The 70634-nt window shown below is 43.8% G+C and overlaps 24 non-coding genes across 24 annotated transcripts; 4 read left to right on the top strand and 20 right to left on the bottom strand.

The window, feature by feature from the left end:
- Positions 1-31602: 31602 nt before the first annotated feature.
- Trnas-cga (transfer RNA serine (anticodon CGA)) lies at positions 31603-31677 on the bottom strand. Its single transcript has one exon. It is a non-coding gene; the product is annotated as a tRNA-Ser (tRNA).
- Positions 31678-31902: 225 nt separating this feature from the next.
- Trnas-cga (transfer RNA serine (anticodon CGA)) lies at positions 31903-31977 on the bottom strand. The gene has a single exon. It is a non-coding gene; the product is annotated as a tRNA-Ser (tRNA).
- Positions 31978-32501: 524 nt separating this feature from the next.
- Trnas-cga (transfer RNA serine (anticodon CGA)) lies at positions 32502-32576 on the bottom strand. The gene has a single exon. It is a non-coding gene; the product is annotated as a tRNA-Ser (tRNA).
- A 225-nt stretch (positions 32577-32801) lies between these two features.
- Positions 32802-32876, bottom strand: Trnas-cga (transfer RNA serine (anticodon CGA)). The gene has a single exon. It is a non-coding gene; the product is annotated as a tRNA-Ser (tRNA).
- A 525-nt stretch (positions 32877-33401) lies between these two features.
- On the bottom strand, positions 33402-33476 carry Trnas-cga (transfer RNA serine (anticodon CGA)). Its single transcript has one exon. It is a non-coding gene; the product is annotated as a tRNA-Ser (tRNA).
- A 525-nt stretch (positions 33477-34001) lies between these two features.
- Positions 34002-34076, bottom strand: Trnas-cga (transfer RNA serine (anticodon CGA)). Its single transcript has one exon. It is a non-coding gene; the product is annotated as a tRNA-Ser (tRNA).
- Positions 34077-40468: 6392 nt separating this feature from the next.
- On the bottom strand, positions 40469-40543 carry Trnas-cga (transfer RNA serine (anticodon CGA)). Its single transcript has one exon. It is a non-coding gene; the product is annotated as a tRNA-Ser (tRNA).
- A 524-nt stretch (positions 40544-41067) lies between these two features.
- Trnas-cga (transfer RNA serine (anticodon CGA)) lies at positions 41068-41142 on the bottom strand. Its single transcript has one exon. It is a non-coding gene; the product is annotated as a tRNA-Ser (tRNA).
- A 225-nt stretch (positions 41143-41367) lies between these two features.
- On the bottom strand, positions 41368-41442 carry Trnas-aga (transfer RNA serine (anticodon AGA)). Its single transcript has one exon. It is a non-coding gene; the product is annotated as a tRNA-Ser (tRNA).
- Positions 41443-42267: 825 nt separating this feature from the next.
- On the bottom strand, positions 42268-42342 carry Trnas-cga (transfer RNA serine (anticodon CGA)). The gene has a single exon. It is a non-coding gene; the product is annotated as a tRNA-Ser (tRNA).
- Positions 42343-42567: 225 nt separating this feature from the next.
- Trnas-cga (transfer RNA serine (anticodon CGA)) lies at positions 42568-42642 on the bottom strand. Its single transcript has one exon. It is a non-coding gene; the product is annotated as a tRNA-Ser (tRNA).
- A 1425-nt stretch (positions 42643-44067) lies between these two features.
- Trnas-cga (transfer RNA serine (anticodon CGA)) lies at positions 44068-44142 on the bottom strand. Its single transcript has one exon. It is a non-coding gene; the product is annotated as a tRNA-Ser (tRNA).
- Positions 44143-44967: 825 nt separating this feature from the next.
- On the bottom strand, positions 44968-45042 carry Trnas-cga (transfer RNA serine (anticodon CGA)). Its single transcript has one exon. It is a non-coding gene; the product is annotated as a tRNA-Ser (tRNA).
- Positions 45043-45567: 525 nt separating this feature from the next.
- Positions 45568-45642, bottom strand: Trnal-caa (transfer RNA leucine (anticodon CAA)). Its single transcript has one exon. It is a non-coding gene; the product is annotated as a tRNA-Leu (tRNA).
- A 524-nt stretch (positions 45643-46166) lies between these two features.
- Trnas-cga (transfer RNA serine (anticodon CGA)) lies at positions 46167-46241 on the bottom strand. The gene has a single exon. It is a non-coding gene; the product is annotated as a tRNA-Ser (tRNA).
- Positions 46242-47366: 1125 nt separating this feature from the next.
- On the bottom strand, positions 47367-47441 carry Trnas-cga (transfer RNA serine (anticodon CGA)). The gene has a single exon. It is a non-coding gene; the product is annotated as a tRNA-Ser (tRNA).
- A 225-nt stretch (positions 47442-47666) lies between these two features.
- On the bottom strand, positions 47667-47741 carry Trnas-cga (transfer RNA serine (anticodon CGA)). Its single transcript has one exon. It is a non-coding gene; the product is annotated as a tRNA-Ser (tRNA).
- Positions 47742-48266: 525 nt separating this feature from the next.
- Positions 48267-48341, bottom strand: Trnas-cga (transfer RNA serine (anticodon CGA)). The gene has a single exon. It is a non-coding gene; the product is annotated as a tRNA-Ser (tRNA).
- An 825-nt stretch (positions 48342-49166) lies between these two features.
- Positions 49167-49241, bottom strand: Trnas-cga (transfer RNA serine (anticodon CGA)). The gene has a single exon. It is a non-coding gene; the product is annotated as a tRNA-Ser (tRNA).
- Positions 49242-49466: 225 nt separating this feature from the next.
- Trnas-aga (transfer RNA serine (anticodon AGA)) lies at positions 49467-49541 on the bottom strand. Its single transcript has one exon. It is a non-coding gene; the product is annotated as a tRNA-Ser (tRNA).
- A 424-nt stretch (positions 49542-49965) lies between these two features.
- Trnas-cga (transfer RNA serine (anticodon CGA)) lies at positions 49966-50040 on the top strand. The gene has a single exon. It is a non-coding gene; the product is annotated as a tRNA-Ser (tRNA).
- Positions 50041-50265: 225 nt separating this feature from the next.
- On the top strand, positions 50266-50340 carry Trnas-cga (transfer RNA serine (anticodon CGA)). Its single transcript has one exon. It is a non-coding gene; the product is annotated as a tRNA-Ser (tRNA).
- Positions 50341-51165: 825 nt separating this feature from the next.
- On the top strand, positions 51166-51240 carry Trnas-cga (transfer RNA serine (anticodon CGA)). The gene has a single exon. It is a non-coding gene; the product is annotated as a tRNA-Ser (tRNA).
- A 525-nt stretch (positions 51241-51765) lies between these two features.
- Positions 51766-51840, top strand: Trnas-cga (transfer RNA serine (anticodon CGA)). The gene has a single exon. It is a non-coding gene; the product is annotated as a tRNA-Ser (tRNA).
- The last annotated feature ends 18794 nt before the right edge of the window (positions 51841-70634 follow it).

Genomic DNA, 70634 nt, shown 5'->3' with positions numbered 1-70634 from the left:
AACATTCTGCTATGCACCTTGCACTGACTTGCTTGTTTAGAAAACTTATTCTAGGCACATAGGAATACAGCTATGATCCCAAGCACAGCTCAATGTCCTTCCCTCAGTCCACCTGAAAAACTGAGTAAGCATTGCTTCATGATGAGCGAGGTGTTGAGCTATGAATACTCACAAGACATTACTAACATGAACTGTAGATGTTGGTACATGATTTTATTGTGAAAGCATTATGTTGTGATCATCCATTGTACTGTGACAGAGTGTTGCAGTTACACCCATTCAATGTTAATTACTGGTCTGAGTTGTATCAGTATTCTTTAATTGTGTAGTATGCATTACTTTTGAAGAATGTTTTAGCTGCCTTTTTAAATATGTACATTTTAGTAATCTTTTTCATCTCCCTGGGAAATTCATTATACAATTTTATTCCCAGACAGTAAATTCTGTTCTGAGTTTTTTGTTTGTTTTTCTTTGTAATGTGATGCCAAACTGGCTCTTGTTCCAAATTATGTACTAGACTCTTAGATGTGCACTGTTTACCAGTCATGACTGCAAATGATCAGTGTTAAGTACAGTCGAGCTTGGCTAGCGTTTGGATGGGTGACAGTCTAGGTCTGCCGAGTGCTGCCATCAGAGGAGACCACTCAACCCATGTGAGGTCAAATTACAAACTACTTAAATGAGAAGTGAAAGCTGACAAAGGCTTGTAGAGTGGTGTGTTGACCGCACGCTCCTCCATATTCACATCCATTAATGGCTTCTGGCTGAAAATGACATGGCAGTTGGTCAGTACTGTTGGACCTTCTGAGGCCTGTTTAGGAGGAGTCTGAGATTTTTTTTTGAACCAGTCATGACTGGAGAGACTGCACCAAAAATACTTTGTTTATCACGCTACGTATAAAGAAAGACACTAACAACAATTTTTATCATATAACACACACAGAAAATTATTTACAACCTCCACTATTAGTGAAAGTATAGTAAAGTTTTCCCTAATTTGCACAGCAATATGGTAGATACACTCACTTGGTGTAGAAAGGATAGCCAGTTTTTTAAATAGTTCTTTACAATGAGTACTACTTTTAGTTAGTATTTTTACTGTTATTTCTGGGGTTTAAAAACTGTTTCCATGTTTGGTACCTCTAATCCCCAGAATGGAATCCCATAGTTGCGAACTGAGCGCATGTAGAAATCATATGTCGCCACTTGATATTGGCTGTTAGAAACTAATGATATAACCCTCTGTGTATAACTTGCTTATGATATTTTGGCTCTGTAAGTGAAAACATGGTTTTGTAATTGAGTCAGTCGTAAATTTAAAACACCCTTCTAAAGTTGTTTTATTGACACATTCTTTTCGTAAGTAGTAAAACACAAAACTACTCTTGAATATATAATTAATGCTGCAAATAGCCAGCAAAAGATGTGGAATAAAAACATATAAAAAAAGGTGGTGAGATCATAAATCTGCTCTGTGCAATGATGTGGTTCTGTTGGAAGTAAAACAAAGTTATTAAATCGCACTAGCACTGCTTCCTTAGCAGAAAAAGGAAAATCATGAAAAAATATAAAAAGTTGTTGGCTCGCTCCAGGCATACAAGTTTCACTGAAGGAGAAAAGATTTCTCTGTCAGACCTCTCTGCGGGACACCACCTTAATGAAGCACTGTCCATACGGGTGGAGAGGCTTACGTATCTGTGTGAAGCTGAGGATTATGCTGAAGTTAGAGGACGTATACTGCCAAAAAGGCCTCAGCCAATGGATCAGACTAAGAGTGCCCCACGACGTCCCATCTTCCCTATCCACTCCTAGTCCTACTCAATTCCCTTTCCCAACCCATGGTGTGATGCGATCCGTGCCATGGGGTGCGTGGCACATGGGAAAATGTGCCACAAACAGAGCCTCAGGGATGCCGGAAGACCATGATATCCCAGAGGGAAGTTCCAAAGCTGCTGGTCAAGATGGCAGCGGAACTTCTAGAGACTGCAAAGGTTTCAATGTGTGTACCAAAGGTCCTTAAGGATGTCTCTCCTAAGACTCTGCTCGAGAAAATAGGGGCTCAGAACCCAAAAGTCTTGACACAAGACTGGAGAGTGATCAACCAGAAGGTTGTAGCAGAAGGATGATCCCTGATGGCGGAGGTTGGAGAGAAGTCCCTGAAGACGATGTGAGAGCAGGACCTGAAATTGTTTTTAGGGATCTCGCAGGTCACAGTCAGGGTTCTCAACGATCTCAAACGCAATCATGGCAGCAAGACAGAGACTGGAGGTGCTGCAGATTACTCTGCATCACAGGAAATGGGCCTGTGCTGCCCTGAGCTGCTGCCTGGGGAGACAGGAAGTGGACATGGCCCTGATACATGAACCCTACATATATATGGAGAGGGCGTATCTGGCCTCAGTGGCACTAGAGGCAAGCTGATTTGTACAAGAAATCTAAGAAACTTCAGAACATGCATCTATGAAAGAAATGGAATTTGTTTCATGCCAGTGGTGGATTTCTGCTCTAGCAACCTAGTGACCATTAAAATGCAGCAATGTGAGGAAGGTATCACTAGGGAAATTATTTTGGCCTCAGCCTACCTTACTTACAAAGACAGCTCTCCTCCTCCTCCTTTGGAGGTGAAGAGACTGGTAGAGGCTTGCCATCGGCAAGGTGACCAACTGCTGGTGGGATGCAATGCCAATGCCCACAACCTAGTGTGGGGCAGCAAGGACACCAACAATACAGGTGAGTACCTTCTTAAATTTCTTTTAGCTAACAACTTGGAGGTCCTGAATAGGGGCAATGAACCTACATTTAGGAATAGCAGAATGGAAGAAGTAACTGACACAACTTTTGGTTCCATGATGATGGTAGCTATGTCAAACAATGGCATGTGACGTTAGAGCTATCCTCATTGGACCACATGTACATTAAATTCAAGGTTGAAATGAGAATCAGACAGACCATGATCTATAGGATTCCCAGGAAAACAGACTGGGAGACGTGTAGGAGGGTCCTTGACTTAGGCTTATGAAAAATTAAAACATCGATAAGGAGGCTAGTAGAATTTGAGGAATTATCAGGACAACTACAAAGTCACCAAGAAGTACACAAATAGGAATGTGCCTTGGTGGTATAATAACTTAGAAATTCAAAGAAAACAGGCTCGAATACTGTTTAAGATTGCGAGACATAATGAACAATGGGCAAAATATCGTGAGGCCCTTGTCAACTATAACCTTACAATAAGTCAAGCAAAGAAGACATCCTGGAAGGCATTCTGTGAGGAAGTGGAGAGCACAGCTGCTCAAGCCAGACTTCTCAGAATCCTCACTATAGTACCAATCAATCCAGGGGGTACGTTGAGGAAGGAGGTTGGGGAATATACAAACACAGCACCTGAGATGCTGGAACCGCTCATTAAAACTCAATTGCCTCAATATGCTCTGCCACACAACACAGTCCAGAATGTGATCCCAGAGAGACTATAGTTCTCAGGCACTCAAAGAGAGGACTGGGAATCGGCCAAGGATTGTGTCGACTTTAATAAAACCCAATGGGCTGTGGGAACATTCCATCCATTCAAGTCACCTGGCCCAGATAGAAGTTTTCAAGCTCTCCTATGACAGTCAGGAGAGAATCTCATAAGAGTCCTATGCAGGTTATTCAGGGTTAGCCTAGCAGTAGTAATCATTCCCAATGTTTGGAGGGCAGTGAAGGTTGTCTTCATTCCAAAGCCAGGGAGAGCTGATGATACCAAGGCCAATGATAAGAGACCAGTCAGTCTGTCCTCCTTCATTCTCCAAACTGGTTAATGTATACGTTGGGGAGAGGAGGCTAATTAGGGCCCTCTCTCCATTCAAACCAACATGCATATCAACCAGGTAAATCATGTGAGACAGCTCTCCACCAACTCGTTGGGAGGGTGGAGAAAACACTTTGCTTCCAAGAAATAGCCCTCTGCATCTTCCTGGATATTAAGGGGGCCTTCAATAACACGATCTTCAATTCCATGGTAAGGGCAGCAGAGGTGCATGATCTAGAGACCACTATATGTAGGTGGACCAGGGCCATGCTTAGTGGAAGGAAGATAGAGGCTACCATGATGAATGAAAGAGGGTAATTAACACCACTAGAGGCTGCGCACAAGGAGCCATTCTAGCCCCTTTATTGTGGAATCTAGTGGTGAACGAACTCATTGAGGAACTAAATTCCAGACAATGCTTCTGCCAAGGATACACAGATGACCTTGTAATAGTAGTACTTGGCAAATTTACTGACACAGTTAGAAATATGGCATAAGGAGGATTGGACATTGTGCAAAATTGGTGCATTAAGCAGAATCTGAGGGTTAATCCTAAGAAGACTGTTGTGGTGCCATTTATGAAGAGGCATATCCAACACTCAAGTTGGAATCCAAAGCCCTTCGATACAACTCAATCTGTGAAGGGGATAGTGAAATATCTAGGGGTAACCTTAGATGAGAAACTAACGTGGACCCCTCACATTAAAGAGTACCTGCTCCAAGTATTCTTGTGAGTACCATAATGGCTTTTGGTAAAAACTGGGGTCTAAGCCCCAGTGGTATGCACTGGATATACACCACAGTGGTTAGACCTAGGATTTCCTGCAGGGCCGTAGTGTGGTGGCAGAAGATAGAACAGCATGTTGCAGCTAAGGAGCTTGCTAAGGTGCAGAGACTGGCCTGCTTAGTCATAACAGGCAGAATTAGCAGCACACCAGCTATACGTGCCTCCACCACACCTTTGGGTCAAGATGGAGACAGCAGCTGGGGCACACAGACCTAAAACTGGCAAAAACTGGATCTCATCAGGATATCCAGAATCACACACTAACATAGTGAGTGAGGTAAATATAGGAATGGCTGAGGATATGCCTGCAGACTATATAATAATTTCCAACTGCTTCAACAAGTCTTACAATATAATAATTGGAAGCAGTGAGCAGTGTGAAAAACAGTTCAATATTGTACAGAGGACATGTTTGGTTCTCTGATGGGTCGAAATCAGACCAAGGCGTTGGGGCAGAGATGTATGGGGTTCAGACTGGAAAGCATCATATCTCTTGGAAAATTGGCCTCTGTATTCCAAGCTGAAATTACTTCAATCGGGGATCTGTGGAGGAGAATATGGGTAGGTGCTACAATTACTGTAGCATCTACATCTATTTAGACAGCCAAACAGCCCTGAAATCATTGGCAGCTCCTGCAACAAGAACTCAGATTGTTGCAGAATACCACACACCTCTGGTGGAGCTAGGGAGAAGTAACAGGATAAACCTAGTGTGGGTCCTTGGCCACTCAGGGATCTGTGGCAATGAACAAGCTGACAGATTGGCCAGGATGGGGGCAACGAATCCATTTATTGGACCGTAACCTGTCCTGACAGTCGCCAAGGCTATGATCAAATTAGAACTATGGAACTGGCTCAGGAAACAGCACGTACAGTATAGGACCAAGGTCCATAAAGAAAAACATTATAAGGTAAAGATGCCCATGTTTTAAAAGAAGCTCTATAATCCTGGGATTGAACAGGAAAAAGATCAAACTTATGACTGAGCTGATGACTGGCGATGGGAATTTCAGAAACACCTACACACAATGGGTATAACAGAAGAATACCCTAAATGTAGGATCTGTGATGAGAGTGAAGAAACTGCATCACACCTAATCTTCGAATGAATGTCATTGGAGAGCATAGGATACAGAATCTGGTAAAGGGACTCCTTGCACTATTTAAGGGCACTGTCTATCTTTACTAGATACAAAGGGAGCGATACTGTGCAATAATCTCAGTTTCTGTGCGGGCAGTGGTGGGTTAGACCTAAACTGTTTTAGCTTCCCTGTCAAAATCAAATCCAATCAAATCAATCTCTATTAGATATTACAAACTTAAACAACCCCAGAATTTTATGATAATTTTAAAAGACACAAACGGATCTTAATTAAAATTATCAGTAGGTCAAGAAACTAACAAATGAGAACTATATGAGAAAGAAACACAAAAAAATGAGAGCAATTTGGGACACTGTCAGGAGAAAAGTTGGCAAAACATAGTAACATTAATATGTTTGAAAACAGAGACAAATTATTGACTCACACAGACTAGCTGGTTTGTTACATGTATATTGCACAGTAACAGTAAACAGTCTGAAAGAAAAAAAAACAGCTTCTGAAACCAGATGAAAGCAGAGGCAAGCAAAAATTTATTTAAGCGAAAAAAATCTTTTTGTGTCCAACAGGTGATAAGGAAATATTGAGTATACCGCAGTCCAGGCGCATTAATGTTTGATGCCAACTTGCAGTGATTATTCACAGATGGCAGGCGTCAGTACTAGCAGTGGAGGGTGTAGAAAGCACTTCAGGGGACACAGAAAACATTCCAGTCATAGATGCAATGTGGAAATGGAGTGATTGGTTTGATGTCAAAAGGGCATGATCATTGACTTTCGAGCCAAGGGTGGAATGACTGTTAAGGAGATTTGCACGGGTGAATAAGTGTACACCTGTTGAGCAACTCACCATCTAGATGAACCAAGGGACTACCAGTAGTGTCTCCACAAAGGCTGTTCAGTGAACATTGCTGCATATGGGTCGCTGAAGAAGGTGCCTTGTTCATGCACTGAATCTGACTGCTGCTCATCGTCTAGCAAGGCTGGAATTTACACGCTAATACTGCAACTGGATGTCCACTGCATGGTGACAGATGGCCTTTTCGGATCAATCAAGTTATATGCTCCACAGGTATGAATATACCCTTGGGGACCATGTCTACTGCTATGTCCTTGCCTGTGGCCTCCACCACAGTTACTGTCTACACCTCCAGAAGGGTTCACCATCTCCCTCCAAAGAGAAGAGGCTCGATAACGTCTCTGCACGTTTTTTTTCCAGGCATCCTCACAGATAACCTCAGTATGCCTGACGCTGCATGCCTTCTAGTAATGTACCAAGCACCTCCTGTCACTTTCTCCAATGCCTCAGGACACATGCTGCTGGCTTCGGCGCCACCTTCTGTGGATTCCATCAGCCCGCCTGCACTCTCTGCACCAATCACAAGCCCGCCCACACCATTCAATGGGCATGCACATGGCCTACTCACAGTTCTTCTTCCTGCCTGTTTCCTATGTCCCACCCTCGTCTTTCGTTCCAGGCTTCCAGACATCTGCTTTCTCTCACACATGGGGATTGCTTCCCAACAGGCATCTTCGCGCTCACCACATGCCTCTACCTCACTGTCACCCTGTGCCACTCACTCCTGGCCATGGCCCCAACCATCTCGTCCATTCTCCAGGCAGACCACTGGCCTCTCCTCTTTGATGGCGCCTATGCTCTCCATTCAGTTCCTCAGCCTGCTGCACCATCTCGTCCAAAGGGAAGACGAGTGGTATGTCCTTGACTGTTGCCTCCAGTACAGCCCCCATTAAATTCGAAGATTGCTTCGCCATCTCTCTCTGAAGGGAAGAGAAATGCTGTCTACCTTTGGTGCCTGATGTTCTGGCACACCAGCCACACAGCAATGCCCTATGGGTTGCCATCACACCAGACGCCTGCAGCTGACACTGTTCGACTTCACTTTGCCATCCGTTGCAATGTGAAGGGTGCCACTATCACTGGACACAGCTGGCACTATTTCGCATCCTCTAAGCCATGTGACGCCAGTCATTTCATGATATCCCTATGCCAGTTGGCCTACATAGGACTGCTGCCTGAGCTCTTTAAGGGACTGTGCTGCTGAGTGTACCACAGAGTAAACAACAAGTCACCGATACAGCACTACCATATGAACACAATGCAAATGCACTACCAATCGTGATCACAACTAATTCCGACCACGGAGAGTAATCTGTGGTATCAGACTGAGCGTTTCCTCTTGCACCTTCTTAGAACTGTATTCACAGAGGGACAGTTGTTCTTATCAGATCAGGAAAATCTCTCGTGTTCTTTGTAGTGATTCAATTTCTGTTATTCATGTTTTCTTGTCGCTTCCTTACAGAAATAGATTCTGTAGTTCAAGGCTACCTGCGAACTGTGTTCTTTATGCATGTACCATCCCACAATGGGACAATTCATCCACCCTTACATGCAATTTGTTTTTGTCAGCATGATGATATCCACCAGCAGGACAATGCAATGTGTCACACAGCTTGCTGTGTGCATTTGTGGTTCAAAGATCAATAGGAGGAGTTTACCATACTCCCAAGGCCACCAAGTGTTTAAATCCATTCAGAATCTGTAGGACCACCTCAGTCTGTTTGTTCACACTATGGATCCTCAACGGACACACCTAGTGCAGTTGGTCATGGCACTGGAGGCAGCAAGGCTCTGCATCCCTGTTGGTACCTTCCAGAATTACATTGTCTCTCTGTCTGAAAGTCACACAGTAGACCACATTGAAAAAGGTGGTTATTAAGGCTTTTGACAGGTGGTCACATTAATGTGACTGGATGTGTATGAAGAAATTAAAATCACAGTTTTCATCAGCCATATACAGTGTTCACGTTGACACATTTAAAAATACACTCCTGGAAATTGAAATAAGAACACTGTGAATTCATTGTCCCAGGAAGGGGAAACTTTATTGACACATTCCTGGGGTCAGATACATCACATGATCACACTGACAGAACCACAGGCTCATAGACACAGGCAACAGAGCCTGCACAATGTCAGCACTAGTACAGTGTATATCCACCTTTCGCAGCAATGCAGGCTGCTATTCTCCCATGGAGACGATCGTAGAGATGCTGGATGTAGTCCTGTGGAACGGCTTGCCATGCCATATCCACCTGGCGCCTCAGTTGGACCAGCGTTCGTGCTGGACACGCAGACCACATGAGACGACGCTTCATCCAGTCCCAAACATGCTCAATGGGGGACAGATCCGGAGATCTTGCTGGCCAGGGTAGTTGACTTACACCTTCTAGAGCACGTTGGGTGGCACAGGATACATGCTGACGTGCATTGTCCTGTTGGAACAGCAAGTTCCCTTGCCGGTCTAGGAATGGTAGAATGATGGGTTTGATGACGGTTTGGATGTACCGTGCACTATTCAGTGTCCCCTCGACGATCACCAGAGGTGTACGGCCAGTATAGGAGATCGCTCCCCACACCATGATGCCGGGTGTTGGCCCTGTGTGCCTCGGTCGTATGCAGTCCTGATTGTGGCGTTCACCTGCACGGCGCCAAACACGCATACGACCATCATTGGCACCAAGGCAGAAGCGACTCTCATCGCTAAAGACGACACATCTCCATTCGTCCCTCCATTCACGCCTGTCACGACACCACTGAAGGCGGGCTGCACGATGTTGGGGTGTGAGCGGAAGACGGCCTAACGGTGTGCGGGACCGTAGCCCAGCTTGATGGAGACGGTTGCGAATGGTCCTCGCCGATACCCCAGGAGCAACAGTGTCCCTAATTTGCTGGGAAGTGGCGGTGCGGTCCCCTACGGCACTGCGTAGGATCCTACGGTCTTGGCGTGCATCCGTTCGTCGCTGCGGTCCGGTCCCAGGTCGACGGGCACGTGCACCTTCCGCCGACCACTGGCGACAACATCGATGTACTGTGGAGACCTCACGCCCCACGTGTTGAACAATTCGGCGGTACATCCACCCGGCTTCCCGCATGCCCACTATACGCCCTCGCTCAAAGTCCGTCAACTGCACATACGGTTCACGTCCACGCTGTCGCGGCATGCTTCCAGTGTTAAAGACTGCGATGGAGCTCCGTATGCCACGGCAAACTGGCTGACAATGACGGCGGCGGTGCACAAATGCTGCGCAGCTAGCGCCATTCGACGGCCAACACCACGGTTCCTGGTGTGTCCGCTGTGCCGTGCGTGTGATCATTGCTTGTACAGCCCTCTCGCAGTGTCCGGAGCAAGTATGGTGGGTCTGACACACCGGTGTCAATGTGTTCTTTTTTCCATTTCCAGGAGTGTATATACTAAGCTCTAACTCACCTTTTTACTTCCATTTTAGGGCCATTACTTTTTTGTGTATACAAAGATCTATCATCTGTTAGTTTAACAGATGCCAAATTTGTTTTATATGTGGGCGATAAAAACATTGCGATAAAAAGCAAATCAACTACAACCTAGAAAGATCGGCAAATGCAATTCTCATGTTATACTATGTCTACTTTCATTACATAACGTCTCTATAGGATTAAGTTTTGGGGTAACTTATTAAACAAACTAAAGTTTTCTGCATCAAAACATGTGTAATAAGAATTATTTACGGTGTGAACTCAAAAACAGGCTGAAGAGGCCTGTTTAGGGAGCTAGGTATACTAATCACTGTCTCCCAATATATTTATTCCTCAATGAAATTCGTCTTTAAAAATGTATATCTTTGTCAGACTCATGGTTCAGATCATGTAATCAAGACTAGAAAGGAGACCACTCTTCACAAAAATTAAAATAATCTACTTTGGTCCAAAAAGGTGCTCATGATTGATGAACACACATTTTCAGTAACTTGCCAGCAGTGACAAAAAATTTAACTGCTAATTAAGTCAAATTTAAGATAATCCTAAAGGATTTATTGGTGACCACTTTCTTTTAATTCATTGACGAATTTCTTATTAGAACCAAGTGGCATGTTGCTGATATACTATCTGAGTGTACTGAACATTTACATACTTTGTAACAAATTATTTTTAGTTTTTAAATGAAAATTCTACGTTTTTCACATCCATGATGACCATTTCATTCGCGACCTTTGTGAGGTATATTAGGATTTCTGTTTTCCCTTGTAAATATTTACCATGTGTTCTTGTTTTTATGACGTGTTCTAAGTCCTGGAGGATCTCTTCACTATAGATGTATTCGAACGAAAAGTATATCTTATCTAATCTAATCTGCTTCTTACTGTGTAGTGGTGTTTTTCCAGAAAAACTAAAAATGTGAATGTAAGGCTTCCGTTCAAGAAGGGAGATAAGAGAAATGAAAAGAACTACAGACCCATACTCTGCTGTCTGGTTTTTCTAAAATACTGTAGAAAACATACTACGAAATACTTATTTACGTTTGTAAAAAAAAGTACCCATAAAGGATTCAGAAGACACAAGTCGACAGAAATTGCCTTTTTTATTTTTTTAATGAATCATTTCTGACAACAGACCATAAAGAACAAGTATTGGCAATATATTTTGGCATCACAACAACCTATGTGAGATACCACAAATTACTGCTTCAAAAATTTGAATGTGTACGAATTAGGGTCTGGTTCACGAATGGGTGACATCATACCTGAAAATCAGAGAGCAGATAGTAGAAATCAAGTATCAGGAGAAAACATTATGTATATTTACCTGTCTATAACAAAATTAACTAAGTATGGTGGGCCCCAACCAAGTTTCTATTTCTGGTCCGCTGTCGTCCTTAAGATCTGTCAATGAAGTAGTCACCTAGCAGCTTACAGAAATATATAAAATTTGCAGATAATACAAATATATTGACAAAATGTAAAACTGGTGCAGATGTACAATATCAAATACAAAACTGAACCACACACATTGCAGAGTGGTTCACCACTAACGATTTTGTTCAATGTTGTTATTAACATTGAGAAAACTGACGCAATGGATAATGCACATCCATACTACAGAAACACCTGTTAACTCTCACTATATATCTATTTGTTAAGCAATTAGAAATTCTAATCTTAACATAATTTCTAGGAATATGGATTCAGAAAAACATGAAGTGGGACACACACTTCAATTAAATCAGCAAGAACCTAAGCACAATACGCTATGGTGTAAAAATGCTTCCTTCGTGTACAACAAAAGAAACATTAAGCAATATATTTTATATCTAAGCAGAATCACTGCTGTAATATAGGACAATTTTTTGGAGGAAGTCGCCAATAAGCAAAAGCAGTTTCATAGCATAAAGAGGACCGTAAGGGCAGTTGAAAATACAGAACCCAGGAACTCTTGCAAACCCATTTTTAAAGCACTCTAGATACTACCACTGCCATCCTTGTACATGCTTGAGGTGTTAATTCCAATGTTCCCATCTTTCTATTATGTATCAAAAATAGCTTTGTGACTTATTGTACTATGTATTTTATTGTACATGCATTTTAGTGTATTATATTGCAGTGGTTTACTGTTCTGTATAACGTGCTTAAAATTATTTATGGTACTGAATCAGTTTACTGCACCAGTAACATACCATATATTTTAAACTGTGTGATGTTATAATGAAGCCATTCCTATGTCAAAGATTTGATGAAACAGATGCGTAGTAAGGAAAAACTCTCCTAGTATGTGATTAGAGATAATATCCAACCAAAAATTTTAAAAACTGCACATACTAAGGGTTGATGGTCAGAACTTGGAAGTCTCCAGGACGAAGTAGAAGTGAAATTGAAAGTAAACTGTTTCTTTTTCCTCGGGTTGTACCAGCCATCTGACACACGTGAGGTAGATGCGGAATCGACGTGATTTGGTTTGCTAATTGTCGCGCCAACTTTCGATGCATAGTACCCTCACGTATCCGTATCACAGTGTCCCTATGACGTGGGGGAAATGACGTCATTCCAACGATCGACCAACTGTACTTACGATCGGGATAATAGTTCTGTCTGTTCGAGGAGCACGTGGGAATAGCAAGCGTCTTCAGTTTCGTAGAGTAGTGGTATCTGTGAAATCTAAAACACGTTTTAGTCTCCACGTTTGCTGTGGACTGTTGGAAGCCTCTGCATTTAATCGATTTGGTTTTGTTTAGCGTAGCAGCAGATCTTCCCTCACTAGTAAACCATGGAAGGTGAGACTTTCTTTTTTCTACTAGAGTGATACAAAATTACTGCACTGCAGTAATAAATTCGTTTAAGATTAATATCTTACCCACGAAAGCATTTAGGCCAACTTCAATGAAATTTTCAATTTTCCTCTTTTTTACAGCTTTCAACGAGGGAGTCTTGATCGGAGGTGCGCAGGTGGAAACTACTGAGAAGGGCTGTCCTGTCTGCGGTGCGGAGAATGGCCGCACCATATCGCTTCCAGCAGGAACTGTGCCCAGGTCGTTAGAGCTGAAACTCAGAGTGCAGAGAATGCGTGAAATTTATGGGCAATTGTCCGTGGACTCACTCGTTCGTAAGTACAACGGGAGGCTGTCTAAAGAAGAGTACAGGGCTAAACTACAGGCAGTTAGGCAAGAAGAGCTTATGAACATTAGAAAACAAATCGATGAAGAACTGCGCTCAGCACTGGAAAGAAGGAAGCAACCACTCACAGCGCGAATGTTTAGAACAAGGTACAAGAAACCTGAACTGCAGATTGGAGGCTGTATTTGTCAAGAAGTGGAGAGTCTGAAACAAAAATGGCGGAAGTTTAAAAACGACGCAGCGTTGGCAAACGAGAAACGTTCCGAAAACTTAAGAAAGTGTTTAGAAAAAAAGCTTGTGATTTCATAACCGTTTTTTTTTATAAAGTGACCTCATTTTCAACGGAGTTGTTGGTTCTTCAGTGATTAGCATTTTTATGCCCCGACTGATGGTGTTGTGTGAAACGTCAAATGTGAACATTCTGAAAAAATAAATTCACTTCTTCAGTGTTTTAGTGCTGTAATTATAACAGTAATATTCTCTTTGTGTATAGATTTGGCCTCCTCCAACTATCCATGTGGCTAGCTCATTGGTAATAGCCTAATTGAAGCTGTTTGGGAGTTTACAACTACAGGGAATCAGTTTAATGCAATAGTAATGCGAAAACGCTTCCATACTATATTTTAATAATTTTGATTTAGCAACGTATCAAGCTTTTTGCCTCTAGGAAGTGTACCGTGTTCAAAATGCTTCTGGCGCAAAGATTTGACTTTAAGGCCAAGGTCCACGGTTTTTTTGTTTTAATTTTTTAGTTTAATAATTACTTCATGTTCCCAAGGGGAAATCAACAGTATTCTTTGTATTAGAAAATTGTGATTCACATGTCTTTTATAGCTGTGTTGTATTTGTGTAAGACATTAAATTCGATATAGACATATGTTTAAAAATGGATCAAGGTGAACGTTGGGTAAGAGTCGTTGGCATTATCTGGTGACGTATGCTAATGAATGCTGTCACGTCACCTTTTTTGTTAGTTGGTGTAGCAAACGAATGTGGAAAAAGAGTAGAAACCTAATTGTAGTGACACATTGGCCTGTAGCCTAGCACGAGCTATGTGTTGGGTTGGAAGGGTAACAAGTTTGTTGTCTGTTGGTGAAGCCAACAAAAGTGATCATTTAAAAAAAAAAATTCAGTGTGTTGACACTGATATGTGGCGGGGTCTAAGCTAGAATAGGTGACAGTTAAAGTTGGGGGAGGGGGGGAAGACCTGCTTGTACTGGCAGACTGATCTGTAATAGATACCATGTTCGTTTGAAGCAAACGCCAGTAGCCGTTGTAGTCACCATTGTTGACTACGTAGTTGTCAGATGTTTCCTATGACACTAGTCAAAGCCGATGAAAGTTAGTGCTATGGGTAAAAAGATTCAGCAGATCGTTTGTGTATAGTCGTCAGTTACTGGGTGGTTCAACGAAGTTTCTATACACATTTCCCCAAGGTAGATAATTGACGAATTATGCATTGCATCACTCTAGGTGAACTATTCTGAAAGAACCACTGTTGACAACTTAGAAAGTATTCTCAAAGGACAGTGAAACAGTTGGGACTGTCGGGAAAAGTTCCATTAAGATGCAGTTTTTTAAAGTAAGTTGGGATGAAATTTTTGTCAGTAGAAACTCATATTTTGTTGTTTACTAACATGGTATTACATTTAATGCCAAACAGACTCGTAGCTTTCTACAATCGCATTTCTTTTGTAAATCAGTAAAAAAACGTGTGATAGCAATGCAAGAAGTTACTTGCAAGTATGTTTGCATTATTCAAACTACTATAGAACACAGTGTTATTTATTTTCATACTGTATTAAAACACTCTGCTTCATTACTGTATTAGCAACCTTCTTGGACAGATTTTTCAAATCATTGTTTGAAATTGTGCAGGACAAGTCTATGTGCAGGCCACTTAAAACATTACTACATATACGTATACTGAATTACGGTACTAAAGAGTGCAGCCTAATAAAAAAGGGGGCAATAAAATATTTGTATTTGCTGTGTATGTAGTAGATACATAAATTATGAATGCAAAACATTGTATGCTCTTATGGGCTGTTAAGATGTTAACAAAGTACTTCTTGTGTTTAACATACCATAAGTTAGTATGTATGTGGCTTCCCCTGTGTGCTGAAGATATAAATTTTAATATATATATATATAATCAGATTTTTAGGAATATTTCCTACTTAAAATTAATATTAACACGTTGGATTGTTTATTATTGTGTGGACCCTCAATTGGAGGCTTTCTTGGTGCATACCAATGCAAAAATCTTCTGAGGGATCTGAATGGTCGCATTTTCTCACAGCATTTCAGTCAGTTTTGAACCCATAATCTTCTCCTGAAGGTGGTGTTTGGGAAATCACAAAGTTCGTGACAAGTTGATGCAACCAGTCAGCTGATCACCCAAGAAGTATGGTGCAGATTGCCACCAATAAATGTGCCTACTTTGTCATGCAAATATGTAAAGCTTTTTGTTAAATCTTGTGGGTTGAAAACTCCACACTCTCCCTCCCCCCACTCTTAGATAATCAGTAGTAATTGGTTGTGGGGGCAAATTTGCAATCCTCCTTTTTTGTGACTCAAATGGGTGATGTATCTTTACAACTATTTCTGCATGTAGTCAAGATTGATAACCATTGCAGAATAAATATCAAGAATTATGAATATGAATGTAAATTATTATATCAGAAATTAAACTTAAGTTGTCAGAAATCATTGTTTTATTTCTTAATATTCAATCCACCCAGTAGTTGGAGAACTGGCCTTAATCTTCTAGTTACATTGGACCATATTTGACACATTGCCACCAAGCTCCCACTTGTGGCCTGGCAGTAAAGCATCCATTAATGTGTTTGTGACAACCAGTATATTAATCAAGGTTCATGCAAGTACAGACTGGTTAATTTTTGTTATGCTGAAATGTCGGTGTTTAAATACTTACTAATATTACAGAAACTGTGGAAAGAAATAGAAAAGGTATGCTATAAATTAGAATACTGACCACAAACTCTAGTAACAAAATGCAGTTAAGATCTGTTCTTCAGACCCAGTAGTAGAACGCCACCAAAAAAATTAAGTACTGAGAATTTTCTGAGTATTGCAGCTTCACAGTAAGTTCTGTGAAATGTTGGAGCTCCAAATATATAACCCAGAAAAGTATTGCCGTAATGCAGTCTATTTGCTGCCCAGAAACCCAGTCTGACTGGGAATCTGATAACTGCAATCAAGTAGTAATAACTAATGTTAGTCTGTGTTCACGGGCAGCACACTCAATTTTATTGATATGCATGCCATACCCTAGTTCTATAACAACAGTGAATTTCTAAATACAAACAGCCTAAGCCTTCAGATTGTACTAATGTTGGTGTTGTGAGCTATAATGGAAAATTCAAGATGGAATGATGACAGTATTATGAAAAGGATGGATTGCTACTCACTGTAAGGTGGAGATACTGAGTCAGACACAACGAGAAGACTGCTAGACGAGTAAGCTTTCAGCCAAAGGACTTTCTTCTGAATAAAATAAAAACTCCGAGGTTCACACTGTCACAACTAGCACACAACTGTCTCTGGATACTGAAGCCACGTATTGGGCTACAGCGCATGATGTGAGAAGCAGTGTGGGTGGTGGGATTAAGGAGGTGGCTAGGGCAGGGACAGGGAGGAATAGTAGCTTTTCTGAATTGTGCAGGTGGGAACTCTCCCTGTACAACACAGCCTTCTATTCCAAGCACCCAGTCTTCCTACTTCTTTCTTCTGCTCCCCTTCCCGCCTACCCTTCGTACAGCCCACTCCGTACCTTTCTTCCTGTGTGCTCCCACAAGCAGCTGCTTACTGTCTCCCACACTCCTTAACTCCACCACCCAGATTATTTCAACGATCAGATCGGGCACTGCAGCTCACAGTCTGGCTTACGGCAGCCAGAGACAGTGGTTTTTGGTGTGTTTGTTTTCAAATTCAGGAGGCTTTTTTGCTGAAAGCTTGTTAGCATTCTTTTTGTTGTGCCTTTTGCAACTCGGTGTCTCCACCAAATGCTGAGTAGAAATGTGTCCTTTTCACATTATTGCTTTGAGTTATAGATAGATTGGTTTTAACGTCACAAACCATTGTACATATTTTTGTTCTCATTAACATGTTGACAAATGCACACTTAGTGCTGGTTATGTAACTGCCAGCCAGAGCCGCAGCAGCAGTTGAGGCTCTACTGTGGCTGCCGGTGGGCAGGTGGCAATAGGCTCTCTGTGGCCTCGGTGACTTCAGATGCCTAAGAAAGAAAAACATGTTAAGATTATGCTGTGTATGAACATGACATGGATTTGATGTGGTTTTCTGTGCTCTGCCTTGTGGTTTCCTGCAAATTCACATATAATGCACCACCTTTGAATGACATTAATCTATAGTATTTTTGTGAAAAATATATTTTGTGACAGAACATTTATATTTAAATTTTGAGTTAGTTGAGTGTAGCTCTGCCTTTAGTGTCAGAACTAAACCTTGCTGCCTCCTACCCGCACACAGCTACATCTCTGGTTAGCCTTGTCTCACAAGTGTATGTGACCAACTCTTCACGTTTCATATGAAGTCTGTAAGTTTTCTTTCATCAGGCAGTTTTCTACTGTTGAAGTTTGATGATTTACTTTAATAGTTTGGTAGATTGAGAAAATGCTTTGAATAACACCTTCATGTTATTTTAGTTGAGATCTTAGATATGTCTGCTAATTTCCATCAGAAAATTTTAATTACTGTATTTTATTTTACTGCCATCAAAATTTTGAGCACAGGTTGATTTCTTGGAGTGTTCCCAATCTTCCCTCAGAAATATTTTTACCGTTTCACTGGGTGTGTGTCCAGGTGTGTTGGGAATCTGGATAATGTGGTGTAGCTCACATTGCTAATATAGTAACTGTTTACACATCATGGATCACAACACTTGATTGGCATGCCCAAAAGTTACTTTGTTGTTGTTTAAAATCCAAGGCTTTTTTGATAAAATCTCCACACTAATGTATTCTGTGCATGCCTCTTCATCTCTACATAACTACTCGGCCTTCATTTAAACAAAAATACTGTGTTGTAGCCTTTGTCACCCTCTGTAGTTTTTACCCTCCCCATCCCCAACACTTCCCCCATCACCAAGATTGATTAAAAACGTAATGGTTGTGTGGCACTAATTGCTAGGAGGCCCATTTTGGGGAAGTTTGGCTGCTGAGTCCCAAGTGTTATTTCAGGTGATGCCACATTGGGTGGCTTGCGTGTCAGTGATGATGAAGACAACACGGCACCCAGTCAATGAGCAGAGAAAACCTTGAATCGAACCCTGGCCTGTTGAATGGTAGGCAAACATATTACCACTCAGCTGAACAGGCGGACACCAAGCTCTATTCCTCGATGCGTCACGATATGTCCTATCAACCAATTCCTCCTTCTAGTCAGGTTCTGCCATAATTTTTCTCCCCAGTTTTATGAAGTATAGCTTAGCTCGTTATTTGATCTGATCTTATATAGCATCACATTTAACTAGCAATTGTTTTCTTCTTGTCTGATCTTTTTTTCTGCTTTGATAACTAGAAGTCGTGCAAATGGTAAACATGTTGACATTTTGTGCCGAGAAGATGTACTATATTTAAGGAACTGGCATGTACAATGTCATAAATTAGAGGACACAGTTATGAACCACATAACCTGCCAATAACTCCATCTTTCATTTTCCTATAATGCCACACACCCGACAAATACCTTCTAAAAATGCTTTCTATTGTAAATTTATTTTCAGTGTGAACACATTTCTCTTTTTCAGCAATGCTTTTCTTGTTATTGCGAGAATGCATTTTATGTCTCTATTTATGCCATAATAGCAGAATATGTCTACTGTTTTTAGGATCTCATTTTCTAATCTAAATCAAACAGCATCACCTTACCTACGTTGCATTACCTGTGTTGTGCTTTTGTTGCTGTTCATGTTATAACCTCTTTTCAAAACACTATCCATTGGAATGGACAGGGTTAGTTATTTGCAGGTTATATGGTTCATAACTGTGACCTCTAATATGTGATATTGTACACACCAGTTCTACATTTATAGTAGATCTTCTCCACACAAAGTACATCAACATGCTGACCATTTGCATGACTTTTAGTTATTGAGCAGGTAAACAGATCACACAGGAAGAAAACAGAAGTTATTTAAATGTTCTGCTTGAGAAGATAAGATGACTAGAATGAATAGCTAACTAATAGGTACTAAATAGAATTGGGGCAAATATTATAGCACAATCTGACTAAAAGGAGGAATTGGTTGACAGGACATATCCCGAAGCATCAAGAATCATAAATTTGATAGTGGTTTGGGGGAGGAAAAAATTGCAGAGAGTAACAAAGGCCAAAATGTGACAATTAGGTTTAACTGAAGATTGCACTATTTATATGGAGCTCAAGCTGTTTGACAGTTCTTTGAACTCCTTCATCTCACCTGGCGGAATTAGAATGTAGTCAGCAACCCTTAAATGTTTCAACCAGTGCTTCCCTTTCATATCCTTGAGCTCTTATAACTGCAGTCTGGTTCCTGTATAAGTTGTATGTAACGTCTGACTGCCTTTATTTAATCTGTGATATCTTCAGAATTTCAAAGAAAGTTGTCCAATCAGCATTTTCAACTCTTTCACTAAATCTAAAAATTCTGCTTATGTAAGTGTGCCCTTCTTCAGCCTCTCTTTTAAGGTAGGTTGTAGCTGATCCTCACTGAAGTCAGTTCCTGCCATTTTTCCCATTTTTCTGAAAGAGTTACTGTTAATGTTGTGTAAATATGACTTGCCTCTCTTGGGTTAGAATTATTACATTCTTCTTGAAGTCTGTGGGGATACTGGATATTTTACCCTTGTCATGGATCTTGTAAAACAGGTGGAATAGTTTCCTCATTGTTGCCTTCCGCAAGGATATCAGTAATTCTGAGGAAATATTGTCTACCCCAGATGCTTTGTTTCAGCTTGAATCTTTCTGTGCTCTGTCAAATTCCTCTCACAGTATCATCTGTCCCCTCCCATATTACTCTATTTTCCCTTCATATAACATTGCTTTTAAGTTCATTTCACTGTAGTCCTTCTGTATATACCTCCCACCTTTCCCTTTGTTGGTCAGTACTGGCTTGCCACCTGATCTCTTTTGTCCAAAGGAATCTTAGATTTTCTTAGGGGCAACATCTTTTTCCCAAATCGTGCTTGCTTCTACAGCTTTGCATTTCACCCTGCTTAGATATTTTACAATTCTGTCATCATGGGTCTCATGTTCTACATTTTTATATTTTATCCTTCATCATGCTTGTTAGCTAAAAATTTCTACCAGGCCTTGTCTTTTTTTTATGTATTTGATCGTCTTATGAGTATCTCAAAGCTACCGATTCATCTTCTATTTGATTCATTTCCTGTGTTCATCAGAAGCTCTCACCAGTCTCCAGTTGTTTCCATTAACCCAGTCCCATTTCCTCGTTTCATACATTTATACAGATTCTTCAGGTTTAATTGCAGTTCATGACCAATAAATTGTGGTCAGACACAACATCTCCCCAGGAAATGCTTTGCAGTTTGAAATCTGATTTCAAACTATCTTGTCTGACTTATGTGATCTGTCTGAAACCTCCTGATGTCTTCTGGTATCTTCCACATAAATAGACTTCGTTCATGCTCCCTAAATCAAGTGTTTGCAATGCTTAAATTATTCTCTGCACAGAATTCATTATCATCTGCTGAGCTAGTAGGCATATAAGCTTTTGCTGTTACTGTGGGTATTGCCTTCATTACTATCTCTGCCTTTATACTCGACTGACCAGAAGCCCTGTTCAGCCTGTCACTGCACTTCACTAATTCCCACCACATCTAACTTCAACCATGATCGAGGGATCTAAAATTCCTTCCTTTGACCCAGAGAATGTTAGTTTTGATTTTCATGATGACAGCCTCCTCCTGATTAACCCCCGTCTAATTATTTATAGGGTATGAAGCTGAATGATCACATAGGCTCAATCAAGGGTAAATCAAGTGGCAGACTTTGGTTCATTGGTGGGATACTGCTAAAATCCAGTCAGCCTACAAAGTAGTTTGCCCATCCTGGAATATTCTTAAAGTATATGTGACCTATCCCACGTAGGGCTAAGAAGGGATAGTAAACGTATTCAGAGGATGATAATGTGAATGATCACAGGTCTGGTTGACTCACATAATTACTGGAAAACCATAACTGGCAGATACTTGAAGACAGATGCCAGTTATCCTGCAGAAGCCTAGTAAACATGTTTCAGGACCCAGTATGAAACAAAAAATATATATCAACCCCCTACATACTCTTACCATAGGGACCACAATGATAAAATTAGACCGATAAGCTCAGACAAAGAGCAGTTTAAGTAGTCATTCTTTTTGTCCTTTTTGCACAATTGGAATTGGAAGAAACCACTATGTGGTACAATGGTAATGAACTTTAGCCATGAATTTCACTGTGGTTTGCGGAACATATAAATGTACTCTTGACCAGCGTGTTATGTCTATGGAGTTTATGGCATGGCTTGGCTTTCCCATGTTATATGTACACTTTTTTATTACGCGAATAAATCTGTGTGAGAATTCACCATTGTATAATGATCAGCATTTCCGAATTTCTGTAGATGCAGCTTACCAGAACTTCCAGAGGTCTCAGCAACCTAATCCAGAAAATTTACAAATTTACCAGAACACTACAGCATTGCCATTTTTCATGTTATGGGGTGTGAATGAAGTTTAATTCTTTTGCACAGTTTCATAAATCTTTTGGTGTAGGAGGGGTTTCAGGGATTTGAGACAAGTCAAATTACGCATTGCCAAAAGCAGCTTTATGTAATGTGCAGTAACAACCAGTTACTAGTAGTATTAATGTACAATATGACTTCGATAATTCAAGCCCTGGAAATTTGAGCCATGTTTAACCCAAAATGGGTTATGGATGATTACTATGTTTAAAAAAATCAAAAGAATATCGTGGATAGAATCAAAAATATGCAAGGAGTGGGTGTAATCGGTAGCCCAGATGCATACGCATGCCCACTTTAGCTGTTACTGCTTTGTTTCACACAGTGCCAGTCAGCCAATGCCCACTCAGGTTTAGTTCAGTGTATGTACAATCAGATCATGTTACATATTTATTATTGTTCCACACATTTTTCACTAATGTGAGTGCTGGCTTCAAAACAGAAGAGTGAATTTGTTTCATTGGAGACAAAAGTTTATTACTGAAAAGATGGGACAATGGGGAAACCATGAAAGAGTGGCAAAGCATCTTGTTCATCTATTAAAAAAAGAAAAAAAACCACAGATTGTAAAACCATGAAAGTATCAGATTACAAAAAGATTGGTGATGCCACTGGTCGTGGTTTACTCAACTACAAGCTAAAGGAAGTCCAATAACTGGTACAGAGATTTAGCAAAAGGCACTTATATTTCAGAAAGTTTTTGGGAGGAGGAGGAGAAAGTTTATATCCTTGTTCTGGTTGACTGGCTTTCAGTGAAGAAATTTATGCAACTCTTTTACGAAGAGGGTTGGCTGGAAAGCAATGAACCACATTTTTTTTTTTCTGAACTGAGAACAACCCTACAAGTCATACAATGTAGGCTTTCACGGCTGGTGTTGTCTTCACTTGAAACCTCTGGGCTGAGAGGCTGTGGTCGATGTATAAAATTTCCACTTACTGTTTCGTCTCCATCTGCGGGAGACATCTACTGAGGTTGTCCGGCTACTGTCACTGAGGCTCCAGGTACTCTCGCATTTGTTGAGTGTATAGAGGGCACCACCATTCGTCATGTGATGCTGATGGTATGCCTATTGTTGGAAGGCATCATCATTCTCCATTAAGAGTAATCAATTGTCATTCTGCTGGCGCAACGTCTACATCCATATTTTGTGTAACTTTAAAACTTCCTCTTTCCTATTAAAATTGTTGTGATGTTTGTGAATCTCGATTGCTTCTCTATACATGCGCGCATGACAGTGGGGTGTTCGTGCTAGAACGCTTGCCTCATTAAATTTAGTTTTATGGTTCCTATCTCAAAAAACATGCTCAGCTACGGCCTATTTTTCGATGTGTCCTAAGCGACAGTTTCGTTTATGTTCGGCTAAGTGGGTGTTTACACTTCTTTTCATTTCTCCAGTATATACTTGTCCACAACTGCATGGAATTTTGTATACGCCAGATGTTGCTAGGGGGTGTCAGGCATCTTTTGCAGTTCTTAAATATTTCTTAATCTTCTTGGTGGGTCTAGGCCAGAACTTTCCCGATACGGTCCGTGACTTTATTAATGAATGGTAGGAAAACTTTTCCAGTAGGTGACCATTGTTGCTGTGGAGACGAAACGGTAGATGGAAGTTTTACACATAGACCACGGCCTCTCAGCCTGGGAGTTTCAACTGAAAACCCTATGAATGTAAAACGTTATGAAGGTGATATTTGAAGTCAGCTGAGTTAGTGCCCCAAGTTTGTCACTTCTGATAGATAGCAAAGCAGCAGGACAGTTTCAAAATGGTATCTGTAGGTGACTTATGTTACAAGCAACATGCAATCATTGAATTTCTCACTGCAGAGAAAGGAACTGTGAGGAATAATTACAACCACCTATGCAAAGTCTATTGAGTATCCGTGGTCAACAGAAGTACAGTTAGTCACTGGGCACGGAGGGTGAGGTCATCAGAAGGCGGTTTGGCGGATCTCTATGTCTTGCAGCAGTCGAGGAGACCATCCACGGCTGCCACGCCTGACATGTTGCAGTGAACTGATGTTGACATTCATGAGGACAGACACATTACGACTCGGCAGTTGGTGCTGTATCTGTGAATCAGCAAAGGAAGTGTGGATGCAATGATCCGCACACTTGGATATTCAAAAGTCTGTGCTTGACGGATCTGCGGGGTCTAACAGTTGATCACAAATCACACAGAAAAAAATATTTGTTGCCACATTTGACGCCGAGTGAGAGGTCCTCTTGTTCCAGACTGTGACAGGTGATGAAACCTGGATTCACTGTCAACAATAGTTGATGGAATGGCGGTATTCTCACTCCACACACAAGAAAGAATTCAAAGCAACTGCTTCTGCCAGTAACATCATGATCACCATGTTCTGGGACTGCAAAGGTGCGGCATTCATTCAAGTGATGCCAAGGGGTGGTACCATTAATTCAGAAGCGTATGTGAACACATTAACGAAATTCAAGACACGCTTCCAGTGACTTCAGCGCCACAGTAAGCCAGGAGGTGTTGCTGCAACACAATAACGCTCGGCCCCACACAAGTCTGAGGAGTGCTAAACACGTCGCAAAACAGGGTTGGACAATGTTACCCCATCCACTCTACACCCTCAACCTTGCCTCCCTGCGACTCCCACTTGTGTGGGCCATTAAAGGGTGCCATTCATGGATGACATTTTGAGGATGATAGCGAGATGATTCATGCAGTGAAGCACTGGCTCTGCCACTACGACAAGGATTGGTCCCGACAGGGCATACAAACCCTTGTTTCATGCTGGAGGAGGGCCATAGAATGGGAGGGAGATTATGTGGATAAACAGTGTGTGTAGATAAAACACAATTATTTCATGTATGTCATTCTCATTATGTTCAATAAAGAGTTGTTGAAGAAAAAAATGTGGTGTGTTACTTTTTGGGCAACCCTCATAGCACCTTTACTAGGCTTTTTCACCCAGTGGACCAAGGAATACTGGCGTGTTTGGAAAAGAAATATGTTGATGTAAGTTGCAATCACTTCTGTACTCTACAGAAGATGAGCCACTGTCAATAGAAGCTGGCCTTAAAAATTAATTTGAAAGATGCTGTCTAATGAGCTGCAGTTCATTTAAAAACAGAAACACTGAAAAAGTCGTTGGAAATTTTCTTGGAGAAACATAGTGGGAAATAAATGAAGGCAACAATGACACTGTCAGAAGAAAGTGAAAAGTGGTTAGATCTCGTTCGACATATTTCTGGATGTGAAAGTGCAGACGACAGTGAAGTTCAAATCTGATTGAACCAAGATGATCAACATGAAGTGACCAACAGTGCTATAGTGCAAATGGCGAATAAAGGAAACCTAGAAGCTAGTGATGAAAAGGAAGAGGATGATGCTGATGCCAACAAAGTTAGTCGTGGAATGGCATCATTAGAATTAACACTACACTATGTGGAGCAGCAGTGTGTGGCAACACCAACTGATGCTATTCTTTTACAAAGGTGGCAGGAATATGCCGCTAAAAACCAATGTTATTGACAAATACAAAAAAACTTTTGAATATTATTTCCGGAAATGAAATATATACAGTAGTTTATGTAATACACATATGTTTACTGTAAATGTTTTAAGTTTCTAGTAGAATGTTATTTCTGAAACAAACACTAAATAATATGTTAACTGATTAAGTAAGTTCATTTACTGTAATAATACTGTGAACATAAAGTTCTGAATCTGTTTTGAAATAAAACCTCTGTAAAATTGTAACTGTTTGTGTAATTTGGGTTTTATCAAATTTTAGCGCTGCTTGGTTCCAGGAGGATGTGTGCCTCTACTTCTTGCACTATTCATCTGTTATTTTTAGCTACTATGTCATGCTAAACATTTAATTATATTCAAAAACAAAGATTCCAAGACTTACCAAGCGGGAAAACGCCAGCAGACAGGCACAACGAACAAAACACACAAACACACACACACACAATTACTAGCTTTCTCAACTGATGGTTGCTTCTTCAGGAAGGAGAGGGAAAGACGAAAGGATGTGGGTTTTAAGGGAGAGGGTTAGGAGTCATTCCAATCCCGGGAGCGGAAAGACTTACCTTAGGGGGAAAAAAAGGACAGGTGTACAATCGCGCGCGCGCGCGCGCGCCCACACACACACACACACACACACACACACACACACACACACACACACACACACACACACACACACACACACATCCTTAATGTTAGTGTATGTGTGTGTGTGTGTGTGTGTGTGTGTGTGTGTGTGTGTGTGTGTGTGTGTGTGTGTGTGTGTGTGTGTGCGTGCGTGCGCGTGTGTGTGTGTGTGTGTGTGTGTGCGCGCGCGCGTGAGAGTGTACACCTGTCCTTTTATTCCCCCTAAGGGAAGTCTTTCCGCTCACGGGATTGGAATGACTCCTAACCCTCTCCCTTAAAACCCACATCCTTTCGTCTTTCCCTCTCCTTCCTGAAGAAGCAACCATCGGTTGCGAAAGCTAGTAATTGTGTGTGTGTGTTTGTGTGTTTTGTTCATTGTGCCTGTCTGCCGGCGCTTTCCCGCTTGGTAAGTCTTGGAATCTTTGTTTTTGAATATATTTTTCCCATGTGGAAGTTTCTTTCTATTTTATTTAAACATTTAATTAATTGCACTGATTTTGGAGAGTGCTAACAAATGCCTATGCTCAGAAAAAGTTAATAAATCCTGTTTAATTTGAACATCAGCTTATGGGATTTTGCATCCCCATATCTAAGTATTGTGATGAAATAGAGATGTGGCTTATACATTGTTGTTCTTACTTCATATTATAATATCTGTTTATTTTCAATTTTTGGCTTCTTGTCTGCTTGCTGCTTTTGCACTCTGATATAAATCTTGTCTCCAAACACTAGGCAGGAGTAAACAATCATAAATTATATTTGCTTCAACAATTGTGATTGTGACTTTTACAGATCTACATACATATTCTGGAAGCTACCATCTGATACATGGCAGAGGGTACCTTGTACCACTACTTGTCTTTTCCTTTCCTGTTCCACACTCAAATAGGGTAAGGGAAGAATTACTGTCTGTGTGTCTCCATTTGAACCCTACTTTCTCTTATTTTCCTGGCCTTTACTTGGAAATGTAAATAGCAGCCATAGAACCATTCTGCAGTCTACTTTGAATGCCAGTTCTCTAAATTTCCTCAGCAGTGTTCTGTGAAAAGAACATCTTCCTTCCAGGGTTTCCAACTTCAGTTCACAGAGCATCTCCTATACTCATGTGTTGATCAGACCTACCAGTAATAAATCCAGCAGCCCACCTCTGAACTGCTTTGATGCTCTTCTTTAATCCGGTCTGGTGGGGATCCCAAACACTGCAGCAGTACTCAGAATGGGTCACACTACTGTTCTGTATGTAGTTTTCTTTACAGAAGAAGCACACTCCCCAGAAATTCTCCTTATAAACTGAAGTCGACTATTTGCTTTCCACACTACTGCCCTTAGGTGCTCATTCCATTCCATACCGCTTACACCTAGATATTTAATTGATGAGACTGTGTCCATCAGTGCACTACTAATGCAGTATTTGAACATAAATAATCATCTGCATTGGGTTACATTTTTCTATATTTAGAGCAAGCTACCATTCCTCTCACTGCTAGAAATTCTGCTTAAGTCATCTTATATTCTCCTGTAGTCACTTGACTACAACACCCTCCCAAATACCACAGCATCATCAGCAAATATCTGCTCACACTGTCTGTCAGATCATTTATGTATATAGAGAATAAGACGGTTCCTATCACACTCCCTTTGGGCATTCATGAAGATACCCTTGTCTCTGAAGAACACTCGCCATTGAGGACAATGTACTGGATTCTATTGCTTCAGCAGTTTTTGAACCACTAACATATCTGGGAACCTAATCCATGTGCGTTGTTAAGTCTGCAGTGGTGCACTGTGTTAAATGCTTTTCAGAAATCTTGTAATATGGAATTTTCCTGTTGCCATTCATCCATGGTTTGCAGGCTGTTTCACACGAGCGATACTTCCTAAATCCTTGCTGATTTGTGGACAGTAGCTTTTCAGGCTCAAGGGTATTTATTATATTCAAACTGAAAATATATTCTAGAATTCTTCAGCAAACTAACATTAAGGATATTAGTCAGTAATTTTGCTCCCCGAATAGCAGAACTCGTTTACAATTTTAAGTGTCTCATTTCCTAGTCTAATTCCCTCAGCATTTTATTCGATTACATTCCATTATAGTCATTTTGCTTTTGTTGATGTTAATCTTGTATCCTTCTTTCAAGACACTGTCCATTCTGTTCCAGATCTCTGACAAAATTACAGTGTTATTGGCAAACCTCAAAGTTTTTATTTTTTCTCCATGGATTTTGATTCCTTCTCTGAATTTTCTTTTGTCTCCTTTACTGATTTCTCATTAAACAGATTGAATTACATGGGAATAGGATACAACCCTGTCTTACTCCCTTCCCAACCACTGCTTCCCTCTCCTGCCCCTCAACTCTTATAACCACCATCTGGTTCCCGTTCAAATTGTAAATAACCCTTCGCTCCCTGTATTTGACCCCTGACACCTTCATAATTTGAAAGAGAGCATTTCAGTCGACATTGTCAAAAGCTTTCTCTAAGTCTACAAATGTTAGAAACGTAGGGTTGCCTTTCCTTAATATATCTTCTAAGATAAGTCATCATGTCAATATTGCTCATGTGTTCCAATCGGAATCTAAACTGATCTTTCCCAAGGTCGGCTGCTACTAGTTTCCACATTTGCCTGTAAAGCATTCGTGTTGGTATTTTGCAGCTGTTACTTACTAAACTGATAGTTCGGTAATTTTCACACTTGTCAACACCTGCTTTTCTGATACATCTTGCTCACCAGATGGTAAGTTTTGTCAGGGCTGGTTCTCCCAAGGGTATCAGTTGTTCTAATGGAATGTTGTCTACTCCCAGGACCTTGTTTCGACTTAGGTCTTTCAGTGCTCTGTCAAACTCTTCACACAGTATCATATCTCCAATTTCATCTTCATATATGTCCTCTTCCATTTCCATAATACTGTCCTGAATTACATCTCCCTGGTATAGCCCATCCATATATTCCATATATTCCTTCCACCTTTCTGCTTTCCCTTCTTTGCTTCGGACTGGTTTTCCATCTGAGCTCTTGATATCCATATAAGTGGTTCTCTTTTCTCCAAAGGCCTCTTTAGTTTTCCTATAGGCAGTATCTATTTTACCCCTAGTGATATGTGCCTTTACATCCTTACATTTGTCCTCTTGCCATACCTGCTTAGTCATTTTGCACTTCCTGTCGATCCCATTTTTGAGACGTTTGTATTCCTTTTCACCTGCTTCATTTACTGCATTTTTATATTTTCTCCTTCCATCAATTAAATTCAATGTTTCTTCTGTTACCTAAGGATTTCTATTAGCCCTCTCCTTTTTACCTACTTGGTCCTCTGCTGCCTTCACTATTTGATCTCTCAAAGCTAGCCTCTTTTCTTCTATTGTATTTCTTTCCCCTGTTATTGTTCATTGTTCCCTAATGCTCTCTCAGAAACTCTCTACAATGTCTGGTTCTTTCAGTTTATCCAGGTCCTCCTTTAATTCCCACCTTTTCGGAATTTCTGCAGTTTTAATCTACAGTTCATAGCCGATATGTTGTTGTCAGAGTCCATATCTGCCCCTGGAAATGTCTCATAATTTAAAACCTGGTTCCTAAATCTTTGTCTTACCGTTATACAATCTATCTGAAACCTCCCCGCGTCTCCAGGCCTCTTCCGCATCTACAACCTTCTTTCATGATTCTTGAACCAAGTGTTAACTATGATTAAGTTATGCTCTGCGCAAAATTCTACCAGGCAGCTTCCTCTTTCATTCCTTACCCCCATTCCATATGCACCCACTACTTTTCCTTCTCTCCCTTGTCCTACTGACGAATTCCAGCCCCCCATGACTATTAAATTTTCGTCTCCCTTCATTATCTGTATAATTTCTTTTATCTCATCAAACATTTAATCAATCTCTTCGTCATCTGCGGAGCTAATTGGCATATAAACTTGTACTACTGTGTTAGGCATGGCTTTGTGTCTATCTTGACTACAAAAATGCATTCACTATGCTGTTTGTATTAGCTTACTTACATTCCTACTTTTTTGTTCATTATTAAACCTACTTCTACATTACCCCTATTTGATTTTGTATTTATAACAATGTATTCACCTGGCCAGAAGTCTTGTTCCTCCTGCCACTGAACTTCATTGATTACCACTATATCTAACTGTAACCCTTCCATTTCCCTTTTAAATTTTCTAACCTACCTGTCCAATTAATGGGATCTGACATTCCACACTGTGATCTGTAGAATGCCTGTTTTCTTTCTCCTGATAATGATGTCCTCTTGAGGAGTCCCCACCATGACATCTGAATGAGGGACTCTTTTACCTCTGGAATATTTTACCCAAGAGGAAGCCATCATCATTTATCCATACAGTAAAGCTGCATGCCCTCAGGAAAAATTTTGGCTGTAGTTTCCCCTTGCTTTCAGCCGTTCGCAATACCAGCACAGCAATCCCGTTATGGTTAATGTTACAAGGCCAGATCAGTCAATCATCCAGACTGTTGCCCCTGCAACTGCTGAAAAGCTGCTGCCTCTCTTCAGGAACCACACAGTTGTCTGGCCTCTCAACAGATACCCCTCCATTGTGGTTCCACCTACGGTACAGCTAACTTTATCACTGGGTCACGCAAGCCTCCCCACCAACAACAAGGTCCATGGTTCATGGATGTTTTATCGATATTTATTAACAGGAACTGTAAAAGTCGAAGAATAAACAACAGTCCAGTAGTAACTTAGTGATGTTGTGTGCCTGGCAGCAGCTGTCATCTCAAGCCAGGGCAGTGCTGCCACTTCTGGAGTACTGATTAATCTTGGAATTTTACTGCTCTTGTTAGTACATACCAATAAAAAACAAGTCTTGCGCTAGACTAATGTTGGATTGCCCTGTTTAATAGGCATATAAAATTTCGCTTTAAAAAGCATTGTGTTCGTAACAGGAAGCTGACTCCAGCCACATTGCACAAAACTGAAACTGGAAATATCTGCTGAAAAACCAGAGAAAATGTGCCTGTCTATTCTTAGGAGAGACACCCTGTAAATGTAAATTCATTATTTGGGCTAGGGACACTTGATATGGATGCTTCCAGTTACACAGAAATACTTATAGACTGTCACACCAGAGAACTTTGATTTCAAGCTATGAGTAATGGGTTTAGCACTTGCGATATTTGTTGGGTTGTGTGGCATGTGCAATGGGCTGTAATGTATCTGTTAGGGAAGCTGATGGCACACTTTGAGAGTTGTTATTGTTACGTGTACTGATGGCTTTAAATTCCAAATTCCAAGACCCACACAGTCTGTCCTAGCAGGCGACACTACCCCACAGCCACACCTGTTCTTCCTCCAAAGAGGCCATGCATGATAGGCAACAGCCGACAGGAGTGTCTTTTCCCCCACCACCATGTGGAAAAATTTGTTCACTGAACAGGACTAGTGGCATACCCACCGGCATGACTCAATTATGCAACTACCTATTTTAAGGCAAACACTGGTTGTTGTAGACCGTTTTTCAGATACCAGAACAGTAAATTCCATGCCAACAAGGACGTGAACAGTAGTAAATGGATGGTCGAACAGTTTATTAGTAAATAAACTTCCTGGCAGATTAAAACTGTGTGCCCGACCGAGACTCGAACTCGGGACCTTTGCCTTTCGCGGGCAAGTGCTCTACCAACTGAGCTACCGAAGCACGACTCACGTCTGGTACTCACAGCTTTACTTCTGCCAGTATCCGCCTCCTACCTTCCAAACTTTACAGAAGCTCTTCTGCGAAACTTGCAGAACTAGCACTCCTGAAAGAAAGGATATTGCGGAGACATGGCTTAGCCACAGCCTGGGGGATGTTTCCAGAATGAGATTTTCACTCTGCAGCGGAGTGTGCGCTGATATGAAACTTCCTGGCAGATTAAAACTGTGTGCCCGACCGAGACTCGAACTCGGGACCTTTGCCTTTCGCGGGCAAGTGCTCTACCAACTGAGCTACCGAAGCACGACTCACATCCGGTACTCACAGCTTTACTTCTGCCAGTATCCGCCTCCTACCTTCCAAACTTTACAGAAACTCTTCTGCGAAACTTGCAGAACTAGCACTCCTGAAAGAAAGGATATTGCGGAGACATGGCTTAGCCACAGCCTGGGGGATGTTTCCAGAATGAGATTTTCACTCTGCAGCGGAGTGTGCGCTGATATGAAACTTCCTGGCAGATTAAAACTGTGTGCCCGACCGAGACTCGAACTCGGGAATTTGCCTTTCGCGGGCAAGTGCTCTACCAACTGAGCTACCGAAGCACGACTCACGTCCGGTACTCACAGCTTTACTTCTGCCAGTATCCGCCTCCTACCTTCCAAACTTTACAGAAGCTCTTCTGCGAAACTTGCAGAACTAGCACTCCTGAAAGAAAGGATATTGCGGAGACATGGCTTAGCCACAGCCTGGGGGATGTTTCCAGAATGAGATTTTCACTCTGCAGCGGAGTGTGCGCTGATATGAAACTTCCTGGCAGATTAAAACTGTGTGCCCGACCGAGACTCGAACTCGGGACCTTTGCCTTTCGCGGGCAAGTGCTCTACCAACTGAGCTACCGAAGCACGACTCACATCCGGTACTCACAGCTTTACTTCTGCCAGTATCCGCCTCCTACCTTCCAAACTTTACAGAAACTCTTCTGCGAAACTTGCAGAACTAGCACTCCTGAAAGAAAGGATATTGCGGAGACATGGCTTAGCCACAGCCTGGGGGATGTTTCCAGAATGAGATTTTCACTCTGCAGCGGAGTGTGCGCTGATATGAAACTTCCTGGCAGATTAAAACTGTGTGCCCGACCGAGACTCGAACTCGGGACCTTTGCCTTTCGCGGGCAAGTGCTCTACCAACTGAGCTACCGAAGCACGACTCACGTCCGGTACTCACAGCTTTACTTCTGCCTGTATCCGCCTCCTACCTTCCAAACTTTACAGAAGCTCTTCTGCGAAACTTGCAGAACTAGCACTCCTGAAAGAAAGGATATTGCGGAGACATGGCTTAGCCACAGCCTGGGGGATGTTTCCAGAATGAGATTTTCACTCTGCAGCGGAGTGTGCGCTGATATGAAACTTCCTGGCAGATTAAAACTGTGTGCCCAACCGAGACTCGAACTCGGGACCTTTGCCTTTCGCGGGCAAGTGCTCTACCAACTGAGCTACCGAAGCACGACTCATGTCCGGTACTCACAGCTTTACTTCTGCCAGTATCCGCCTCCTACCTTCCAAACTTTACAGAAGCTCTTCTTCGAAACTTGCAGAACTAGCACTCCTGAAAGAAAGAATATTGCGGAGACATGGCTTAGCCACAGCCTGGGGGATGTTTCCAGAATGAGATTTTCACTCTGCAGCGGAGTGTGCGCTGATATGAAACTTCCTGGCAGATTAAAAATGTGTGCCCGACCGAGACTCGAACTCGGGACCTTTGCCTTTCGCGGGCAAGTGCTCTACCAACTGAGCTACCGAAGCACGACTCACGTCCGGAACTCACAGCTTTACTTCTCCCAGTATCCGCCTCCTACCTTCCAAACTTTACAGAAGCTCTTCTGCGAAACTTGCAGAACTAGCACTCCTGAAAGAAAGGATATTGCGGAGACATGGCTTAGCCACAGCCTGGGGGATGTTTCCAGAATGAGATTTTCACTCTGCAGCGGAGTGTGCGCTGATATGAAACTTCCTGGCAGATTAAAACTGTGTGCCCAACCGAGACTCGAACTCGGGACCTTTGCCTTTCGCGGGCAAGTGCTCTACCAACTGAGCTACCGAAGCACGACTCACATCCGGTACTCACAGCTTTACTTCTGCCAGTATCCGCCTCCTACCTTCCAAACTTTACAGAAACTCTTCTGCGAAACTTGCAGAACTAGCACTCCTGAAAGAAAGGATATTGCGGAGACATGGCTTAGCCACAGCCTGGGGGATGTTTCCAGAATGAGATTTTCACTCTGCAGCGGAGTGTGCGCTGATATGAAACTTCCTGGCAGATTAAAACTGTGTGCCCGACCGAGACTCGAACTCGGGACCTTTGCCTTTCGCGGGCAAGTGCTCTACCAACTGAGCTACCGAAGCACGACTCACGTCCGGTACTCACAGCTTTACTTCTGCCAGTATCCGCCTCCTACCTTCCAAACTTTACAGAAGCTCTTCTGCGAAACTTGCAGAACTAGCACTCCTGAAAGAAAGGATATTGCGGAGACATGGCTTAGCCACAGCCTGGGGGATGTTTCCAGAATGAGATTTTCACTCTGCAGCGGAGTGTGCGCTGATATGAAACTTCCTGGCAGATTAAAACTGTGTGCCCGACCGAGACTCGAACTCGGGACCTTTGCCTTTCGCGGGCAAGTGCTCTACCAACTTTTTTTTTTTTTTTTTTTTTTATGTTAAGGCACGAATTCCATAGCCTCCTTTCCTTCTTGAGATGAATAATAATAATAAAAAAGTATGTTCCCTTCCATGGAAACAAATGAGACTTCCTTCTCAGTCATAAAATGAATGTATAAGAAAACAATTTATCTTTAACCCTGCGATACTGGCTTTCGGCTTCGGCTTCTTCTGTGCAATAAACAAAATAGCCTTCTTTGCCAGCAGAGGATAAGTGATTGTAATATGAAACTGTAAAATTGTACTTCTCCCCAATTGTTTTTGTTTAAGCGTCGTTTCGCTTAAATAAACGATTTTTGTTTATCTCGTTGGCTTGTCAACCAATGCCCAGTCGCTCGAATACAATTTTCAGCATATTGCCGTAGTTTTTCTTGTGGTCTTTATATTTCAGGGCGTTATAAAAAGCACACTTCAAGTACATGTAAAAATCAGTGGAATTGTCATTTCCCAGGTGATTAATTACGTAATTCACATAGTGTCCCATTAACCAATGGACCGAGTTGTTTTTTGCTGCTGGAAAATAGCAAGTCTGAGGTCTGAGGAATGTAACAGGGGGAAAATTTTCCACCGAAGATCTCGTAAGAAAAGCCAGTTGTTCCCTAATCCAATTACAGAGTTGTAGATTGCCACCGCACGTGAATCTGTGCACTAACGTGTCGATCAATTTACATTTGAGACATAGGTTCGTGTCGCTAACGCCGATTGCATGTAACCTTTCATTGGTGCTTACGGTCTCATTCACTGTTTTATACCACGCTGACTTGACGTCCGATGGTAGACCACGCATATTAATATTTTTCCATATGGCGTCCCAATCAGTGTGTGGGTATTTACTTTCCAATTTGTTTCTCCCCTCCATTTTCTTTCGATGGCACAGAATATCGCGGGCCGTGATCCGTCGTGAGTTGATGATGACACCGCCGAGATAGCTGAATTCCACAAAATATACACGAACGTACTGGAGCCGGTTATTTATTTTTTGCACATTCACCGGCGCCTGTAAACTGGCAGGCCTGACAACTTCAAATAATTTAGTTGTAATGCTATCAGCGTGGTCGCTAAGGATAGTGGCGGTCCTTTTTATAAAAAGCGCAGACGCCTTATTTCTGATGTCAACTAACCCCAAACCTCCATTCCTGGGATCTAAGGTCGCAGTTTTTGCGTCGACTCTGAATATATCCCCTCTCCAAAGATAGCTGGCAATGGTAGACATTATCTTTTTTCCAATCATTTTCGGTAGTGGGAAGATCTGTGCTATAAAGTAACTCCTGGAGAGAATGCAGTGGTTAATGAAAATCACCCTCTGAACTTGGTTCATGTTACGGTGGAGGTTTTCTCTTGTTGTTCCAAGAAGTTGTCCCAACGTATTTCTCCAATTGATAGCTGCCATTTTTAACGGACAAGGTGTCAGTGTTATTCCTAGTGCTTTGCATTGGGTGACCATTGTGGCCCAGGCTAAGGTGGTATGTTGAAAACCCCGCAGGTTTAGGAGTTTGCTTTTGTTTGCGTTGACACCTGCTCCGGAGACTCTACAGTACTTTTTAATTAGCGTTTCCAATTTCAAAATGTCGTCGGGATTTCGCAGGACGACTCCGACATCATCGGCATAGGCGTTTATGACTGTTCGGGGACCAGATAATGTGATGCCAGTTAGAGTGGCATGAACACTGCGGAGGAAAGGTTCTAATGAAAGCACGAATAGGAACATGGAGAGGGGGCTTCCTTGAGGAACGCCGCGCCTGATCTGAATCTGCTTTGTCCTCTGGCAGTTAACTGATATACAAGCGCTGATGCCTGTTGCAACATTTCTGATCACACTTACGACTCGCTCATTAAAACCTATTTTGTTCAGTGTGGCACTAAGGAATCTATGATCCACACGATCAAATGCTTTCTGGAAGTCAATAAACATGATAGCACATTTTATGGTGGTCACAGCAGTGATTGCAATTATATCTCTATATTCAGCTATGCTTTTGAAAATGCTCTTGGTAGGCACACAGGACTGGTATGGACTTACTATCTTTTTGGCCAACTGTGAGAGTCTGTTGTTTAAAATTCTGCCGATGATTTTATAATCGGAGTTTAACAGGGAGATAGGACGAAAGTTGTTGAGGTTTCTTTTTGCAGCATTTTTTGGGATTAGTACTATTGTGCTCTCTTTAAAAACAGCAGGTAAATGCTTTCCCTGAAGCACCTCGTTCGTCATTCGGGTAAACATGTCACCAATCAGTGGCCAGTATCGTTTATAAAATTCAACAGGCAAACCATCCGGTCCCGGCGATTTCCTCAGAGGAGATTTGCAGATGATTCTGTGGATATCTTCGTTAGTACACTCAACGAGAAGGTCTTCGTTTTCCTCGTCCGAGACCTGTGGAGCTATGGAACTAAGGAACTCATCGAAGGACTCTTCACATACCGGGTTGGCAGTGTATAGGTCTTCGTAATATTTGTGCACTGCATTGACGATGTCTCTCTGAGTCGTGAGTGTCTCGCCAGTTTCAGACTGAAGTCCATCAATGAAGGTGCGTCTCCTGTTTCTTTCGTGCTTCAGTAGATGGTACAAGGAAGCATGTTCATCCTCCACGACTGTCTTAGCCTTGGATTTTAATTTCAGACCCTCCATCTGCTGTCTTTTAAGACTGAGCAATTTGGCCTTAGTTTGCTTGATATCTGCCAGACGGACGTTGGAAGTGTTTGCCTGCTCATATAAATTTCGCAGCATGGTATAATAAAATTCTATGGAATTTTTCAAGTCTTTCGATCGTTGTACACTATACTGGATGAGAACTTTTCTCAGTTTAGGCTTTGCCCTGTTGCACCACCAGTCTAGTACTGAGACGTGTCTATCGGCAGAGCGGAGGCACAATGCCCACGCTTCTGTCAAACTTTCTTCTAATCCGTCGTCCTGCAGCAGTGACGTATTAAGGTGCCATGAACTTCTAAAACGGCGAGTGGGTTGCGCAGTAAGGTTGATGGAAGCTAGCACGGAGCTATGATCAGAAAAGTAAACTGGAATCGTCTCTGCTTTAATGAAGGAGCTAACTAGACTTTGCGATATGTAGAGTCTGTCGATCCTGCTACGTGAGTGAGGACCTAGGAATGTAAATGCCACAAATGTGGGATACATTATTTCCCAAGCATCTTTAAGCTGTAAAACAGTAACGAAACGCTTCAGTTCATTGCAGTTATTAAAATTCGGAACCTGGTCTTTCTTATTTATCACACAATTAAAATCACCGCCTATTATAAGATCTTTTGGGTTTTTCCGTAATAAATAAATGATTTCTTCTTTATAGAACTGTGCTCTTTCCATTCTATTGGATGTGCCAGAAGGGGCATACAGATTGATAAGGGTAGAACCAAAGACTTTTATACCTATCGCTCTGCCGGAGTCCAACCTCTCGATATCCGAGACAGGAATCCCCTCCCTGACTAAAATTGCTGTACCGACGTTGGTGTCAAGTGAGACATTTAAAATCGCCAAATATCCAGGCACTGTAAGATTAGTCAGCACTACTTCCTGTAGGAAAGCAATGTCCGTCCCTGACTCATATAAATAATCCTTGAGCGCTGTAACTTTAGTCACGGATGTAATCCTGTTAATATTGATAGTCGTAATTGTATATGCCTGGGACATTTAGTTTGCAGAAAAAGTAAATAAGTGATTAAAAAGATAACAAAATATTAATAAAAAAAAAGAGATGTGCAGCTTCTAGAAGGGAGAAACGACTCCGCTTAAACAAACATCTAAAAGAATAGTCAGTATTTGAAGCTCGGTAAACACTTCATCTGGTTCCTCTGAAATATGACTAAGACAGTAGTACAATTAGAAATGAAACTGGTTCAACAAAATCCTTTTTTTTTTTTCATCTTACAGCCTCATTTTGGTGCAGGATTCCGAACATCTCGGATTGTAGTTTTACCGAGGGGCTTTGCATCACTAATGTCACTTGAAGGTACCTCCTTAGGTCTTTCCGTGATGATTTCATACAAGACGTTCTTGGCCGTCGCTTCCTCTTGTGCTGGTTGTTGTTTGCTTTGGTTACGGGAAGCTTTGAGATGAGGTTGCGGTTTGAGTCGGCGTCTTCGGACATCTTGGTTCAACGCGCCGTCATTCGGATTGTCTATCTTTACCACCGTTGTGACCGAAGCTGCCTCAACAGCGTCCTGTTTACGAGTGCCATTTCCTTGTTCTTCCGTCACTAGCTCCGGAGCACTGACTGAGTCGGCGGTTTGTGGGTCTGTAAGTTCTTGAGTTGGGTTCCGCTCCGTCACCTCTTGTGCTTCGGAGTGCGCCTCTTCCGTCTCCGCGACAATCGTTACTGCGTCCCCTCCGTGGACCGTTTGTACCTGTTCAGCCGCCGACAGCGGCCGGGTTGCCTCAGCGGCTGTCGTCACGTCAATACATGTACTGTTTGTTTCCTCGAGCACATCCGCATTACACTGCTTCTGCTTGCGGGTGGAAGGCGAATTACGGGCGGACTCGCCGTCCGAGCCGTCATCGGTCGTTTCCAACGGTCGCTTCTTATTCTGGAGATCGCAATCGGGAACAGAAGGGTGTGATGTAATGACGCTCAGGGGAGGGAACTCCGTAGTAGTTATGGCGGGCACTGCAGAAGTACATGCACCACTGTCGTTAACCGAAAGAAGGGAAGTGCTATTGGGTAAGACATCGCTGAGGGTCAGTTTTTGACGCTGTGTTAGATTGTTCCGAAGAACAAAAACACGGCGCGGACAATCTTGTCGGAAATGACCTGTCTCATTGCAAATATTGCACGTGCGCTCCTGACCAGAATACACAACATGTGCTTTATGGCCTGCAACAGATATATGGGACGGAATGTTGGCTTTCACCTCCATTTCAACGGATCTAATGCCATTAAAACACTGTATCTTGTATAGCTTCGACCATCTTTCGTTATAGATAGATTTAACTTCGCCATATTTAGATAGAGCGTCCTTGATCAACTGATTATCAATTTCAATTGGAACATTCAAAATCCTGACATTGGTGTACATGATATCAGCTTTTCGGACAGAGACATTACTTTTTGAACCGTCTCGATGAACAAATTCGACGGAATTACCCCATTTTGCAAGCAACTTATCGACTGTCACTGAGTTCAGAAATTTAACAAAAACACAGTATTTTTCAGCATCTAATTGCGTGGTATGAACAGAGTCAGAATTTATACCGATTACCTCAGTCAGCCAATCGTGGATTTCCAGCGCAGTGGGTTGGACCGGCCGTGTTTCTTTCTCGAACGAGAAGACTAAAGTATTCTTCCTGACGGTGTCAGACATGGTCGTCGGTTCCGACGAAATTCCGGCAACAACCGAAATTGCGGCGAAGCACGAGACGTGGAACGGACGAAAGCACTATAAAAACACTTATCAGAGACACCACTCAAAAAATAACAGCGAAAATGTACAGCTAACTTCACGTAAACACCAAATACCGGCGATAGCGCTAACGTACGCGGAGTAAACAACAAGCACGTCCGACCGCGGCGACGGCTAAAGCCAGAATGTGCCAACTGAGCTACCGAAGCACGACTCACGTCCAGTACTCACAGCTTTACTTCTGCCAGTATCCGCCTCCTACCTTCCAAACTTTACAGAAGCTCTTCTGCGAAACTTGCAGAACTAGCACTCCTGAAAGAAAGGATATTGCGGAGACATGGCTTAGCCACAGCCTGGGGGATGTTTCCAGAATGAGATTTTCACTCTGCAGCGGAGTGTGCGCTGATATGAAACTTCCTGGCAGATTAAAACTGTGTGCCCAACCGAGACTCGAACTCGGGACCTTTGCCTTTCGCGGGCAAGTGCTCTACCAACTGAGCTACCGAAGCACGACTCACGTCCGGAACTCACAGCTTTACTTCTGCCAGTATCCGCCTCCTACCTTCCAAACTTTACAGAAGCTCTTCTGCGAAACTTGCAGAACTAGCACTCCTGAAAGAAAGGATATTGCGGAGACATGGCTTAGCCACAGCCTGGGGGATGTTTCCAGAATGAGATTTTCACTCTGCAGCGGAGTGTGCGCTGATATGAAACTTCCTGGCAGATTAAAACTGTGTGCCCGACCGAGACTCGAACTCGGGACCTTTGCCTTTCGCGGGCAAGTGCTCTACCAACTGAGCTACCGAAGCACGACTCACGTCCGGTACTCACAGCTTTACTTCTGCCAGTATCCGCCTCCTACCTTCCAAACTTTACAGAAGCTCTTCTGCGAAACTTGCAGAACTAGCACTCCTGAAAGAAAGGATATTGCGGAGACATGGCTTAGCCACAGCCTGGGGGATGTTTCCAGAATGAGATTTTCACTCTGCAGCGGAGTGTGCGCTGATATGAAACTTCCTGGCAGATTAAAACTCTGTGCCCGACCGAGACTCGAACTCGGACCTTTGCCTTTCGCGGGCAAATGCTCTACCAACTGAGCTACCGAAGCACGACTCACGTCCGGAACTCACAGCTTTACTTCTGCCAGTATCCGCCTCCTACCTTCCAAACTTTACAGAAGCTCTTCTGCGAAACTTGCAGAACTAGCACTCCTGAAAGAAAGGATATTGCGGAGACATGGCTTAGCCACAGCCTGGGGGATGTTTCCAGAATGAGATTTTCACTCTGCAGCGGAGTGTGCGCTGATATGAAACTTCCTGGCAGATTAAAACTGTGTGCCCGACCGAGACTCGAACTCGGGACCTTTGCCTTTCGCGGGCAAGTGCTCTACCAACTGAGCTACCGAAGCACGACTCACGTCCGGTACTCGCAGCTTTACTTCTGCCAGTATCTGCCTCCTACCTTCCAAACTTTACAGAAGCTCTTCTGCGAAACTTGCAGAACTAGCACTCCTGAAAGAAAGGATATTGCGGAGACATGGCTTAGCCACAGCCTGGGGGATGTTTCCAGAATGAGATTTTCACTCTGCAGCGGAGTGTGCGCTGATATGAAACTTCCTGGCAGATTAAAAATGTGTGCCCGACCGAGACTCGAACTCGGGACCTTTGCCTTTCTCGGGCAAGTGCTCTACCAACTGAGCTACCGAAGCACGACTCACGTCCGGTACTCACAGCTTTACTTCTGCCAGTATCCGCCTCCTACCTTCCAAACTTTACAGAAGCTCTTCTTCGAAACTTGCAGAACTAGCACTCCTGAAAGAAAGGATATTGCGGAGACATGGCTTAGCCACAGCCTGGGGGATGTTTCCAGAATGAGATTTTCACTCTGCAGCGGAGTGTGCGCTGATATGAAACTTCCTGGCAGATTAAAACTGTGTGCCCGACCGAGACTCAAACTCGGGACCTTTGCCTTTCGCGGGCAAGTGCTCTACCAACTGAGCTACCGAAGCACGACTCACGTCCGGTACTCACAGCTTTACTTCTGCCAGTATCCGCCTCCTACCTTCCAAACTTTACAGAAGCTCTTCTGCGAAACTTGCAGAACTAGCACTCCTGAAAGAAAGGATATTGCGGAGACTTGGCTTAGCCACAGCCTGGGGGATGTTTCCAGAATGAGATTTTCACTCTGCAGCGGAGTGTGCGCTGATATGAAACTTCCTGGCAGATTAAAACTGTGTGCCTGACCGAGACACGAACTCGGGACCTTTGCCTTTTGCGGGCAAGTGCTCTACCAACTGAGCTACCGAAGCACGACTCACGTCCGGAACTCACAGCTTTACTTTTGCCAGTATCCGCCTCCTACCTTCCAAACTTTACAGAAGCTCTTCTGCGAAACTTGCAGAACTAGCACTCCTGAAAGAAAGGATATTGCGGAGACATGGCTTAGCCACAGCCTGGGGGATGTTTCCAGAATGAGATTTTCACTCTGCAGCGGAGTGTGCGCTGATATGAAACTTCCTGGCAGATTAAAACTGTGTGCCCGACCGAGACTCGAACTCGGGACCTTTGCCTTTCGCGGGCAAGTGCTCTACCAACTGAGCTACCGAAGCACGACTCACGTCCGGTACTCACAGCTTTACTTCTGCCAGTATCCGCCTCCTACCTTCTAAACTTTACAGAAGCTCTTCTGCGAAACTTGCAGAACTAGCACTCCTGAAAGAAAGGATATTGCGGAGACATGGCTTAGCCACAGCCTGGGGGATGTTTCCAGAATGAGATTTTCACTCTGCAGCGGAGTGTGCGCTGATATGAAACTTCCTGGCAGATTAAAAATGTGTGCCCGACCGAGACTCGAACTCGGGACCTTTGCCTTTCGCGGGCAAGTGCTCTACCAACTGAGCTACCGAAGCACGACTCACGTCCGGTACTCACAGCTTTACTTCTGCCAGTATCCGCCTCCTACCTTCCAAACTTTACAGAAGCTCTTCTGCGAAACTTGCAGAACTAGCACTCCTGAAAGAAAGGATATTGCGGAGACATGGCTTAGCCACAGCCTGGGGGATGTTTCCAGAATGAGATTTTCACTCTGCAGCGGAGTGTGCGCTGATATGAAACTTCCTGGCAGATTAAAACTGTGTGCCCGACCGAGACTCGAACTCGGGACGTTTGCCTTTCGCGGGCAAGTGCTCTACCAACTGAGCTACCGAAGCACGACTCACGTCCGGTACTCACAGCTTTACTTCTGCCAGTATCCGCCTCCTACCTTCCAAACTTTACAGAAGCTCTTCTGCGAAACTTGCAGAACTAGCACTCCTGAAAGAAAGGATATTGCGGAGACATGGCTTAGCCACAGCCTGGGGGATGTTTCAAGAATGAGATTTTCACTCTGCAGCGGAGTGTGCGCTGATATGAAACTTCCTGGCAGATTAAAACTGTGTGCCCGACCGAGACACGAACTCGGTACCTTTGCCTTTCGCGGGCAAGTGCTCTACCAACTGAGCTACCGAAGCACGACTCACGTCCGGAACTCACAGCTTTACTTTTGCCAGTATCCGCCTCCTACCTTCCAAATTTTACAGAAGCTCTTCTGCGAAACTTGCAGAACTAGCACTCCTGAAAGAAAGGATATTGCGTAGACATGGCTTAGCCACAGCCTGGGGGATGTTTCCAGAATGAGATTTTCACTCTGCAGCGGAGTGTGCGCTGATATGAAACTTCCTGGCAGATTAAAACTGTGTGCCCAACCGAGACTCGAACTCGGGACCTTTGCCTTTCGCGGGCAAGTGCTCTACCAACTGAGCTACCGAAGCACGACTCACGTCCGGTACTCACAGCTTTACTTCTGCCAGTATCCGCCTCCTACCTTCCAAACTTTACAGAAGCTCTTCTTCGAAACTTGCAGAACTAGCACTCCTGAAAGAAAGGATATTGCGGAGACATGGCTTAGCCACAGCCTGCGGGATGTTTCCAGAATGAGATTTTCACTCTGCAGTGGAGTGTGCGCTGATATGAAACTTCCTGGCAGATTAAAACTGTGTGCCCGACCGAGACTCGAACTCGGGACCTTTGCCTTTCACGGGCAAGTGCTCTACCAAATGAGCTACCGAAGCATGACTCACGTCCGGTACTCACAGCTTTACTTCTGCCAGTATCCGCCTCCTACCTTCCAAACTTTACAGAAGCTCTTCTGCGAAACTTGCAGAACTAGCACTCCTGAAAGAAAGGATATTGCGGAGACATGGCTTAGCCACAGCCTGGGGGATGTTTCCAGAATGAGATTTTCACTCTGCAGCGGAGTGTGCGCTGATATGAAACTTCCTGGCAGATTAAAACTGTGTGCCCGACCGAGACTCGAACTCGGGACCTTTGCCTTTCGCGGGCAAGTGCTCTACCAACTGAGCTACCGAAGCACGACTCACGTCCGGTACTCACAGCTTTACTTCTGCCAGTATCCGCCTCCTACCTTCCAAACTTTACAGAAGCTCTTCTGCGAAACTTGCAGAACTAGCACTCCTGAAAGAAAGGATATTGCGGAGACATGGCTTAGCCACAGGCTGGGGGATGTTTCCAGAATGAGATTTTCACTCTGCAGCGGAGTGTGCGCTGATATGAAACTTCCTGGCAGATTAAAACTGTGTGCCCGACCGAGACTCGAACTCGGGACGTTTGCCTTTCGCGGGCAAGTGCTCTACCAACTGAGCTACCGAAGCACGACTCACGTCCGGTACTCACAGCTTTACTTCTGCCAGTATCCGCCTCCTACCTTCCAAACTTTACAGAAGCTCTTCTGCGAAACTTGCAGAACTAGCACTCCTGAAAGAAAGGATATTGCGGAGACATGGCTTAGCCACAGCCTGGGGGATGTTTCCAGAATGAGATTTTCACTCTGCAGCGGAGTGTGCGCTGATATGAAACTTCCTGGCAGATTAAAACTGTGTGCCCGACCGAGACTCGAACTCGGGACCTTTGCATTTCGCGGGCAAGTGCTCTACCAAATGAGCTACCGAAGCACGACTCACGTCCGGTACTCACAGCTTTACTTCTGCCAGTATCCGCCTCCTACCTTCCAAACTTTACAGAAGCTCTTCTGCGAAACTTGCAGAACTAGCACTCCTGAAAGAAAGGATATTGCGGAGACATGGCTTAGCCACAGCCTGGGGGATGTTTCCAGAATGAGATTTTCACTCTGCAGCGGAGTGTGCGCTGATATGAAACTTCCTGGCAGATTAAAACTGTGTGCCCGACCGAGACTCGAACTCGGGACCTTTGCCTTTCGCGGGCAAGTGCTCTACCAACTGAGCTACCGAAGCACGACTCACGTCCGGTACTCACAGCTTTACTTCTGCCAGTATCCGCCTCCTACCTTCCAAACTTTACAGAAGCTCTTCTGCGAAACTTGCAGAACTAGCACTCCTGAAAGAAAGGATATTGCGGAGACATGGCTTAGCCACAGCCTGGGGGATGTTTCCAGAATGAGATTTTCACTCTGCAGCGGAGTGTGCGCTGATATGAAACTTCCTGGCAGATTAAAACTGTGTGCCCGACCGAGACTCGAACTCGGGACCTTTGCCTTTCGCTGGCAAGTGCTCTACCAAATGAGCTACCGAAGCATGACTCACGTCCGGTACTCACAGCTTTACTTCTGCCAGTATCCGCCTCCTACCTTCCAAACTTTACAGAAGCTCTTCTGCGAAACTTGCAGAACTAGCACTCCTGAAAGAAAGGATATTGCGGAGACATGGCTTAGCCACAGCCTGGGGAATGTTTCCGGAATGAGATTTTCACTCTGCAGCGGAGTGTGCGCTGATATGAAACTTCCTGGCAGATTAAAAATGTGTGCCCGACCGAGACTCGAACTCGGGACCTTTGCCTTTTGCGGGCAAGTGCTCTACCAACTGAGCTACCGAAGCACGACTCACGTCCGGTACTCACAGCTTTACTTCTGCCAGTATCCGCCTCCTACCTTCCAAACTTTACAGAAGCTCTTCTGCGAAACTTGCAGAACTAGCACTCCTGAAAGAAAGGATATTGCGGAGACATGGCTTAGCCACAGCCTGGGGGATGTTTCCAGAATGAGATTTTCACTCTGCAGCGGAGTGTGCGCTGATATGAAACTTCCTGGCAGATTAAAACTGTGTGCCCGACCGAGACTCGAACTCGGGAATTTGCCTTTCGCGGGCAAGTGCTCTACCAACTGAGCTACCGAAGCACGACTCACGTCCGGTACTCACAGCTTTACTTCTGCCAGTATCCGCCTCCTACCTTCCAAACTTTACAGAAGCTCTTCTGCGAAACTTGCAGAACTAGCACTCCTGAAACAAAGGATATTGCGGAGACATGGCTTAGCCACAGCCTGGGGGATGTTTCCAGAATGAGATTTTCACTCTGCAGCGGAGTGTGCGCTGATATGAAACTTCCTGGCAGATTAAAACTGTGTGCCCGACCGAGACTCGAACTCGGGACCTTTGCCTTTCGCGGGCAAGTGCTCTACCAACTGAGCTACCGAAGCACGACTCACGTCTGGTACTCACAGCTTTACTTCTGCCAGTATCCGCCTCCTACCTTCCAAACTTTACAGAAGCTCTTCTGCGAAACTTGCAGAACTAGCACTCCTGAAAGAAAGGATATTGCGGAGACATGGCTTAGCCACAGCCTGGGGGATGTTTCCAGAATGAGATTTTCACTCTGCAGCGGAGTGTGCGCTGATATGAAACTTCCTGGCAGATTAAAACTGTGTGCCCGACCGAGACTCGAACTCGGGACCTTTGCCTTTCGCTGGCAAGTGCTCTACCAACTGAGCTACCGAAGCACGACTCACGTCCGGAACTCACAGCTTTACTTCTGCCAGTATCCGCCTCCTACCTTCCAAATTTTACAGAAGCTCTTCTGCGAAACTTGCAGAACTAGCACTCCTGAAAGAAAGGATATTGCGGAGACATGGCTTAGCCACAGCCTGGGGGATGTTTCCAGAATGAGATTTTCACTCTGCAGCGGAGTGTGCGCTGATATGAAACTTCCTGGCAGATTAAAACTGTGTGCCCGACCGAGACTCGAACTCGGGACGTTTGCCTTTCGCGGGCAAGTGCTCTACCAACTGAGCTACCGAAGCACGACTCACGTCCGGTACTCACAGCTTTACTTCTGCCAGTATCCGCCTCCTACCTTCCAAACTTTACAGAAGCTCTTCTGCGAAACTTGCAGAACTAGCACTCCTGAAAGAAAGGATATTGCGGAGACATGGCTTAGCCACAGCCTGGGGGATGTTTCCAGAATGAGATTTTCACTCTGCAGCGGAGTGTGCGCTGATATGAAACTTCCTGGCAGATTTAAAATGTGTGCCCGACCGAGACTCGAACTCGGGACCTTTGCCTTTCTCGTGCAAGTGCTCTACCAACTGAGCTACCGAAGCACGACTCACGTCCGGAACTCACAGCTTTACTTCTGCCAGTATCCGCCTCCTACCTTCCAAACTTTACAGAAGCTCTTCTTCGAAACTTGCAGAACTAGCACTCCTGAAAGAAAGGATATTGCGGAGACATGGCTTAGCCACAGCCTGGGGGATGTTTCCAGAATGAGATTTTCACTCTGCAGCGGAGTGTGCGCTGATATGAAACTTCCTGGCAGATTAAAACTGTGTGCCCGACCGAGACTCGAACTCGGGACCTTTGCCTTTCGCGGGCAAGTGCTCTACCAACTGAGCTACCGAAGCACGACTCACGTCCGGAACTCACAGCTTTACTTTTGCCAGTATCCGCCTCCTACCTTCCAAACTTTACAGAAGCTCTTCTGCGAAACTTGTAGAACTAGCACTCCTGAAAGAAAGGATATTGCGTAGACATGGCTTAGCCACAGCCTGGGGGATGTTTCCAGAATGAGATTTTCACTCTGCAGCGGAGTGTGCACTGATATGAAACTTCCTGGCAGATTAAAACTGTGTGCCCGACCGAGACTCGAACTCGGGACCTTTGCCTTTCGCGGGCAAGTGCTCTACCAACTGAGCTACCGAAGCACGACTCACGTCCGGTACTCACAGCTTTACTTCTGCCAGTATCCGCCTCCTACCTTCCAAACTTTACAGAAGCTCTTCTGCGAAACTTGCAGAACTAGCACTCCTGAAAGAAAGGATATTGCGGAGACATGGCTTAGCCACAGCCTGGGGGATGTTTCCAGAATGAGATTTTCACTCTGCAGCGGAGTGTGCGCTGATATGAAACTTCCTGGCAGATTAAAACTGTGTGCCCGACCGAGACTCGAACTCGGGACCTTTGACTTTCGCGGGCAAGTGCTCTACCAAATGAGCTACCGAAGCATGACTCACGTCCGGTACTCACAGCTTTACTTCTGCCAGTATCCGCCTCCTACCTTCCAAACTTTACAGAAGCTCTTTTTCGAAACTTGCAGAACTAGCACTCCTGAAAGAAAGGATATTGCGGAGACATGGCTTAGCCACAGCCTGGGGGATGTTTCCAGAATGAGATTTTCACTCTGCAGCGGAGTGTGCGCTGATATGAAACTTCCTGGCAGATTAAAACTGTGTGCCCGACCGAGACTCGAACTCGGGACCTTTGCCTTTCGCGGGCAAGTGCTCTACCAACTGAGCTACCGAAGCACGTCTCACGTCCGGTACTCACAGCTTTACTTCTGCCAGTATCCGCCTCCTACCTTCCAAACTTTACAGAAGCTCTTCTGCGAAACTTGCAGAACTAGCACTCCTGAAAGAAAGGATATTGCGGAGACAAGGCTTAGCCACAGGCTGGGGGATGTTTCCAGAATGAGATTTTCACTCTGCAGCGGAGTGTGCGCTGATATGAAACTTCCTGGCAGATTAAAACTGTGTGCCCGACCGAGACTCGAACTCGGGACGTTTGCCTTTCGCGGGCAAGTGCTCTACCAACTGAGCTACCGAAGCACTTCTCACGTCCGGTACTCACAGCTTTGCTTCTGCCAGTATCCGCCTCCTACCTTCCAAACTTTACAGAAGCTCTTCTGCGAAACTTGCAGAACTAGCACTCCTGAAAGAAAGGATATTGCGGAGACATGGCTTAGCCACAGCCTGGGGGATGTTTCCAGAATGAGATTTTCACTCTGCAGCGGAGTGTGCGCTGATATGAAACTTCCTGGCAGATTAAAACTGTGTGCCCGACCGAGACTCGAACTCGGGACGTTTGCCTTTCGCGGGCAAGTGCTCTACCAACTGAGCTACCGAAGCACGACTCACGTCCGGTACTCACAGCTTTACTTCTGCCAGTATCCGCCTCCTACCTTCCAAACTTTATAGAAGCTCTTCTGCGAAACTTGCAGAACTAGCACTCCTGAAAGAAAGGATATTGCGGAGACATGGCTTAGCCACAGCCTGGGGGATGTTTCCAGAATGAGATTTTCACTCTGCAGCGGAGTGTGCGCTGATATGAAACTTCCTGGCAGATTAAAACTGTGTGCCCGACCGAGACTCGAACTCGGGACCTTTGCCTTTCGCGGGCAAGTGCTCTACCAACTGAGCTACCGAAGCACGACTCACGTCCGGTACTCACAGCTTTACTTCTGCCAGTATCCGCCTCCTACCTTCCAAACTTTACAGAAGCTCTTCTGCGAAACTTGCAGAACTAGCACTCCTGAAAGAAAGGATATTGCGGAGACATGGCTTAGCCACAGCCTGGGGGATGTTTCCAGAATGAGATTTTCACTCTGCAGCGGAGTGTGCGCTGATATGAAACTTCCTGGCAGATTAAAAATGTGTGCCCGACCGAGACTCGAACTCGGGACCTTTGCCTTTCTCGGGCAAGTGCTCTACCAACTGAGCTACCGAAGCACGACTCACGTCCGGAACTCACAGCTTTACTTCTGCCAGTATCCGCCTCCTACCTTCCAAACTTTACAGGAAGGTAGGAGGCGGATACTGGCAGAAGTAAAGCTGTGAATACCGGACGTGAGTCGTGCTTCGGTAGCTCAGTTGGTAGAGCACTTGCCCACGAAAGGCAAAGGTCCCGAGTTCGAGTCTCGGTCGGGCACACAGTTTTAATCTGCCAGGAAGTTTCATATCAGCACACACTCCGCTGCAGAGTGAAAATCTCATTCTGGAAACATCCCCCAGGCTGTGGCTAAGCCATGTCTCCGCAATATCCTTTCTTTCAGGAGTGCTAGTTCTGCAAGTTTCGCAGAAGAGCTTCTGTAAAGTTTGGAAGGTAGGAGGCGGATACTGGCAGAAGTAAAGCTGTGAGTACCGGACGTGAGTCGTGCTTCGGTAGCTCAGTTGGTAGAGCACTTGCCCGCGAAAGGCAAAGGTCCCGAGTTCGAGTCTCGGTCGGGCACACAGTTTTAATCTGCCAGGAAGTTTCATATCAGCGCACACTCCGCTGCAGAGTGAAAATCTCATTCTGGAAACATCCCCCAGGCTGTGGCTAAGCCATGTCTCCGCAATATCCTTTCTTTCAGGAGTGCTAGTTCTGCAAGTTTCGCAGAAGAGCTTCTGTAAAGTTTGGAAGGTAGGAGGCGGATACTGGCAGAAGTAAAGCTGTGAGTACCGGACGTGAGTCGTGCTTCGGTAGCTCAGTTGGTAGAGCACTTGCCCGCGAAAGGCAAAGGTCCCGAGTTCGAGTCTCGGTCGGGCACACAGTTTTAATCTGCCAGGAAGTTTCATATCAGCGCACACTCCGCTGCAGAGTGAAAATCTCATTCTGGAAACATCCCCCAGGCTGTGGCTAAGCCATGTCTCCGCAATATCCTTTCTTTCAGGAGTGCTAGTTCTGCAAGTTTCGCAGAAGAGCTTCTGTAAAGTTTGGAAGGTAGGAGGCGGATACTGGCAGAAGTAAAGCTGTGAGTACCGGACGTGAGTCGTGCTTCGGTAGCTCAGTTGGTAGAGCACTTGCCCGCGAAAGGCAAACGTCCCGAGTTCGAGTCTCGGTCGGGCACACAGTTTTAATCTGCCAGGAAGTTTCATATCAGCGCACACTCCGCTGCAGAGTGAAAATCTCATTCTGGAAACATCCCCCAGGCTGTGGCTAAGCCATGTCTCCGCAATATCCTTTCTTTCAGGAGTGCTAGTTCTGCAAGTTTCGCAGAAGAGCTTCTGTAAAGTTTGGAAGGTAGGAGGCGGATACTGGCAGAAGTAAAGCTGTGAGTACCGGACGTGAGTCGTGCTTCGGTAGCTCATTTGGTAGAGCACTTGCCCGCGAAAGGCAAAGGTCCCGAGTTCGAGTCTCGGTCGGGCACACAGTTTTAATCTGCCAGGAAGTTTCATATCAGCGCACACTCCGCTGCAGAGTGAAAATCTCATTCTGGAAATATCCCCCAGGCTGTGGCTAAGCCTTGTCTCCGCAATATCCTTTCTTTCAGGAGTGCTAGTTCTGCAAGTTTCGCAGAAGAGCTTCTGTAAAGTTTGGAAGGTAGGAGGCGGATACTGGCAGAAGTAAAGCTGTGAGTACCGGACGTGAGTCGTGCTTCGGTAGCTCAGTTGGTAGAGCACTTGCCCGCGAAAGGCAAAGGTCCCGAGTTCGAGTCTCGGTCGGGCACACAGTTTTAATCTGCCAGGAAGTTTCATATCAGCGCACACTCCGCTGCAGAGTGAAAATCTCATTCTGGAAACATCCCCCAGGCTGTGGCTAAGCCATGTCTCCGCAATATCCTTTCTTTCAGGAGTGCTAGTTCTGCAAGTTTCGCAGAAGAGCTTCTGTAAAGTTTGGAAGGTAGGAGGCGGATACTGGCAGAAGTAAAGCTGTGAGTACCGGACGTGAGTCGTGCTTCGGTAGCTCAGTTGGTGGAGCACTTGCCCGCGAAAGGCAAAGGTCCCGAGTTCGAGTCTCGGTCGGGCACACAGTTTTAATCTGCCAGGAAGTTTCATATCAGCGCACACTCCGCTGCAGAGTGAAAATCTCATTCTGGAAACATCCCCCAGGCTGTGGCTAAGCCATGTCTCCGCAATATCCTTTCTTTCAGGAGTGCTAGTTCTGCAAGTTTCGCAGAAGAGCTTCTGTAAAGTTTGGAAGGTAGGAGGCGGATACTGGCAGAAGTAAAGCTGTGAGTACCGGACGTGAGTCGTGCTTCGGTAGCTCAGTTGGTAGAGCACTTGCCCGCGAAAGGCAAAGGTCCCGAGTTCGAGTCTCGGTCGGGCACACAGTTTTAATCTGCCAGGAAGTTTCATATCAGCGCACACTCCGCTGCAGAGTGAAAATCTCATTCCAGTTTATTGGTAGTTTTTGTTTGTGTATAGTTTGTGCTTAAATAAATTATCGTGTGGCTAGATTTCTACCCTCCTGCACATTTCTAAGATTAGCACTTGTCCCATTGCAGTCCTAACTTCTTTCCCTTTTAAATTAAGTAGTAAGACGTGCCGTGCCATAAACACTGAGGGCATGGCATGCATACCCACAATGTTGCGAGCCACAGGCGAGAGAGTGCAGCATTCGGCCATTGCAGTGGAGACAGCTGAATGCTGCATGGCAAGGATCATTTTGGGAGCGTCTGGGGATTCAGGAGGTGGACGAACCTCATCAGCCGAGCACTGCTGATGTGGTACAGCCAACCAGAGGCTGATTAGTCGTGCTCTGCAACACAGCACCGTACCAGTAGCGGCATGTGGGGTGAGCAAGTCAGCAGAGCATCACAATGACTATGTGCTGAATGTGCGTGACGCCAGTACTACCCAATAGTGTCACACTGTGAGTAAAGTTTCCAGTGAAAAGATTTGCTCTTAAATGCACGAAATCATTTGGTGTTTCTTTCGTTATTTCCTTCCTGCAACACTAACTTTTCCCAAAATTTTCATATTGTCCAATTCTGTCTTTGATGTGTACTTAATTTTCAACTTGTTCGACTAAATAAGGTTGATTGGAAAGAGACTGACTAATACCTTGTCATACTCAAATATACCTACTTTACCATTACTGTGAACGATTTGTAAGCTTTGCTACATTAGTTGATGTCTGTATTTTAATTCTGTTATAGACATATTTCACTTTGGGAAATAATATTCCAAGAGAAATAGAAATGATCTAAAACTAAATAAGATTCTAATATATCACGATTTTTCTTAAACAGTTAATGTTGTGTATAAACAAACTTGGTAAGAATTATAGTCTGGTAGAGATGGATTAAAGTGAAGTGTGTGCTTATAAAATACTGACATTCAGATGATCGTTAATACTAATGAGGAAGCCATTGCAATCCCCAAGTAGATTTCTATTGCAGAGATATTTCCATTACATTTTGGGTTCAACTTTGCTTGTTTTTCTTCCCTTCATTAAACTGGGAGACTTTTCTTTTTGTTTCCAAGAATCCTTTTTCATTGATTTTGGAAAAATGTATTGAGGGGATGTAACGGTACAGATACCAACCCTGTCATGGACAGACCGAAGCTGCCCTTACACATCCTTGTTCCAGTGAATTATCTTCGCATAGGTTTTACCTATGGTTTGTCAAGGAAGTGAGGAGGCAAGTTTGAGCAACATTGTGGGGCACGACCTGGCTGCTCGCACGTAGTGTGGTCGTGCATAGAAAAGAAATAGTTTGAACCCATAATATCATTTCTAAGTCACGCCTGAGTCTTCATAAAGAAAAGATCGTGAGTGTGCCCATTATGCACGATAGGGAATAACAATTAATTCTTATAACTGAAGGTAATCAGAGAGTCAGGAAACGTCTCTTAAATTAAAACCAACAGTAAAGTATCTGCCAACAAAGGAAAACTCTATTCCTAAAATGTTACGTGCATGAATGTCCGCAGAGGAAGAGTGAGCATCTGGCTTGTGTTTAAATAATAATAAAACGAGTGTTGTCAAATCACCATGAGTTTCATTTAACTTCGTCATATTAATGACAATGTTTTGGTGGCAACTGTAATCAGAATTATTGGAGTTTTAAATATGGAATGTTTCAGCAGGCAACTGGTTAAAAACTTTCTTGAATCGACATCTGTAACTTGGATGCGAGTTCGCCCTCCATGCTGCTGCAACCATCTAGACGGTTTGTCTATTAAATTTCAGGCACCCAAATTTACTTAAGTTCGCTTATTAAAACGGAAGAGTGATTTACATAGTGGACACATGTAAGTTTTCTTTCCACCATGCCACACTGCAGAATATAATATACACGCCTTCAGAAATAACAGACTTGATTTTGATAATGAGTTAATGCTAATAATGTTTTCTTGTACAAGCATCCTGCTTACTTGTTGTTACTATAGTGCATTCCACTATGAATTTTATGTGTTTAGGCACACCTAATGAGGTTGCCGGGGAGGCAGCTCAGGTGCTCGCTGAAAGATATCTGGAAGTCATCCTTGTGCAGACACATTTTAGGCTGTAGTGCAACGAGTTAGAGACTCAAGGTACTTGCGCCTGGTGAAACGCCAGCGAAGTAGGGCTGTGCAAAATTGAAACAATACATTGCATTGGGTGTGGTACATAGTAATCCACGCAACAGTACAAAGCTTCTCGCTAGGGTGTCATAGATCTCACGATGCATGGTGCATCACGTTTTGAAAGACTTAAATATGCACCCTAATACCAGCACATGCACCAAAGGCATTCAAAGGAAGACAAGGCCAATCTCTTTATTTTTTGTAAGTGGGCATTAAGCCAACCTTTTGAGTTTCTTAGAAACTAAGTTCATAGACGAGCTTACATTTTTCAGCAAATGTGTGTCAAACTGTACTGCCAAACAATTCTGAGCTTCAGTGAACCCCCAATGGTTGTGTGAAGCAGATTATCAACACTAATGGTCCAACAGACCATCAATTACTGCGGTGGAATTATAGGTAAATGTGGCATTGCCTCCCCCCTTTTTTTTCTTACAATGGATTGAATGGGAGAATGTACATGAATTTCTTTCAGAATGAACTCTGTCCACTCTGTTCAACGATATTGATGTAAGAATGAGGCAAATAATGCAGATGGTAGAGGGTAGTGCGCTCGGCCACTGCACTGTATCTGCACACCAAGCTGTATGGGACCTTTTTCCCAGAAAAACAGAAGACAGACATATGGATGTTGAATGGTCTGCTAGATCACCTGATCTGTCTGTCTTCGACTTCTATTTCTGCGGTAAAATATGGTATATACAAAACAATATGAAAACAGGCACACCTTTTCTACACTTGATGGTTCATATGATGTACTATGTGCTACAACTATCATTCGTTCTAGACTGGAAAGGTGTCGAGAACAAAAGGGCATTTTGTTTGAATACCTGCACTATGGGACTGACCCAAAGAAATCTGATTAATCTGGGATTCCTTTTTTACGTTTTTTGTTTTGTTTTACTGTGAGCATTTGTTGGCTGCTTTGAGAAGACTTAAGGATTTTTTGTTTATGTGGACCGTTAATAATTAACGTATCAACAATGAAGAATCAAAAATAAAGTGGCAAAATAAGCTCATTGTTGATTATGGAATGCAAATAAGTTACAGAAAGTTGCTTTGGTAACAACTAAATAATTTGTTGACTGTTTAGTTGGTCAGTCACTGCTTAGCAAATGTATAGCCTCATCATTCATTAAGTGCATTAGATCGTTATGTCTTCCTTGCACGCTGTGTGGTTCTTGAGCGGATACATGAGCGAGGAACAGATGCCATTTATGAACAGAAAAATCAGACATTAATTTAGTCTACATCTAGTTGTTGTTGTTGTTGTTGTGGTCTTCAGTCCTGAGACTGGATTGATGCAGCTCTCCATGCTACCCTATCCTCTGCAAGCTTCTTCATCTCCCAGTGCTTACTGCAACCCGCATCCTTCTGAATCTGCTTAGTGTATTCATCTCTTGGTCTCCCTCTACGATTTTTACCCTCCAAGCTGCCCTCCAATGCTAAATTTGTGATTCCTTGATGCCTCAGAACACGTCCTACCAACCGATCCCTTCTTTTTCTCAAGTTCTGCCACATACTCCTCTTCTCCCCAATTCTATTCAATACTTCATCATTAGTTATGTGATCCACCCATCTAATCTTCAACATTCTTCTGTAGCACTACATCTAGTATCAAATACTAAAAACAAATAATAACTTTGTTGCTGAGGCAGCAGCATCAGTTGCTAACAGTATATTTGAATGTAGAAATATACATAGCTACAAAAAATTTATAATTGTGCCACTATTCAATATAAAGTCTGTTTAGAAGTTGTCATGCCCTGGTCACTATGAAAGTCTGTAAATGATATTCAACTGGCAAAAACACAAAATGGGATCAGTGTACGAATTTTCGAATGTAAGTACATCCACCATTGGCACTCCATATAGGGAATGCTTGCATCTCATTGGCAGCGGTGTAGTTGTTAGTAGCAGTGCCCTTATGCTGCGGTGCCAACTGTAGGAAATGCGGTGGGGTATTAGGTGGTGCATGTATTTGAAAGTGTGGCCAAATGGATATGAAGCATTTCCTCACACATCCATACCCAGCTTGGAAGGTACCAGGTGGAGGGCTCTTGTGTAGATAATGATGAGGCTGGTTGCTTTGGCTAGGGCAGGAACAGACTAACCCATGTCCTGACACTGCATTTTGTGAGTGCAATAGAAACTGTCCCAGAAAACCAGACACAGGACCCATCGGACGGCACAAGTAGCAGCATAGTGGTGCTGCAGAGGGGCTGGCGAGTAACTAACGGTGCCAGTGTCGATATGCATGGGAGAGGCAGCGTTGACGGCAATGGTGTCAGCGATGCGCAGGTGGAGATACCATCGGTGAGATGGCTGTTGGTAGAGGCACCCGCTCGGTAACCTGCATAGGAGGCTGTGTTGCAGAGGACAGATGAGGCGGCATCACGGCAGCCAGACATCGTGTGGTGAAGGAATCTGAAACAGTTGGTCTACGGCAGGATCACAGAATTCATAGAGCTGAAGTTGATTTTGGTGGCGCTGACTCGTTCCTGCACTGTCGCACATAGTATACTGTGTTCTGCCGGCTGATAGAGAACAACACCAGATTCCCATTAAAGTGGCCTGTTGTACACTCGATACTGAAGTCTGACGTTTGAGTGAAACTTCTGGTGAGTTCTGAAGTTGGAGCATAGCAGTAAGGATGAAGCAAAGTCAGATGGCGTCTCCCAAGCAGATGTTCTGCTGGTGAAATGTCAGGAACAGGCAAAGTACGATATGAACTCAGAAACATCAGTAAGGCATCAGCACGTGAATGTGGTGGTTGAAGTTGTAACATCTGCACCTTGAAGGTTCGAATGATAGCTTAGCACTCACTGTCAGACTGTGACGAGAATGGAGCTGTTCTGACATTCTGTATTGCATTGTGTTTGCAATATTGAGCAAATTTCTTAGAAGGAAAGGGAGGTCTATAGTCGGAAACAGTTGTCTGTGGCAAGGCTTCGAGACAAAATACAGAAGCGAGAGCCTTGATAGTGCTGGCGACATTCGTCAAATGCATTGGGATAACAAAAGTGTATTAGCCGCTGGCATCAACGATAATCAAGCAATGTTGTGCCAAAAGGGGCCAGAATGTGGCCAGGAGAAAAATTCCTAAAGCAGGGCAGCCTCATTCTCTGTGCAAGCCTGGCATTGTTTTGTCACACTTATCCCTTATCTAACCTGAACCACATATGATGTTGGTACGCCAGATGCTTAGTGCAAATTGTTTTGCAATGACCTCTATGTAGAAGACTTAACACTTGCTGCTGCAAAGAGGTTAAGATAGCACTCTGGCCTGTTGATTATGTGTGTGAAGCAGAATCACATCGTTCAGAAGAGATAAACTGTTGCAGTGCATGAAGTATCTTCGCACACCAAGGGTTCAGGAATACATTCCTGAGAGCGTGGCTAACGTTTGCAAACGTAACTTTTCAGCAATAGAAGTGATTGCTGATGCTCCATGGACTGTGCAACCCACTGTGAACCAATAGGAAAAGAAACCAGTGCTTGCGAATCAGAATGTGTAAAAAGGAAGCTTCCAACGTGCTGAATGCTGCATCTGTGCTGACAAGTAAACAAAACAATGTGTCGGCGGTTGCACATTTCACTATCGGGCAATACAGAATTTTCCACTGAATTTAGACAAGAAGACAATAGAAGCTTTCGAAATGTGGTGCTACAGAAGAATGCTGAAGATTCTGCATCTACTTCTACATCTACATGATTACTCTGCAATTCACATTTAAGTGCTTGGCAGAGGGTTCATCGAACCACAATCATACTATGTCTCTACCATTCCACTCCCGAACAGCGTGTGGGAAAAACGAACACCTAAACCTTTCTGTTCGAGGCTGATTTCTCTTATTTTATTTTGATGATCATTCCTACCTATGTAGGTTGGGCTCAACAAAATATTTTCGCATTCGGAAAAGAACGTTATTGACTGAAATTTCGTAAATAGATCTCGCCGCGACGAAAAACGTCTTTGGTTTAATGACTTCCATCCCAACTCGCGTATCATATCTGCCACACTCTCTCCCCTATTACGTGATATTACAAATCAAGGTGCCCTTTTTCGCACCCTTTCAATGTCCTCCGTCAACCCCACCTGGGCGCGCAGCAATATTCTAACAGAGGACGAACGAGTGTAGTGTTAGCTGTCTCTTTAGTGCACTTGTTGCATCTTCTAAGTGTCTTGCCAATGAAACGCAACCTTTGGCTTGCCTTCCCCACAATATTATCTATGTGGTCTTTCCAACTGAAGTTGTTCGTAATTTTAACATCCAGGTACTTAGTTGAATTGACAGCCTTGAGAATTGTACTATTTATTGAGTAATCGAATTCCAACGGATTTCTTTTGGAACTCATGTGGATCACCTCACACTTTTCGTTATTTAGCGTCAACTGCCACCTGCCACACCAACAGCAATTTTTTCTAAATCGCTTTGCAACTGATACTGGTCTTCGGATGACATTACTAGACGGTAAATTACAGCATCATCTGCGAACAACCTAAGAGAACTGCTCAGATTGTCACCCAGGTCATTTATATAGATCAGGAACGGCAGAAGTCCAAGGACGCTTCCCTGGGAACACCTGATATCACTTCAGATTTACTCGATGACTTGCCGTCTATTACTACGAACTACGAACTCCCTGACAGGAAATCACGAATCCAGTCGCACAACTGAGACGATACCCCATAGGCCCGCAGCTTGATTAGAAGTCGCTTGTGAGGAACAGTGTCAAAAGCTTTCCGAAAATCTAGAAATACTGAATCAACTTGAGATCCCCTGTCGATAGCGGCCATTACTTCGTGCGAATAAAGAGCTAGCTGCGTTGCAGAAGAACTATGTTTTCTGAAACCATGCTGATTACGTATCAATAGATCGTTTCCTTCGAGGTTATTCATAATGTTTGAATATAGTATATGCTCCGAAACCCTACTGCAAACTGACGTCAATGATATAGGTCTGTAGTTCGATGGATTACTCCTACTACTCTTCTTAAACACTGGTGCGACCTGCACAATTTTCCGATCTGCAGGTACAGATCTATCGGTGAGCGAGCGGTTGTATATGATTGCTAAGTAGGGAGCTATAGTATCAGCGTAATCTGAAAGGAACCTAATCGGTATACAGCATGGACCTGAAGACTTGCCCGTATCAAGCGATTTGAGTTGCTTCCCAATCCCTAAGGTATCTTCTTGTAAGAAACTCATGTTTCAAATTCTGGAATATTCCATTAGTCTTCCCTGGTGAAGGAATTTCGGAAAACTGCGTTCAATAACTCGGCTTTAGCAGCACAGTCGTCGGTAACAGTACCATCGGCACTGCACAGTAAAGGTATTGACTTGCGTCTTGCCACTTGTGTACTTTACATACGATCAGAATTTCTTCAGATTTTCCACCAAATTTCGAGACAATGTTTCATTGTGGGACCTATTAAAGGCATCTCGCATTGAAGTCCCGTGCCAAATTTCGCGCGTCTGTAAATTTTAGCCAATCTTCCAGATATTGCGTTCTTCTGAACTTCGCATGCTTTTTCCGTTGCCTCTGCAACAGTGAGGTATGACTCTCTCAATTGCTGTTGCTACTACATCTCTGAATTTGTGCCACATCTCGTCTACATATGCATAATTAGTTCAGAAGGAATGGAGATTGTCTCTTAGGAAGGCTTCTAGTGACACTTTACCCGCTTTTTTAAATAAAATTATTTTGCGTTTCTTTCTGGTGGATTTGGAAGAAACGGTATTGAGCCTAGCTACAACGACCTTGTGATCACTAATCCCTGTATCAGTCATGATGCTCTCTATTAGATTAGATGGGTAGATCACGTAAGTAGTGGGCCATAATTCGTGTCACCCCACTCTGCATTGTTGCCAAATTTATTCAAGATGGCGGTGGTATATATGGCAACATCGGATTTATGTCATGGTGGGAAGTTCAAATTTTGGTGGGAAATATAGATCAGTTGGGCTACCTCCACTAACCTAACCTCTTCCAGCAGTACAATGCTACCTCCACTGACCTATGAAAATGGAAAAAAAGGTCACTTACACAACCTTCACTAACCTTAGTTATCCGACAGCTACCTCTTCCATGGAATTGGTGGAAAAGTACTCACTCTGTGCTGGGTTGCTGAATAGGATAGACATAAGTCTTTATTTAAACAATTTGCTGCTGTAGGTCCATCTAGTGTGTGCACCATGCGGCCTGCAGTCCAGTTGATGTAGTACACAGTACTGCCACCAGAAGGCACCGTTGTCCATAGGCAGTCTGGGAAGGACTCAGCCTGATCTGGGCTGCTGGAGAGAGAGAGGAAGGAGTGTACTTTATTTACTTTGGAACAATTAATCTAGCGATAGATTTCACGTAGTTTATTTATTACACTGACTGATACAGAACATTCGTTCTGACATGTTTGGGGTCACAACACACTGCCTACAGACCTGTAAACTACATGTAAATTATCTGAATAATCTGTACACTGATGTACAGACACGCAAGCAACTAATAAATTACCAAAACAATGCAGCACACTGCTGTACAGACATGCAAACAACTCGTAAATTACCGAAATAATGCAGTACACAGCATACAGACACGCAAACTACCCTTAAATCACCGAGATAATGCAGTACAATGATGTGCAGACACGAAAACAACTCTTAAATTACGGAAATAATGCAGTACACAGCATACAGGCCTGTAAACTACTCGCAAATCACCGACAGAGTACAGTACACTGATATGCAGACACGAAAACAATTAGTAAATTATTAAAATAAAGAATTTAAAACGCTCTGCAGACAGGTTCACTAATTCTAAAGTGTCCAAATAATGCAATACATAGCCTACAAATCTACAAACTACTCGTAAATCACCGAAATAATGCATATATAATGCTCTGCCAACACGCTCAGAACGTTTAAACATCCGAAAATAGTGTAGTGCACAAACACTCATTGCACATAAAAAATGCTTTCGAAGTATCGTCAACCACAACACGTCAGAGGCTCCAATGTGTGTACATGCCAATGCCACTTCGAACCTCTGCTGGAGAGACGAGCGCAGGGAGCATGAGCCATTGCTCTCAGGCTGCTATTGCCTACAGCCAGCAGGTGAAAGTCTGTCTGTTTCCGGGTATACAGTTAGATTTCTTTGAGTGTTATACTGATGTCACATGTCAATGTAAATAAGAGCCAAGTCACCCTCTGGGCGGCCCATGCAAGATTACCGTTGCTAGTGCGATATCTCTCTACATGTGGATACTGCTGTCACATGTCGTGCTATAGAAATCTGTTCCAATGCTTCACAGAATAGCACAGGGTGCGTTGTTCCTACCGATCCTAATGGGACATGTGAGATGCCTCTGGCTGCGCACGAGTTTACTGTGACCGACGTCTACCTGCAAGTTCAGCATCAAGTGAGAATTATCTGCATAGCGGCTCACTCATGCAGGTGAATCTAAAAGGTTCTCAATGTTATACTGATGTCACATGAATATGTAAATAAGAGCCAAATCGATCTCTCAGAAATTGTAAAGTGCCCCAGAAATAGTTAACAGTCACTTTTTTAGGAGCTTTTGTGATGTCTCAGATTGTCTGCAGGGATGTTCTTCCCCAAACAGGAGCTGTTTACGAAAATACACTCCTGGAAATTGAAATAAGAACACCGTGAATTCATTGTCCCAGCAAGGGGAAAGTTTATTGACACATTCCTGGGGTCAGATAAATCACATGATCACACTGACAGAACCACAGGCACATAGACACAGGCAACAGAGCATGCACAATGTCGGCACTAGTACAGTGTATATCCACCTTTCGCAGCAATACAGGCTGCTATTCTCCCATGGAGACGATCGTAGAGATGCTGGATGTAGTCCTGTGGAACGGCTTGCCATGCCATTTCCACCTGGCGCCTCAGTTGGACCAGTGTTCGTGCTGGACGTGCAGACCGCGTGAAACGATGCTTCATCCAGTCCTAAAAATGCTCAATGGGGGACAGATCCGGAGATCTTTCTGGCCAGGGTAGTTGCCTTACACCTTCTAGAGCACGTTGGGTAGCACGGGATACATGCGGACGTGCATTGTCCTGTTGGAACAGCAAGTTCCCTTGCCAGTCTAGGAATGGTAGAACGATGGGTTCGATGATGGTTTGGATGTACCGTGCACTATTCAGTGTCCCCTCGACGATCACCAGAGGTGTACGGCCAGTGTAGGAGATCGCTCCCCACACCATGATGCTGGGTGTTGGCCCTGTGTGCCTCGGTCGTATGCAGTCCTGATTGTGGCGCTCACCTGCACGGCGCCAAACACGCATGCGACCATCATTGGCACCAAGGCAGAAGCGACTCTCATCGCTGAAGACTACACATCTCCATTCGTCCCTCCATTCACGCCTGTCGCGACATCACTGGAGGCGGGCTGCACGATGTTGGGGCGTGAGCAGAAGACGTCCTAACGGTGTGCGGGACCGTAGCCCAGCTTCGTGGAGACGGTTGCGAATGGTCCTCGCCGATACCCCAGGAGCAACAGTGTCCCTAATTTGCTGGGAAGTGGCGGTGCGGTCCCCTACGGCACTGCATAGGATCCTACGGTCTTGGCGTGCATCCGTGCATCGCTGCGGTCCGGTCCCAGGTCGACGGGCACATGCACCTTCCGCCGACCACTGGCGACAACATCGATGTACTGTGGAGACCTTACGCCCCACGTGTTGAGCAATTCGGCGGTACGTCCACCCGGCCTCCCGCATGCCCACTATACGCCCTTGCTCAAAGTCCGTCAACTGCACATACGGTTCACGTCCACGATGTCGCGGCATGCTACCAGTGTTAAAGACTGCGATGGAGCTCCGTATGCCACGGCAAACTGGCTGACACTGACGGCGGCGGTGCACAAATGCTGCGCAGCTAGCGCCATTCGACGGCCGACACCACGGTTCCTGGTGTGTCCGCTGTGCCGTGCGTGTGATCATTGCTTGTACAGTCCTCTCGCAGTGTCCGGAGCAAGTATGGTGGGTCTGACACACCGGTGTCAATGTGTTCTTTTTTCCATTTCCAGGAGTATAGATCAGAATAACAACGAGAGCATTCTTTCTGATGGTGCTAACATGGCACCCTATATGTTATGTGTTACCCTTCCTGGAAGTCATTAAGTCCTGCTTTCAGAAAACATCTCTGAAACAGCAAACATTCTCACCACTATGTAGAGGCTCCTATGTCCCAACACAATCAATGTCTTGTTAATGAATGGAGGTTTCTGATTGGCTCTTACTGAATATACCCGCCAACCTGCTGCTGCTGTTCGTGATGGAGCGCTGTCTTCCTTTTTTTCTGCAGATGAGGCTTTCAGTGGCAAAAGTATTTTGTACCGATCGCCATATTGTACTGACAGTTAAACCCTGCAAAAGTGACATACATAATGTGAAATACAGAAAGACACTTGCTCAGTTACACTGCTCTGTCACTGAAAACGGAAGCTTGAATATTAGAGCGTGAAATCGATCTCCAACACAGCAGTATATCACCGTGCACTGTGCTGATGCAGTGAACATACAATTCGTATCCTGCGCCATACAAAATCGCCCTTTTGCATCAGGCATATAGCTATCGAATGCCACACACTCTTACATATACGGCGAAGACAGGCAGCACCATATACACTCCTTGCAGCACTAGATATTTTGTCTCAGCTGACAGTCACAAGTCATCCACTTCTGACGTGTGACCAGAACACCCTCAGCGAACCGAAGTCACTCTCTGAACTGTTGTAGACAGACACGCTAGTTTCCCCTCAGCACAAAGGTGTCACTGTTCCTGGTTCCGCCCTGCTTGCTTGCTTGTTTTCTACACCAATCTCCAGACTTTGGTATTACAAGAACACATGTATTTTCTCATGGTTTGCCAGAATATTAACCATTGCGACACATGCATATACACAGACATACAGAAGAGGAAACGCACTGAAAATGTGGAATATGTGGGGTGGAGGTTACTGGAAGCAATCGAGTACAGTGCTATACTACGCCTCGTGATCAGTGCATTTGTAGTAGGCGTTGGCAACTGTACTATGTTTACAAGCAATTTTAGAACTCAGGAAGAAACATCATGCCATGATTGCATGGGTAGAAGTGATATAAAAAATCGATAGAATTGCAGAAAATACTTATAAATTGAGAGAAAATTCATTGAAATGTGGAGAAATTGAGGATGTACTGAAGTGTCTTCTGGTTGGTGCAGAAGAATTCTTGTACATGGGAATGAGTGTGCAACAGCAAGAGGAATATGAAAAGACGTTGACATGGAAGCATCAGGAACGAAGCGAACCGTCACTTTTTCATTGAGGCAGCATTCTACTGTATGTCTGTTGAGGTAATAGTGATACACGTCAGTTGACTGCTGTCTCTGAGCTCTCCTGAAAAAAACAGAGAACTTACTTGTGTCTGTGTTAAAGGATGACATTTAGTGGATGGAGTGGTCGGTGGAGATGGAGTTGTAACAAGGTACGATTTAATGGTAGACTGATGATGCATTCTAGAAAGAGACAGAGGGGGAAGTTGCTGCAGGTCATTTGACCATTTTTCCCAATGTTCTGTCAGCATGCATTAGCTGTGTGACATAGTGTGCGTTCGACTCATATACAACTATGTGTTCTGTGTGGGTCTTAGAGCAGTGTCTACTTGCGATCGTTAACAGTAAACCTCTTGGCCATCAGAGGACTTCCACCTTATGTGTGATGATTTGTGACACATTCCTCTAAACAAACGAAGATTTATGTGATGTACTTCATTCCCCTGTCGCATCTTGGGTATAAAATCAAGACTTCAGTTTTGTAACTAAGATGATTCCAAGCTAGAGATAGGTGTTTATGAGGCACTGCAATCCCAGTGTATACATTTGATTGACAGGTTCCTGTTTACATAGTTAGTGGCTGCATGATGTCTAATTCCACATTTCAAACATCACTGCTATGCGTTTATCTGTCTCCTTCTAAGAGGTATTCTCCGTTACTAACGATCATTTTATATAGTACTGATACAGGCATAGTGTAATTTCTGAACCGTAATCAGATGTGAACAGTGGACGGTATACATCTCTGGAAAGCTACAGGGTGTTTCAAAAATGACCGGTATACTTGAAACGGCAATAAAAACTAAACGAGCAGCGATAGAAATACACTATTTGTTGCAATATGCTTGGGACAACAGTACATTTTCAGGTGAACAAACTTTCGAAATTACAGTAGTTACAATTTTCAACAACAGTTGGCGCTGCAAGTGATGTGAAAGATATAGAAGACAACGCAATCTGTGGGTGCGCCATTCTGTATGTCGTCTTTCTGCTGTAAGCGTGTGCTGCTCACAGCGTGCAAGTGTGCTGTGGACAACATGGTTTATTCCTTAGAACAGAGGATTTTTCTGGTGTTGGAATTCCACCGCCTAGAACACAGAGTTGTTGCAACAAGACGAAGTTTTCAACGGAGGTTGAATGTAACCAAAGGACCGAAAAGCGATACAATAAAGGATCTGTTTGAAAAATTTCAACGGACTGGGAACGTGACGGATGAACGTGCTGGAAAGGTAGGGCGACCGCGTACGGCAACCACAGAGGGCAACGCGCAGCTAGTGCAGCAGGTGATCCAACAGCGGCCTCGGGTTTCCATTTGCCGTGTTGCAGCTGTGGTCCAAATGACGCCAACATCCACATATTGTCTCATGCGCCAGAGTTTACACCTCTATCCATACAAAATTCAAATGCGGCAACCCCTCAGTGCTGCTACCATTGCTGCACGAGAGACATTCGCTAACGATATAGTGCACAGGATTGATGACGGCGATATGCATGTGGGCAGCATTTGGTTTAGTGACGACGCTTAATTTTACCTGGACGGCTTCGTCAATAACAGAACTGGCACATATGGGGAACCGAAAAGCCCCATGTTGCAGTCCCATCTTCCCTGCATCCTCAAAAAGTACTGGACTGGGCCGCCATTTCTTCCAAAGGAATCATTGGCCCATTTTTCAGATCCGAAACGAATACTGCATCACGCTATCTGGACATTCTTCGTGAATTTGTGGCGATACAAACTGCCTTAGATGACACTGCGGACACCTCGTGGTTTATGCAAGATGGTGCCCGGCCACATCGCATGGCCGACGTCTTTAATTTCCTGAATGAATATTTCGATGATCGTGTGATTGCTTTGGGCTATCCGAAACATACAGGAGGCGGTGTGGATTGGCCTCCCTATTCGCCAGACATGAACCCCTGTGACTTCTTTCTGTGGGGACACTTGAAAGACCAGGTGTACCGCCAGAATCCAGAAACAATCGAATAGCTGAAGCAGTACATCTCATCTGCATGTGAAGCCATTCCGCCAGACACGTTGTCAAAGGTTTCGGGTAATTTCATTCATAGACTAAGCCATATTATTGCTACGCACGGTGGATATGTGGTAAATCTCGTACTATAGAGTTTCCCAGACCGCAGCGCCATCTGTTGTTGACAATTGTAACTACTGTAATTTCGAAAGTTTGTCTGCCTGAATAAAATGTACTGTTGTCCCAAGCATATTGCAACAAACGGTGTATTTCTATCGCTGCTTATTTAGTTTGTATTGCCGTTTCAAATATACTGTTCATTTTTGAAACACCCTGTATATTGTGCACATATCACACAGAATCAATATTTTAAGGGAGTAGTTTTTTCTTTTACAGTTTGTTACCATGTTTTATGGTAGAGAAACGGCAAGAAGCATGTATGTCATGCGTTGTAAATATATTTCTTACATTGGAATATTAACAGAATTACATTACATACGTCTAATAGGTCAGAAACTGGAATGATCTAACATTATATCCTGTTATAAGTGCAGATCGTTGTAGTCTTAGGAGCGCCTGTGTTTATGTTCTCTCTTACCCATACCATCCAGGTACTGATCCCAGCCGACCGCTGTGGCCAAGCAGTTCTAGGTGCTTCAGTCTGGAACTGCACGACCGCTATGGTTGCAAGTTCAAATCCGGCCTCGGGCATGGATGTATGTGATATCCTTAGGTTAGTTAGGTTTAAATAGTTCTAAGTTCCAGAGGACTGGTGACGTCAGATGTTAAGTCCCATAGTGCTCAGAGCCATTTGAACCATTTATTGTACTGATCCTAGACTCTAGAACAATACTTTAGAGTCGATAGTGTGGTCGATTTATGTAACAATGCTTTGAACTCCATCCATATGGAACTCCAAAATGCATAAAAACCAGCCATTTGTTGTTCTTCTTAACCATCTGCTATTACGTCACGATGCTTTCAAATATTTTACTATACACTGATAAGGGTGGTAACCTTCTCGACTAAGGTGTATCTGGAGAAATCTTGTGTACTTGGATGGGTGAGGACTCGGCTAGCTCCATTTATTCATGAGATGTGGAATGTAGCAGTCTACTTCTGGTCAGCTACAGATTAAATCAGTAACAGCGCTGCAGGGTGGCCTGGTCAAAGACACTGCGAAGGGGTCTTTCTGTATATAATTTTATCCTAAGACTGCGAGAATGCTCTGTAACTCACATCCACATAGAGATAGATCGTAAATTATGCACTATGCTCGAGGTGCTAGAAATATGTAGATTGCTGTCTGGCATACTTCAATGATGTATGTGATCGAGAATTTACTATGAGTGAACATACTGCACAGTCATGTATGTATATTCGCAGTGATGCAAAGTAGCGAAGGGATGGTTTAGCTATGATACTAAAATTCGGAAACATGCTGTCTCGTCATTTGCCAGTGCTGAAATTACTGTAAAGTTGCTAAAATTATTCGCACTATCAACTGTGATGCTTATTATTCCAGTATATCGACGGTGTCTTTTCCATCCCATCTGTCCACTGGTACGCTGTTGGTTACCACATAATGATTGAATGACATCCCTAGTTTGAGTTGGAGAAAGAGTTTTGGTGGAGGGACAACACATTCTGGGGAAGGCTGGCAGTGTAACAGTAATCGCGTACATGACCACAATATGAGGAATCAGTCAAAATGGAATGCAGAGCCACTGTGACAAATGAGTTTAAATGTAGAGGTCGTCAATCACCTTAGGACAGCAGTTTGGAAACTCTCCACAATGCTCTTAAACTCTTCCAGTTTCCTTATGCTGTAACTGTCTTTTATTTAAAATCAACCAGTGTGTGTGGTGTGTTATGGCAGCAGCAGCAAAAATGTGACTTATACCGGTCGATGTCTAGTTTCCTGTGAGAAGCAGTGGACCAGAGCTTGTTAATGTCACTTTACAACGTGACACAGCCCTCAAAGTCATGGCAGAAAAAAACAAAATGTATGGCAGTGTACAAAACGTTGTATAGCAGAAAAAAAACAATGTTTCAAATAACAACACAGGGTCACAGGGAGGATCTCTTCGACTTACAGTATAGTTTGTGGGATATGGTCATCCTCCTACAGGCGATGCAACTTTACACTGGTCCATGTAATGGATCAATAGCTGTATATTTAACAGGATCCTCACATGTGGTCGATGCTGGCATGCAGATGGTATTTGTTTTGGATATATGGGAGGAGAAAGATGTGGTAAAATTCTTATCGAGTTGTCTATCTGATGAAGTTAATGGATCTTTTATAGTTCATAATTTTTCTCTATTGGATAGTACAGCATAACGACGATAGTAACTTAGGGGGTTAGACGTGAATGGGTCCTAAGGGACGCAGATCTGCTTTGGACAGCAGTACTCATATGTAGTTTGCAGATGCACCACATTGCAGTAGCAAAATCCCCGTCCTTCCCCCAGTTCCCATACTGCCCTTTATACTACCTCATGTTGCAGGAGCAGACTTCGTTTGACACTGACCTCAGACATTGTGCACTGTTGGCAGAGCTATGACAACAATTTTCCATTTCCACCAAATGGTCAAAACATGGTCCTGTCACACTAACTCAGGCCAATCTGTTTCCACACAGGTTGCAGATGATGGTAGATACAGCTCTCTTCGGCTTCTGCTCAGTTCCTACTTAAATTGGAACAATCATACGTGCAAAGCTGCATAAACTGCAGCAGTTGCATGAGGAATAGGGACTATCTAAAATTTTACCATAGTTGATAGGCTCGAAAAAGGTGAATCGTTTCAGAATATGAGTGTGCCAGAAATATGACTCACTAGTGGCTATAATCTTTAAAGGACTTCTCCATAGGATCCAAAGCATGCATGTGGTTGAATGGAAAGACTTGATTGTTAATCCCGGACAGCATTTCTACCAGAGAGAGAAACACTAGAGTTAGTGTACGTTTTGTACGACCTCAATCGGTGCACCATCTACTGTTTGTGATACTTTGCCTGTAACACAGTGGATATATTGCAGATCCTCTGATCTTGCATCGAGTCAAAATGCTTGGAGAAACATCTAGTGGGAGCATGAGGAAGCTGCAAACACTGGTTTCATACCACATTCCTTACCAAAATCAGTTTCTAAATTCAGAGATTTTATAATGAGGTTGCATCGTCAGTTATGTGTAAGCGCACTGTGGATCTGGTAATATACACTCCAGCGGTCAAGGTCTATGTTCAGTGTCGTGGTATTTGTCTGGAAAAACCACTCCATTCAGAGGTAATTCCATGCCTCGATTTATAAAGCTGTTATAGCTTTTAACATGGATACTTGTGTGTACGTGTAGAATCAAGACCACTTATGATGGTAATATGGTCCTTGCGATCGTGTTTTTTTGACATATGTTAGTTTGTAAGACGATTACGCCTCTCTTTCTATGACACGGTGGTACCACTTGCAAGAAAAACTTATGAGACACGTCCACCCATTACTGATTTTCAGTCAGTATTATTTCGTATCGCTGGCAATAAGTTATTGGCCAAGTATTATAATTAACAGTAGGGCATGCCTGACAGGTTCGCCTTGAGTATCGGCCCGCATCTCGTGGTCGTGCGGTAGCGTTCTCGCTTCCCACGCCCGGGTTCCCGGGATCAATTCCTGGCAGGGTCAGGGACTTTCTCTGCCTCGTGATGGCTGGGTGTTGTGTGATGTCCTTAGGTAAGTTAGGTTTAAGTAGTTCTAAGTTCTAGGGGACTGATGACCATAGATGTTAAGTCCCATAGTGCTCAGTGCTATTTGAACCATTTGAACCTTGAGTATGAGGCTTATAAAGTATATGCATGTTCTGACACATGCAAAGGAAATTACTATGTCCAGTCGTAAGGAAGGTATGGATTTGACATGGATTACTGTGACAGCAAACGAAGGAGTATGTCAAGTCATAAGAATGGTACATGTATTTCTATTTCCAGAGCCACAGCTGTCAGCAGGGTGTATTACCAATACCTCACTCATTGTCGAATGTTGTCCAATTGAGACCGTGATCATAATATTTAATTGTAAGTACAGTGATAAAATATATTTGTGGCCAGTTTCCTAGGATGATTCTGGCTATGCGTGGTTGGCGTAAAGCGCCGGTGACCTGTGGCTAACGGTAGGAGCTGACCAAGTAGAGAGTGCTGTTGGGATGTAGGAATGTAGCTGACTTAACCATGTCGTCCTCTA

This window comes from Schistocerca gregaria, chromosome 4, assembly GCF_023897955.1.
Source record: "Schistocerca gregaria isolate iqSchGreg1 chromosome 4, iqSchGreg1.2, whole genome shotgun sequence".
Taxonomy (NCBI): Eukaryota; Metazoa; Arthropoda; class Insecta; order Orthoptera; family Acrididae; genus Schistocerca; species Schistocerca gregaria.
This window is presented reverse-complemented; position numbering and strand designations above follow the sequence as displayed.